The 72089-nt window shown below is 35.1% G+C and overlaps 4 protein-coding genes across 5 annotated transcripts; 2 read left to right on the forward strand and 2 right to left on the reverse strand.

Moving 5' to 3' along the window:
- The first annotated feature begins 18819 nt into the window (after positions 1 to 18819).
- On the forward strand, positions 18820 to 33918 carry LOC145576663 (NADH kinase-like). Its single transcript, XM_081634381.1, has 5 exons — positions 18820 to 19121; positions 20153 to 20398; positions 20538 to 20618; positions 33007 to 33158; positions 33249 to 33918. Exons 1-5 carry the CDS (start codon positions 18933 to 18935, stop codon positions 33640 to 33642), a joined length of 1062 nt encoding a protein of 353 aa, XP_081490507.1. The 5' UTR covers positions 18820 to 18932; the 3' UTR covers positions 33643 to 33918.
- A 922-nt stretch (positions 33919 to 34840) lies between these two features.
- On the reverse strand, positions 34841 to 39505 carry LOC145576664 (E3 ubiquitin-protein ligase CCNB1IP1 homolog). Of its 2 annotated transcripts, none has more exons than XM_081634382.1 (8): positions 37775 to 37964; positions 37476 to 37548; positions 37120 to 37165; positions 36928 to 36958; positions 36475 to 36730; positions 36188 to 36351; positions 35569 to 35839; positions 34841 to 35486 (listed from the first exon to the last, which is right to left on the reverse strand). In XM_081634382.1, the coding sequence occupies exons 1-8, from the start codon at positions 37842 to 37844 to the stop codon at positions 35480 to 35482; spliced, it is 918 nt and encodes a 305-aa protein (XP_081490508.1). In that variant the 5' UTR covers positions 37845 to 37964; the 3' UTR covers positions 34841 to 35479. The 2 variants fall into 2 exon arrangements, with proteins under 2 accessions (XP_081490508.1, XP_081490509.1); XM_081634383.1 differs by lacking the exon at positions 34841 to 35486 and adding an exon at positions 39261 to 39505 and having other exon boundaries at positions 35565 to 35839; positions 37775 to 37897.
- A 4314-nt stretch (positions 39506 to 43819) lies between these two features.
- LOC145576665 (B-box zinc finger protein 22-like) lies at positions 43820 to 51730 on the forward strand. The gene is made up of 3 exons (XM_081634384.1): positions 43820 to 44209; positions 47715 to 48224; positions 51169 to 51730. The coding sequence occupies exons 1-3, from the start codon at positions 44027 to 44029 to the stop codon at positions 51403 to 51405; spliced, it is 930 nt and encodes a 309-aa protein (XP_081490510.1). The 5' UTR covers positions 43820 to 44026; the 3' UTR covers positions 51406 to 51730.
- Positions 51731 to 65700: 13970 nt separating this feature from the next.
- LOC145575525 (L10-interacting MYB domain-containing protein-like) lies at positions 65701 to 66199 on the reverse strand. The gene is made up of 3 exons (XM_081633385.1): positions 66160 to 66199; positions 65843 to 66087; positions 65701 to 65760 (listed from the first exon to the last, which is right to left on the reverse strand). Exons 1-3 carry the CDS (start codon positions 66197 to 66199, stop codon positions 65701 to 65703), a joined length of 345 nt encoding a protein of 114 aa, XP_081489511.1.
- Between the last annotated feature and the right edge of the window lie 5890 nt (positions 66200 to 72089).

The raw sequence follows: 72089 nt of genomic DNA on the forward strand, positions 1-72089 counted from the left end.
CAAACCTATCTAGAAACTCTCACCGATCAACTGGAAAAGGTGGAATACACATATCTACCTAGAGAAGAAAACCAGTTTGCCGATGCCTTGGCAAGACTAGCCTCAATGGTTAGGATTCCTAAGGAAATTGAGCAAATGCCTCTAACGATAGAGGAAAGACACAAACCAACATACATTCAGGCTATAGAGGATGATGACACAATCCAAGAAGAAGAAGAAGAAGAAGAAGAACCATGGTATGCCGACATACTCAATTATGTCACCAAAGGAGAATACCCTCCTCATGCTGACAAAAGAGCAAAACGAGCTTTGAGACTTTTGGCTTCCTAATACATACTCATAAATGATGAGCTACACAAAAGGGTACCTAAAAGTCGAGCCCTATTATGTGTAGGCAAGAAGGACGCTCAGAGAACTATGAGAATAGTCCACGAAGGAGTATGTGGAACACATGTTAACGGCAAAATGCTAGTCCAAAAGATAATGCGAGAAGGATATTATTGGACTACCATGAATAGGGATTGTCATCAATATGTAAAAAGATGCCCTAAGTGCCAAATTTATGCAAATTTGCAACATATCCCTCCATCTCTTCTCTACACCTACACCTCACCATGGCCATTCTCAACATGGGGAATCGATATAATCGGAAAAATCACACCTCCTGGAACAGGAGGTCACGAGTACATCTTGGTAGCAATCGATTACTTCACAAAGTGGGTGGAAGCACAATCATATGCTAAACTCACTGCAAAGCATGTAGCACTCTTTATCAAAAGGAACATAATTTGTCGATACGGAGTCCCGCATGAGATGATAACTGACAATGGAACTCACTTTCAAGCCGAATGTGAAGAATTGTTACAAAAGTATGGTATTCAACATCACCATTCTTCTCCTTACAGACCTCAAGAAAATGGAGCAGTTGAGGCAGCTAATAAAAATTTAAAAACTATCATCGAGAAAATGTCAGAAAATTGCAAGGATTGGCCTGACAAACTCCATTTTGCACTTTGGGGTTATCACACATCAATTCGAACATCAACGGGAAACATGCCATTCGCCCTAGTCTATGGAATGGATGTCGTACACCCCGTAGAACTAGAAATACCTTCTCTGCGCATTGCGTTAAAAAGTAAACTCGATGAAGTTGAATGGACTAGAGCACGGTATGAAGAATTAATTCTACTTGATGAAAAACGACTAGAAGCTCTACATCATACCTAATGTTACCAAACTCGTATGGCTAGACACTTCAAAAAAGAGGTCAAGACAAGAAATATCAAGGTTGGAGACTTGGTACTAAAAGCACTAAGGAAAAATGTTCTGGATCCAAGAGGCAAATTCAGGCCCAATTGGTCCGGACCATACATTGTTAAAACAATCTTGTTAGGAGGTGCAGCTCAGTTAACTGACATGGACGACAATGAATTCTCAAACATGACCAATCTTGACCAACTTAAGAAGTACTACCCATAATTACTTGAGTAGAACACTCAAGAAAGCTACGTTTGGCCTGATTCCTTAAAAAAGGATACGTAGGCAACCCTTTAAAAAGGGCGCGGCCGCTTTAGTTATCAAACATTTCGTGTCTCAGTAAAAAAAAAAAAAAAATTGTCGCCAGACGATAAGCGTGTCTCCAGGCGACAAGGCGAAAAGATTGGCGACAGACTCATATGAGCGGCGCCAATTTTCTGCGTATATCTGGACAACTTCGGTGCATTCTGGAAATTTTTTCGACTTCCGTACTTGAAGAAGTTTTTCAAATATATATATATATATATATATATTAAGTTGTTTTCATTGCTTTAAATGAACAAATGTAAAGTTAATTTAATTAAAAGCTGAAATTGCATTAATAAGTAAAAGAATTACATCATTGATGGAATTTAAATAAAGCTTAAAAAATTAAAATTAACTTAAAATGTCTAATAAATCGAAGGAAAAGCAATACTCTAATCTTTCTTTTCTTTTTTTATTCTTTTCCAATTTTTGTCAGAGGCTTCTTCTTCATCCATCACTTTTGCTAAGAGACATCCATTAGAGGCTCTACATTCGATTTTAGTATGGATAGTCTCTCTCACAGCTAAAACTCCATGCTTCTTCTCTACCCAAACCTTCTCTTCTGTAGAGTCCATCTTTCTTTTCCCTTTGGCTTTTTTAGCACTCTTCTTTTTAGGCGTCACAGGAGTCTTAAACTCAACTCGTTCACCTAGGCGTTCCTTCGCAGGCATTTTCTTGTCACCAAGGCGAGTCTTTACATTGGTCGGGTTTGGTCCTTTTGAGATCTATCAGTCAACCACTGCTTCACATCATTGGACAAAGAAGGTGGAACATTTTGGGTAATCACTTTCCATAATGGCAGACTAGGAAGACGGCAAAAGGGTTGGGTATTACAACCAATCATCTTTTCAAGCTTCCACCAAGGAATAACCCATTTAATAGAGAAGTCACAACAGGAAAAAACTTTGCCCCACTCTCGGCGACCCGTCTTCAAGGAGAAACGTTTCTTTCGTCGAACAAAGCAATTGGGGGTATATTTGTCAATATAATCAGGAGGACTAATCAATTCTAGTCTCTCCATGAGCCACATCTGCAAAAATCAATGCACATAATCAGTATTGCTATACAAAAATATATTTTTAATTTCTGTAATTAAGAATATTATTTTTCTACCTGTAATAAAATTGGAGAGCCTCGAATAGGTGCTTCCGGATTCTTTTTCAATTCATCAAGACTAAGCATAGTCTCTCCAACGATTAATTGCATTGGATTTCTCCCAGATTCGATTTGTTCTAGCACAGATATTATAATTGCTTGACCATCATTATTTTTACCATTAGTAAGAAAATATTGGCTAAGCATGCAAAAGAGGAAAGTTCTTCTCCTATAAACATGAAAAGATTTAGAGCGAGGTCTATCAAAATAAAAACGTGCAAATTTGTTTAAATCCACATTATTACCATGCACTATGTTTTTTAGATCTTTATCCCTGAGGTCGAAGAAACGCTCATAATCTTTGTAATAATACTCACTCACCGTAGGCATTACCACAAGATTCAATGGAGGAAAACCTAGAATGGCACCAAACTCTTCTGGTAAAGGGCAAATCTCATCATAGCCTAACCTAAAGCAATGAATATTAGAATCCCAATATTCTAAGGCGGTGTGAATGAAGTCTATATCAAGATCTACCCCCTTTATGCCATAAATACCCCCATATGGAAAAAGTCAAGTTCTTTTCTCTCCTTCGCAGTTAAAGAACGACACCAGTCACGAGTGAAATTACAAAAACTCTTTTTAATTAAAGCCATGATTAATTTTTGAGTTAATCTGTTCGAATTATACAGAAATCGGCAGATTTGGGGGCTATTTATAAACAATTATTTGGTAGATTTCAAATTTTGTAAGGATTTGGAAAACCAAGTCTGTCGCCAAACGACAAGTTTGTCGCCTGACAACAACGTCTGTCGCTTGGCGACAAATCTTGTCGCCTGGCGACAACGCGTCTGAGCAAGAGACAATTACGCGTCATACAAATCGCGTTTTTCTGACTTCCATTCGACTTTGATTTTGCACATTACACACCCGTTATTCAATACCCTCATACAAATCCATTCCATGTTGCCTTTTTCTTTTTAATTAAATAGAGCTTAGGCTTATTTTAGTCGAAATCATTTTATTTTTCATTTTTTCTTTTAGGGGAGAAAGTCGGATACCCTCCATCGATAATAAAAATGACGGAAATTTTTGCGCAAAAATTAAGTCACAATTGTACACACTCACATGCACATAAAATGAAAAATAAAATGCAAGGATAAAACAGGCTTAATATAAAAATTTTGTATATGCAATATGTCTAATATATGAGTCATATAATACAAAAGACAAAGTCCTATGAAGTCAAATAAATAAATGAGCACAGGTACAAACTATGGCGTCGGAGGCCGTAAATGATGAGGTACGCCCATCACATCAAAGAACGCTGTAGTCCGGGGAGTATGCCCCTCACCATCTCCTGATCCATCAGTCAGCAGAAACCTCGGCTCAGGGCCAGTCCACCCAGGCTCACCAATTTACAACGGCTGAGGCTGCAAGGGTTGCTGCGACGACGAGCCGACCTCGTACGTCCCACCACCCATCGAAGGAGCCGATGTCGCACCTCCTTGGCCCGTCGGCCCAGCAAAGACATCCTCAAGTGAAGAAGCCAAGCCCTCGGTCGGAGCAGCCTCAGACCGGCCACCTCGGCCGCTATTAGAAGTGCGGCGACGCCTTGAGCCAGATCTACTCGGCTCTCTCCTAGCCTCGGGTCTCGACCGAGTGCGGGGTGAAGGAATAGGTTGTCCCTGCAAAGGTAAATCAAGTCAAACACCAAGGAAAGAATATAATGAAAGGTGATACAAAAGAAAGACAAGATAGATACCTCCTCAACGTCATTCCTCCGACAGGTAGCTCGGTCCTGTAACCTCACGAGCTGGCTGCGAAAGGCGTCTATACACCTCATCATAGCTGTCACCACCTCGCGAGAAAACTGTCAAAGGAATAAAATCAGTGATAATACAGAACAAATACAAAAAACAAGAAAATAGATAAACCCACCCGAGTCTGCTGACGAGGAATGGAGCGCTCCACAAAACGCTAATCCTTGGGGGCTGGAGGAATCATCTCCTCGATCGGTCCGAATGTACCCTGGTAATAGATAAACATCATCGGAGGGATGAACTCCCTAGGCCCAGCCTAATAAATTTCAAAAGATCAGAATTCACTTGGGGGCTACCTAAAGAAAAATAAAAAGTAAAGCATACCGCTGCCTCCTCAGACAAAACAGGGGTCGGCGCTAGCAAAGGCAGCAAGTCATCCTCGTAACTCTGCCCTAAATGGACCTGAGATCGCCAGGGAGTGCCAGGAGACGACCGACTCGCGCAGTCACGCATCAACGCCTCGTGAAACATATGTTGAGGCGGGCAAGCAGGGACGACAAAAGCATCCGAGGAGTGCTGAATAGCTACTCTCTCGCCAAGATACACTGTAGCGTCAAACGTCCCCTGAAAATAACGACGCTTGGTAGTATACCGCGCGGCCAGCGCAGGTATAGCTAAATCAGCCCATGGTCGGTATACCACGTCAGGCTCCTACAAAACATCTATGTAAGATGAATGCACTCAAAAGAGTAAATATCAAAAAACAAGTGTTCACGAGAACCTACCGAGAGGATCAGATCTCGAATACGTGCAGTCTCGACCTGGCCCGTGCGACCTCCCCAACCAGCGCCAATGGGGAGCTCGCGAGGTGAAGGTCTCACCAGCGCAAGCGAGGGGAAGTACTCGTAGAACCAAATCTACATAGATAAGGAAAAGTCAGCAAATGCTTGCACGAGTCTAGAGCTAATTTCAAAAGGATAGAAATATACCTCTACGACCCTCCAGAAACTAGAAAGTGCAACCTCTCCAGACAAGGCCTTGTGACGACAGGAACGTCGCAAGCCCAGAAGAAATTCAGCATAGGCCAAGCTGGCCAGTCATACGTCCCGACCAGGAGAAGGTCGCGAACAGCTCTTAGGTAGTAAAGGAGCACTCGACTAGCCTTGTCAGGAGAAAAGGTCCCTGACAGCAAAATAAGAACAAAGATGCGCACCCGTTGCTCGCGAGTGATCGCATCATCCTCAAAAGCCGCCACCAAGGTGGAACGGCGGATGCACCGGGAACTAAGCTGTCCCGGCTGAGCCTCAGCATGGGCCCGAACAGCAATCGGACCCAATAACTCCGAAACCATCGATGAGTATACAGTAATATCACTGTCAAATGGCAGTGGAGAAGAACGAAACTCCAAACCTGTGATGAGACTGAAGTCGGCAGGAGTGACCGTCATCTCACCCTAGGGAAAGTGAAAGGTGTTGGTGGTGTCCCAAAAGAACTCCACCAAAGCTCGGACAACGAGGTTACCCCCATCATAGGAGTACATGGCCTGAGTAGCCCGAAAGAGAGGAGTCAACCCACAAGACTCCCAGAGCTGCCGCAACACCTCGTCTTTGCTGAAATACGCTTTATATAGCGTACCGATGACATTGTTTCCAGAACCATGACTACGAGTCCTCCCACTGATAAGCCCGCGTCGCACCCGCTCGGAGATATGGTGCTTAGGAGAAAAGAAAAGAGTGTGCTCATCCCATTCTGGAAGAGGTCCAAGTCTAGTATAGGAGTCCTCACCCTCGCCGACGGGCTCGTCCTCCTGGCGTATGTCCCTCGACTGAGAACAAGAGCCGCGTTGCCTAACCATGCTATATTATGAAAATAATAAAGATTAAGGCTCTATGGTATCTAAGGTTTGCCTAGCCGCATGATACTATGTTCGCAAAAATGGAGTATGTAGTACAAAAACAAAGCACAATTTTAACATGAGCATAACTAGCATTTTCGAGCAACCAAACAATTTCTTGCAATACTATGATAAATATTGTGACAAATTATACAAGAAGAACTAGTAAAAATGCAAAGAACGGATCACATTGTTCTTCACGACCTCAAGAGGTCCAACAATGGTGAATCGCTCATTTCTTCACCAAATTGAGTCAAACAAGTCTCAGAACACTCCCAAGGCAATGCATAAGCATAATCAAGCAAGTTCAAGGCATAAAATTCAGCAAACGAAGCGAATTAAGCAAAAACATGTTCGAATTTTTGAAAAATTCATGAACAAAGAACGCATAATTAAGCAAAAACCGAGTTGAGTTTGAATAAAACTTACATGGATCGGGAAAGTAGATGGAATAAGCTTTGATTTGCAACAAGTTGAGCGAATTGAGAATTGAGCAAGAACGAGAAGATCGAAATTTTTAAGCAAATGCGAAAAACAGAACAGCAGCGACGGAAAATGAAGAAGAAAAGGAGGGTATTTAAAAAACCCGACCCTGTCGCCAAACGACAAGTTTGTCGCCTGGCGACAAGCAGAAAAAGCGGCGACAAGCAGTTCCGGCTAGCGCTGGAGTGGCGCCAGAGTACAGAGCTCCATAATATGGTTATGTGAACCTCGTGCAGCAATTTTGGGTTCCTTGGTACGCCAGTTAGCCCCTCTAAGCAACTTGACATGATTTACTGATCGGCTCGATCACGATTAAATTAAGTGATAGACCTGATAAAAAGATCGTCTCACTTAGCTTAAAGCGCCTAAACATTGGCTCAAAGGCACCGACATAATGGTTCATAAACAGCAAAGGCACCGACATAATGGTTCACAAGCAGCAGAGTTATCTTCGATCATGTTCCCTAGGATGTGGAGGATAGTCACAAGCGGCGGAGAATGACTACAAGCATAGTCATCTTCAACAATAGGAGGCAGCTACAAGCAGAGCGGTCTTCAACAAATCGGTTACTTTCAGAGACGTGTGCTCGACGTGCAAGATACGCGTTTCTTAACTCTCTTATCTGTTTAACTAACGCTAGTTTGCAGGTATCGTCTTTACAAGAATGATTTGGGATTGCAAAACGTTCTGAATCATTCTCCGTCCCTATCGCTACTTTGACTTTCGTTTTCGAAACTTGCGTTTCTCCAAACTCAGTCAAAGTGGGGGCTTCTGTAGACACCCAAATGTGTCTCCCCAAAACCAAACCCACTGATGAATACCTTTTGCGTCGAATGATAATCGAACGAGGTGAAAGTGTGAAAGTTCAAGTGTTGCGGTTGGTTTTTATTAAAATTCTTTCTTTCTGTTTTCGAAAACAACTCTATTTTATGAAAATAGCCAATCCAGTTTAGTTTGGTCCATGACAAGGGTCCAATAATAGTGTAGTTTTAATGGGGCTTGCAAAGAGCTTTCTAACGATATATTATAAGCCCAATTCCGATGAATAATGAGGAAGTTATGGCCAAAATACTAAACTGGGCCCGGTTTGATCTTTACATGTGGCCCAATGATCTAGGGGAGGGCCCAATGTTAATTATTATTCCTAGAGTTATTAGAATTAATTATAGTGTTCTAGAATTCTCTAGAAGGGTCTCTTTAATCCTAATAGAATTAGAATTAATAAGTATATTTTGATAAAGTTTTATTTGGAATAAAATATTATTTTATGAAAAATACGATTTCGATTTTCATACGGACTTTACAAATCAATTTTGATTCATGTGTGGACTCCGTGTTTGAAAGCGCATAGAAATCCAGGCTGTCGCCAGACGACAGGCCTGTCGCCACAAGACAAGCCTTGTCGTCACGCGACAGACCCTGTCGCCTGGCGACAAGGTCGGTTTTGCAGCGACAGAGTGGAGTTTTATTCCTTATCAAATTCTACCTATTTCCGGACTGTTTTCTTATAAATAGGATCCTGAACCTCCGTTTTCGAAGGGAATTCACAATCATCATCTCTCTAAAGCTAGAAGCTTTCTCTCTCTATTCTTTTTCTAAATCTTCCCTCTTACAAAATTCCACATTCACAAGATCTAGACACACCTAGCCAAGTTCGAAGTTGCCTTCGCCCTAGACGTGAAAGGTTATAATTTCTGAGGGTTTGGTCCCTAATCTCTATTTCAATTATTTAATTTAATTGTTTGATTTTATTTTTTCCTTGAAGTTAGTAACGCGTGTATTTTGTTATTAGAAAGAGGCACGAGGCATCAAAGTATGTAATCTTATTGTTCTATTCTTGTAGAAAGCATGTTTAAATTTGTTTAATTCCTAATATCATGTAGGATGTTGTTATTTCTTTCTAGTATCATGTTTAGGGTGCCTTTTACTCTTTTCTAATATCATGTTAGTATCATGTTAGGGCTAAAGCTTTGATTTTTATTGCTTAGTGACATGCTAGGGTTTGTTATTAATCTTGTTAGTATCATGCCTAGGATCTTGTTATTATATTTAAGCTTTATTATTAACATGATTATAATTGTTATGATTATGATAATTATTATGATTTGTGATTATTATGTTGCTTGATGCTTATTTATTGTTATTGCTTGATCACGCCTTTTATGTATGTTTAAAGGGAATTTGTACTTGTAATCACGTTTAATAAGATAATTAATAATCTTGTTTAGGCTAATTTGATTATAATTCAAGTGATCACCAATAATAGTTTTATTTGTGCATTAAATTCAACCAACATAGATAAACAGGTTTAGGGTTAATATGTTGATTGCATGTTAGTCAGAAAGCGCACATGAATACGAGAAGAATGAAGTAGAGGCCTATTATTGGGGCAGATTCAATCTCTTTTAGGTTGGTTTGTACCTTCTTCCCCAAATCCTATTTGGTTCAAGACCTTTTGGAGTTGACGATCTCCTAGATCGTTAAGGGGTGTAATCTTCACCTTGTGAACGGTTTACAAGTTCCTAAAACTTGTTGGCGACTCTTTTGCTCTAGCTTCCTTCCCTTTGGACGCCACCATACTTAAGTGTATGATCACAGTGGGGTTCAAGCTTGGGGTTAATGCTTGAAATATTCCCTACACAAGTCAAACCAAATGGTTAGTTAAATCATATTTAAGTATGCACAAGCAAATAATGCACAAGTAGTCAAATAGTCACAACATGATGCAACGAGTTTGCAACCTAACCATGGCTCTAGTTCTCTAAAGTTCAGGATATGGGTTAGTCAAAGAGGGTCCATGGTTATGAGTCTGGATGCAACGCGCGGAAGCCTTAACTTTGGAAAGGTTGGCGTGAGTGGATGGGACCCCGCGAGTTAAACTCGCTTCCATGGTTTGGTGGATTCACAAACTCGGATGTACCCGTCGTTGCCAGGAGCGTTCGATTGGGTAGATGGAGCGTGAACCCCCAGAGGGTTATGTCCATATGTAGAACACATATGGGTTTCAGAAAAGAGAGAAAAACTCAATGAGGAAGTAGAATCGAGCCAACAGTGCTAGAAATGGTCAGAACAAGAAGGCAGAGTTCTAGCTCGGTATTGGAAGAACTTGGCTCCAGACTACAGGGACTGTCGTCGCAAAAGTACCCCTGTCGCTAAACGACAGAACTGTCGCCAGGCGACAGAAGCACTTTACAGGCGACAATCCTGTTTTCTAGACGCTAGTTCCTACATGCCTCAGCAAGTATCTACGTTCTTAGAATTTTCCAGATTTCGCAGCATTATTTCAATTCTAGTTGTGAAAGATATTTCTCAAATTTCCTACGTGTAAAAATCCTATATTTTTGACTCATTTCGGATGGTCTATCCAATGAGGACCTTTTTTATAAATATGACAATAATGCTAATCAAAATTACGCACATGAAATACTTAGAACTTTTCGAGTCTCATCCGCTCATTCTAAATCATTGCCGAAATAAATTTCAAGAATTAAAATAGAAATCCTCCCCAATGGATTCGCCAAAAACTGTAGGGAATATTTCAAGCCATTAACCCCAAACTTGAACCCCACTGCGATCATACACTTAAGTATGGTGGCGTCCAAAGGGAAGGAAGCTAGAGCAAAAGAGTCGCCAACAAGTTTTAGGAACTTGTAAACCATTCACAAGGTGAAGATTACACCCCTTAACGATCTAAGAGATCGTCAACTCCAAAAGGTCTTGAACCAAATAGGGTTCGGGGATTAAGGTACAAATCCAACCTAAAAGAGATTGAACCTGCCCTAAAAAATAGGCCTCTACTTCATTCTTCTCGTATTCATGTGCGCTTTCTGATTAACATGCAATCAACAGATTAACCCTAAACCTGTTTATCTATGTTGGTTGAATTTAATGCACAAATAAAACTATTATTGGTGATCACTTGAATTATAATCATATTAGCCTAAACAAGATTATTAATTATCTTATTAAGCGTGATTACAAGTACAAATTCCCTTTAAACATCCATAAAAGGCGTGATCAAGCAATAATAATAATAATCATCAAACAACATAATGATCATAAAAACAATAATTATAATCATAATCATAACAACAATCATAATTATCATAATCATGTTAAAGCATAATATTAATAGCAAGATCCTAGGCATGATACTAACAAGATTAATAACAAACCCTAGCATGTCACTAAGCATTAAAGATCAAAGCTTTAGCCCTAAAATGATACTAACATGATATTAGAAAAGAGAATAGGAAGCGTCGCAGGAATCATAATAAGCATATTTGATATTATAACCTTCTCCTTAAACATGATATTAGGAATCAAAATAGGAACCTAAACATGATTTCTATATCATAATACCAATAAAACAATTAAAGTACTTACTTGGATGCCTCGTATCTTTTTCTAATAACAAAACACATGCGTTAGTAACTTCAAGGAAAATATAAATCAAAACAATCAAATCAAATAATTGAAAATAGAGATTAGGGACCAAACCCTCAGAAATTATAACCTTTCACGTCTAGGGCGAAGGCAACTTCGAACTTGGCTAAGTGTTTCTAAATCTCGTAAATGCGGAATTTTGTTTGTGAAAAGCTAGAGAGATGAGAGCATAGAGAGAATAGATGATTGTAGATAATTGATAATTTTTGCTGAATAAAAACGGAGGTTCAGGACCCTATTTATAAGAAAACAATCCGGAAATAGGTAGAATTTGATAAGGAATAAAACTCCACTTTGTCGCTGCAAAACCGACTTTGTCGCCAGGTGACAAGCTCTGTCGCGTGGCGACAGCCTGGATTTCTACGCGCTTTCAAACACGAAGTCCACATATGAATCAAAATTGATTTGTAAAGTCCGTATGAAAATCGAAATCGTATTTTTCATAAAATAATATTTTATTCCAAATAAAACTTATCAAAATCTAATTATTAATTCTAATCTTATTAGATTAAAAAGAACCTTCTAAAGAATTCTAGAAGACTATAATTAATTCTAATAACTTTAGGAATAATAATTAACATTGGGCCCTCCCCTAGATCATTGGGCCGTAAGTAAAGATCAAACCGGGCCCAGTTTAGTATTTTGGCCATAACTTCCTCATTATTCATCGGAATTGGGCTTATAATATATCGTTGGAAAGCTCTTTGCAAGCCTCATCCAACTACACTATTATTGGACCCTTGTCGTGGACCAAACAAAACTGGATTGGCTGTTTTCATAAATAGAGTAAGAAAAGAAATATTTTCTAAAACAGAAAGAAGAGATATTTTAATTAAAACTAACCGCAACACTTGACCTTTCACACTCTCACCTCATTCGATAATCATTCGACGCAAAAGGTATTCATCACTGGGTTTGGTTTTGGGGAGACACATTTGGGTGTCTAAAGTAAGTATGAAATTTTTCCATTTACTTACCAACAAAGGGCTAAGAAGAAAAGCAAGAACAGAGATGCAGGGGTCCTTGAGACTAAGGCAGTACAGAGTGTGACCAAAGAAGAAATCAGGAAAATGCTCATGAACAACATTATTCCAGCAATTCACAGGCAATGGCATCCTAGTATTTCTAAAGATATATTCATCCAATGGAATAATGCAAAGCCACATCAGATTCCAAGGGATGAGGAATTCATTGCAGCATGTACTGCTAATGGTTTTAACATTCAAATAGTGTTTCAACCAGCTCAATCTCCAGATCTTAATGTCCTAGATCTTGGGCTGTTTAAGGTCATTCATAGTGTATGTAGCATATAAGTGGTTTGATCCAATACTGATCAAGTACACATGGATCACTTTGCAAGGAGTAATGAAAAATATTCTAGAGAAATAAGGATATAACAACTTCAATCCACCTTATATGGGCAAGGTTGGACCACCTAGGTCTGCTACCTAAGCTGTTGGAAGTTAAAAGGGGACTCATTCAACAGGCAGTTGACCACCTCAACACAGTTTTTATTTCAACAGATCGGAACAATGCAGACAACAGTCAAATAGGGGTGGATGCAGACTAGGTACAACTCTTGAACATCATTCAATTAGAACATGACTTCCACACATAACCAAACAAGGAATCACAACATGTTTTTGTCTTAAGTAAGCTATTATTGTTTTGTTAATGCTTATTATGGTAGGTTACTTTGGTTTCAGTGAGATGTTGTTGGTTGTTACCTCAACAACAAGTTTAAAAGGCACTTGTTGGAGCAAAACTAACCAACACATCCAACTCAAAATGAGTTCCTTCATCATTTGGAATTTTGACACACACATAACCCTTTATTAGAGACTCATCCACAAAGGCACATGCACTGACTTGCAACAACTACTAGGCAACAACTAGGACTGTGTAGGCTACTTGGCATAGCTCATGATTCATCAATCATGCATTTCCTTGGCTAACAACTGAAATGACTAAGAAAAGACACACACATAATCCAACATAGTCCAGCCGTCTACACAAACAACCATCCAACATAATCCAGCATGAAACACAATCATACATCAACACACTCTAGCAGGCTACTTAAACTACCAAAAACCACAATCCACCAGCCTAATAAAAGGCAATCCAACACAAACAGCAACATAAACAATCAACCAGCAAAATTAAGCAGTATAATCAACCATAAACCAGTATTAGGAACTCTGATTTAGCATGCTTTTCAGCAATGATGGACAACAATAATGACATAGTAACCAAATCAAAATTAATTCAAACCAACAAAGCAAAATTTAATCACAATAAACAAGTAGGGTTTAGCAATAGTTACGCTGCAAGATCAGTTAGTGGGAGGGAAGTCATGAGGATATTTGTTCCTTAGATAGGCAAGGTAAGCAGGATCCCAGTCGTTGTAGTCCTACGTGAACACATATTTGACCCGTTTCTTCCCACTGGAGGACCTAGCGGTGGTGGCAGCCTTAAGGGACTCAAGGAATACTTCATTTAGCACCTCGATTAGGGGAGACAGAAACCTCCACCACTGCATTGGCTGCCTCAGAGCCACCTTGCTCCACCAGATCTAACTTCCCAAAAGGGTCCTTCTCAACAACCACTTCCGAAGGGCCCTCCTTCCCAACAACGGCAGCAACATCCACCTGACCACCTTCGACCGACAGATCTGGACCCACAGTAGGCTGAAAAGCCTCCTTATTCTCTGTATCTGCGCTTAAACCCTGCTCCTCTTCTTCATCACTCGAAGCGTACTCAGCGAGTTTTGCCCCAATTTTTCCATGGATGAACCTCGAAAACGATGCAGAGCACTGACAAACTAGTTTCATGATTCTAGTTCCTCGCTGCGCCCTGTAGCGTGTGAAGGGTGGGTCAGTGTTCTTCTCACTACATTGAAGGGACTCATTCGGATTTGGGTTGGAACTCATTATTTCTGGAAGAAAAGAAGAAATTGAACTTAGGGGTTGATAGAGAAAATGAGAGGGAGAAGAAAGTAAGAAGAGGAGAGAGAAAAGGGAAAACGAAAGAAGATCTAGGGTTTGTGTAGAATTTCTGGAGAATTTTCCAGATCTTATTCAAACTAGGCACCATATTTAAGAGACATTGAATGCAATTCAATGAATGAGTTAGTTGGGAAATGAGTGCTTATTGATGAAATAAGGATGGTAGGGGTTAACTTTTGGTAGGAATGGTTAAAGTTACTAAATTAATTTAGTGGTAAGTAAGTGTAACTATAACATGTTAAACAAACTTTAAAAAATAAAGTAAGGGTAAGGTGGTCATTTCACTCTTTAAGATTTACTAAAAAAGTAAAGAAAAACATTTGTTGCAGATAATAGAGAGCATCCATTTATGGCAAATGTTGCAGATAATAGTGGGCGAAGGGAGTATGAGATTTTTTTTCCCTCAAGCTATAAAGAAGTTTTTCCGAGTACTAAATAGCCTTATGAATAGGCTCCAAAACAGGTTATAAATGAGTTATTCACGAGCCTTAGTGAGTCGAGCATATATGTATTATTGGGTCATTCATTAAATGATCTTTAGAGTTTTGTTTAAGCTTCTTTATTTAATTTTCAACCAAGTTTTGACCAAGTTTATTCACGAGTTGTTCACTAATACATTAGCTCATTTACACCCTTACCTCCACCTTAATGGTGAATTTTTATAGCCTATATAATTATATAGATAACCAAATCATCATTTTCAGTTTTAAGATTGTTATATCAAAGATAGACAAACGAAATCGTCAATTAGAGGCCAAAGTTATCTGCGTACTCCGCATATATTTCAACTAAGAATAACATTAGAGATTTAGAGCAAGGTTAACCCAAAATCTTAAAACTAAACCATGGTATCATCATTTTATTTACCCACCAATTGGTCTAAGCTGCACCCATGTGCAGCTACAATAGATGCAACATCAGCCTATTGAAAAAGCCCAATTGCAACACCAGTTCATTAAAGATGCTACCCAAACAAAAATGCACTCCACCCTAGAGCTGTCAAAAACTGACCCGATCCGAGAACCCGACCTGAACCGGCAATGATCTGAACCTGATCTGTACCCGAACAATGTGGTGAAACTAGTGACCTGTAATCCGACCTGAACTGACCTGATGTTAACCGACAACCGATTTGATCTAATACTTTATGACCTAAACCCAAACTTGCACCTGATCTGATAGTAACTGTCAACCGATTTAATCCGATCCAACAACAATCCGAACTCGAATTAGTACCCGACCCGATTAGAACCTGAAAACGATTTTAACCCAACACAACCTGTTATTGACTCGAGTCATGAAAGGTTTAATAAAATTTTACACACCTTTCGTTCTGGTAAACCCTGAATCCTTAAAAAAATATTGGTACAATTTATTCAGCTTATATACCTTTTGTTCTCTATTACTTCGCATATAGGCTTAATAAAATCTTGATAATGTTTGATCAAATTATAAAAGGCGTAATTATATAGGTTCAGCTTCACCACATCGATGTTTATTCGAAGAACTTGAACCAAAACCAAGAATGATCTAACTTTAAGATTATCCGACCAAATAATTATCTAGCCCCACCCTAACCTGAACTCAAATGTACCATCTATTAACCCGCCCAAACCCGACTCAACACAACCCAAACCTGAAATTGAACCCGATCTGAATTTGACTCGAATCGAAGCCGACCTATACCCGGAAAGGTAAATGACCCGGAATAATCTAAACCGAAATTGACCCGACCGGAACCTGAACCTAATTTGAGGCTAGATTGATCCGACATAACCTGATCCTAATTCAACCCGAAACCTTATTTGACCTGACCCGAACCCGACTTGAATACCCAAATTGACAGCTCTACTCCACCCACACAATTTTTACAAAAAAAAAAAAAAAAAAACTGTCACTTTCCAATTGCCATATTTTTTTTTATTTTATTTTTTTATTTTAATAAAAAAACCGTTTAATCATTACAAAATTAAATTTCTGAATTCAATTTCTTCTCCTTTTGATTTTCTTTCTCTAGCAATCAAACAAAGTTCATTATCTCTCCCCTAAATAATTTAAATATCTTATGTTCATAAAATGTATTGAAATTTTACAGAAAAACTGCACTTTTCAACCACCATATTTATTTTTTATTTTTATTTTTTTTGGGTTAACATGTACTACATTCGTTTATACAAAGTTTTATATGTGGCTGGCCACACAGTGTAACACCCCCGATTTACTAACTAATAATAAACAATAAATAAAGAAAAAACAAACAACCTTTAAATAAAATTTGCGGAAACATACACCTAAATCGGAGGTATTACCGCCACACTCGACAATCTGTCAAGTGTTAAGGCTTACAAAATCCCAATAATTACAACCCAATAAACTAGGTGAGCTATTTATACAACTTTATAAACTCGTTATAGCATACTAATCGATCACTTGAGCTCCTTTAGCTACGATCACTTGATCAACCTGCTAAAACAATCTTGTCTGCTCACCATTAAGGACAAATTCCAAAATAGATCATCGCAGGGCCACCATAAGAAAAAAAAGACATGGCCGCAAACACAAGTAGCACAACAAAATAACACACACGTCAGCAAAAGCTGAGTAATCACCACATATCAGAATACAAGGAATAATAGAATGATCAGCATTACTAGCTTTATTATACAATGTAGTTCAAAACTACATTACACATATACACCTCAAGGGTTAAAACTGTGTACTATGCAAATATCCTTTAGATCCAACCTCGAATATTACTAATTCATTCCTTTACTCAATTAACTCATCTATCCCATAAATGTGCCATGCTCATTGTTCTATACCTAGCCTTGGACATGGGTAATTCAAATAAAACCAACAAGTATAAAAACTTGAATACTCTCAATAACCAGAAAATAAACACCTTGAACCAGACCACATACGGGTCAATTCCCACTATAGGGGACTATAGAAAAATAAATAATAATGATTGTACCTCATTCTTAACTCATGATTATCATCCTCTTACCAACATGTCAAGGGCTAAGTTATATAACGCCGAGCCTCAAACCAATAACAAAACAATATTTCTCAACCTTTTGATCTCATACATCGATCAAATAATCTTTCACATAATAATAAATAATATACCATTAATGGCACATGTTCCCAAATTATACAACAATTCGATTCATAAACATCTCAACTCTTAGGGAAATAATACTAATAACCCAAATATAATCAAATCTCTACCCAATATAATAATTTTCATGAGTAACCCTAAAACCTCAATAAAACAATACTCTCTAGAGTAACAACATTAAAAACCCTAAAAATAATAACACAATTAATCATATAATAATACAGCATTGTAATTACACATATATAAATCTTGATGATACGAACGTCATAAATTTATTATACACAACAATACGGAGAATAATCAATACACACAATTTATCATACAACTCAAAGAATTAAGATGTGATCACATATAATAATACGAATAAGCAAACAAAGTGTGATTATTAGACAAAAATATAAACATATGACTCCAAGATCATTGCTAGTGTGATTACCGTTCGGTTCAAAAAAAAATAAACGAAGGCTGCCGAACTTGTGAATTTTGGGTAGCGATCCAAGACATCAGTCACATCACGCATAGTGCACTCCAAATTAATAAGCAAAGATACAAAATTTGATCTCATATAGAGTGATAATTGTATACCCATAATTAAAGAGGTGGAAGTGTTTGGTGAATTGATTTTCACGCACCAACAAAATAAACGAAGTCAATAAGAAGTTAAGAACTCTTAAAAGCAAAGACACGGCTGCACTTTAATATATCAAAAACTTATTAGGGTTAAATAGTTTATATACGCTTAAAAAAAAATAAAGAGTCATATTTAAATTAAAATAGGGTTTTAAAACTTTCCGAACTCTAAAATAAAATATGAGAATAGGAAAGTTATTTAATAAATAAATATAAACTATATATAAAATCATAAAATATTCGGGTATTACACACAGTGTGGTCATCGATCATGAGGGTTACTTCGTTAGTGTTATATGAGTTACTTGTTCAGTTATACAAGGCTTACTTGGTCAATGTTATAGGAGTTACTTAGGGGTTACTCGGTCAGTATTACAGGGGTTACTTGGTAAGTGTTATAGGGTTTACTTTGTTCTTTTACGAGTGACTACATGGTGTGGCCAACCGCACACTAAACGCACTGGTTCGTTTAATATTATAGGCAACATCATAAATGAATATACTTTGTATTTCATTTTATTTGCAACAAATGTTAGAAAAAAAAATGATAAACATAGCCCTAAGCTAAAAAAGGAAATATTTAAGATAAAATAACATTAATTATACTCATTTGCGCATGATTTTATCGTGAATTCCCAACTTAATTCCATTTTAGGAACTATATTTAATGCTTATATATAGTAGTAAGGGATATATATATATATACACTATTGTATCATTGTATGACTGTATCATTACCCAAAAAAAAAAAAGCTACTATTATAAACAAAAAATTCTTCAGAAATAGTAAATGAAATCAAATTCCAATTTAATTGCTTCCCAAAAAAAAAAAAAAAAAAATCTAATACAACCATCTCCTAGTTGTCTTTGTTAGAGCACCGGCGGTGAGTTTAGGGGGAGAAGTAGCGGCCAGTGATGCGGCAGTGTGATGCGTGTCGCATTAACAGCCTCAGCATTGAGTTGGGCAACATCAATTCAGCCTCGTAACCTCCTCACTCGAATGCTTTTTCATGGAGAAACAACTATGGCCAGGAGAAAGCTCTTGTTGCTCTTGAAACCCTTCGACGTTCACCCTCTTCGCCATTCTGATTCTCTTTCTGGAATTTCCAATTCTAAGGTTTCTTTTTTGTTTTTTCAGCTTGATTTTTTTTTGGTATATATCATTAATTCGTGCATTTTTCAATGTAAATATTTGGCACCCACATCTTTTCTTGTATTTCCATGAAGTTATTAGATTTTATTACATATGCCGATCAATTGAAACATGATGAATATATGCGGTTTTGGTATATTTGTCTAAAATTTTTATGGCTTTTGTTTGTTCATTTACATATATAACGTTAAGGGTTATTGGGTATGGACTATGTAGATGTCTAAATTGTTAGTCTTTAGGATAAGTGTGTGAGAGATTTTCAAAGGTTGCCGGTATTGAATTTGGGTATTGTTGATTTTGTTTTGGCTTATTGGTATAGGAATATAGGATTGATTTCTCTAATTGATAACATCGCGTTAATGTTTGCACGCAGATTATGAATTCCCAAGACAATTAAGAACCTCTATAATAGTCAGGAATAATTGAACAAGTATTAGGCAAAAGGGGGAACTCTTGTAAAAATCAATTGGTAATGTAGCGTGCTAGGCCATCTAATCTTGTCAATGCAAAAGAAACTTTCAATTCGGGAGTTCAACAGTTTGAGTTGAGGACACTTGATAAGCTATGAAGATTGAGTGTGAACTCCAATTTTCAAAATGTTTTTGGTGCCACATCACCCATTGGGGCACATTTGTCCTACTTCAAGTAAGCTTATTAAGATAGAAAGGAATTTTGTAATATAATTTTGGGTAGTTATGGACTAATCAATTGTTTATTTTGACTACCTTTACTTTTTTGTTTGTAGTAGATGTGAGTTCAAAATCTTCAAATTGTCAATCGAGAGTTTTGTTAAATTGTTATTTGCCATTGCAAGGTTGAGGATATGCGCTTGTGAATTTTCTGCCTTGTATGTGAATCTTTTGCATTAGACTGATCTGCTGTAATCCATAAAGGTTGTAGCAGATGCAGTTTATGACCTTTTGTTGGCTACAAATTCCTGCAAATGCTGTTGTATTAGTCACCTGAGTCCTACTATATTCTGTACAAAATTGCAGATACTTCGCCATTTAAGCAATAGAATTCAGGTTCACAAGGATGCTATAAGCTTATGTCAGGAAATTCTGCAGCGAAAGTCGATTGAGTGGGAAACTCTATTTCACAATGATGTAACTCGCCCAATCCAAGATGTGGATTTGGTTGTAACTATTGGAGGTGATGGCACTCTTTTGCAAGCTAGTCACTTTATGGATGACAGCATTCCAGTTTTAGGAGTAAATTCGGATCCCACACAGATTGAAGAGGTACGAGTATTTCAAACTTGCTTAGTCGCTGATTTTTCTCTTTTTCTAAGATTTGGGTTTTGGCTATTCTCTCCACAACTGACCCCTCCCTCTCCCTCCAAACCTTGTTGGATTAGCTAACTTGCTTTCTCTGGTACAGGTAGAACAATTCAGAGATGAGTTTGATGCCACTAGAAGTGCTGGCTACCTTTGTGCAGCTACAGTCAACAACTTCGAACAGGTGAGATTGCAAGCATTGCCTTTTATCATGTTGCACAAAATCAAGGAAAACAGAATCACTGAAACCGAGTTTGCTATTGGTCATCATCTTTATTCTAGAGTCAAGTGCAGTTAACTATTATGCTTGTTTGATAAGAATCTGTAACGAGCCACATTCTTGGCCTTTGAGGGTTGCGGTTTTGCTTGGGGATTGCTCTTGAGGTTCTACCTTGGAAAATATATGTTGAAGGCCAAGACTTTATGGATTTTGGAAAAGACTGCCTCTTGTGCAGGATATTATCCCTCTACTGGGTTGTATCCTGATTCTTGACCATTAGAGAAGTGATTACTTCATTGATTTTATTATTTTTACAATCCAGGAAGAAATTAATGGAATAGCCATAGGAGGATGATTTGAGATGTTAGAATTTTTGTATCTTGAGAACCAAGTAGTAAAAACTAATAAAAATCGATAAATTGTAGTAGGATATGCTACTAAAGTGTTAGAAAATTAATCACATCTGCAGTGAACAATGCTCACTTATTTTATAAGGAAGACTAGGAACAAAGATGTAAATATGTAATACAGCAGAGTTTGTAATGAAATTGGGGAGGGAAGGATAGTGCTGGTATTTTGCAATAGGTTTGTTAGAGCATTGAGTATCGTGCAGGGCAGTAAGGTGATGACTTTTTTATTTTATTTTTTTTTAAAGGATGAGGGAAATCATGCAGATCCATTTAGAGATTATCTAGTGCAGAAAACTTCATCAGGAAGTTGATCAGTAATCACTTCAAAGTGAATGCCGACTTCTGGAAAGTTGGTTAGGTTGTAATTGGTGATTATATGCCTTGATTTCATCAATTCAGTAATATCTTATTTGTATTTTCTTCTCTGCCTAAAATTCTTCTTAATCATTTTTCTACATTCAGTGAGTGTAAGTTCTCTATATTCAGTGAGTGTGAAGTTAACTCATAATTAGTTTGATTCTTAGCACAATCATTGTCACTTTGCTGCACTTCATACATTGCAATTGATCCAGAATGATAATTTTCAAATTTTTACTTTGTCAAAATTGAGGCTAGAAGCCTAGATGTAATGTCTATTTAGCTCAGATTATATATGTCATGTCTGTTAAGACTCTAACTTACTAGAGGCATTAATATTTATCATCGCTAAGATCATATATAAAAAATATTAAAAAAATAAAATTGAAATCAAACAAAAAATATGTTAAATAGAAAGCTTGACATGTAATTTGAATTGCAATCAATCAATCAAAGACTTAATCCCATAAGTGGGGTAGGCTACATGAACCAAAAGTGATTATTTAGTGTGTTAATCCACACAAATCTTTCTCCTCCATCCTTTACGATCAAAAACCTCATTCTCATGCAATTCTATATGCCTCATATCCTTCCTAACTCCTTCCAACGACGTCATTTTCGGTCTCCCTCTGCCTCGTTTAACCAATTCATGATCTCACTCCCCCATTCTTCGTGCCAGTGCACCTTGTGGTCTCCGTCTTACTTGCCTGAACCGCATACATTTTTCGTTAGTTTGTGTGCAATGCCTAGTGCCTGCAACATCCACTTTCTTGCGAATAACTTCATTTTGATTCTATCTCTTAGAGTGTTCCTGCACATCCATCTTAACTTGTGCATTTCCGTAACCTCTATCTTTTCAATGTTCTTCTTCTTAGAAGGCCAACATTCTGCCTTATGACAGTCTTATTTTCCCCTTTAACTGTAAAGGAATGCTTCGGTCACATAACACCTATGTTACTCGAGGTACCCATGTCCGATACGGGTATGTGTCCAAGTGTCCGACTCGGCTATTTTGTGAAAAATTTCTATGATTTTGAACTAAAATGAAGTGTCCAAGTGTCATACCCATGTTCGAGTGTCGAGGGTCCGACACTGGTACTTGAGGTAAAACGAAGAGTTTGAGCAACATATAACACTCTCATGATCGCTCTTCATTTAAGCCACCTTAACTTAATCCTGGGGCCACATCTTGATCAATGTCACCATTCTTTTGTATGATCGACCTAAGATATTTAAAACACTCACTTATGGTCAAATTCTTTCCGTCCAAACTTACTACAACATTGCTTCTCACGTTCTTCTGCTTATCAAGGCCTAAGGAGTATATTTTTCCTTCGAATAACCTCTGTCTGAGTTGCTGTGAGCAACAAATGTGGTCAGGCCTCAGACATGGTGGACAAAGATTTGTTAAGTATATTGAGAGTGTGTGGGGGCTCCTTACCTTAAGCAGCTCATTGAATTAATAATTTTTAGAACCACTATAAAGCTTTGTTGTTGTTGGAACCATAATGGGGGTAAGTATGCTTTTACATTAAGGGTCAGTGGAAGCTTTGGATTTCTTAAATCATATTTGAGGAAGGCAGAGGCCTGTTGTGAGGAGTACAGATGAACCCTGGTGGTTTGTAATATTTTGAAGTGAAAAGAATTTTAACTTTTTTGCCAGAAATTAAGGGCCTCTAATGGGCTGTCTTGGAATTTCAATACAAGAGAATTTCTATTTGGAAGATGTGCGGTTGTAATTTGCAGCAAGATAGAAAGGAAAGGATTATAAATAGTTCAGCAAGATTTTATGCCTGCTACTCTTTTTAGAAGTTTAAATATCTACAATATATGCATGTATAATTAGAAACGAAATAGAATAGGAGAGAAAAATGTAGCAGAATTTTATCTTGTGTGCATTGGCTTCCTTTTCCAGTTTTATTTACCAAGCCTTGTGTGGTATTGGTTACTAGATGGCACAGTTATGTTCTTTTAATACTTATCTCGTGTTTTGCTATATTTTGGGAAACATGAGAGGAGTGGTTTCCTTTCCTTACTAATAATGATGTATGATGACTTACTTAAATTTAATACGTAGTAAGGGATGCAAGAGAATGGGCCAACCATCTTAAAGGTATTTTTGTAAAATCATGTCATATCCTTAAGGAAGCAACAATATTTTTATAATCCCCAATATATTCCTATCAACAACCAAAAAAGAATTTAAATATATTTTTATGAATCTTCAACTAGAATGTTTTTTTAAAAAAAAAAAAAATTGATTACAAATAAAAAACACTAAGTCTTGATTCTTATAAAAAAAAAAAAAAAAAAAAAAAAAAAAAAAAAAAAAAAAAAAAATCTTAAAATATTGTGGTGAATGAATCTAAGTTTCAATATCATAGTTAGAGTTAATTGTCCACGCATCTCTCGCTTCAAGTAGTAGAATTATTTCACTCATCTTACTTGTAAAACAGATGCAACTATGATATTATCATTTCCTATCTCAAGAACATGTAGTATGAAAGTGAATTTACGAGTATTCATTAGACGTTCACTCAAATACTCCTCTAAAAAGTAGTCTCCAAATTCCTGGTCATAAATACTCCCTCCATTTTTAAATACTTGCTCCACTTTCTATTTTTGGCCGTTTTTAAATACTTGCTCCATTTCCTTATTTGGAAAACTTTTACAATATTTAATTCATTTTTCTCATCTAGTGGGACTCAATTGAATTATATTTTATTTGCTTTAGATACTCTTTCCTCCAATTTACCTTCCACTAACCCTAGTACCTCCATATTTTATTAGTTTCTTCAATTTGTGCTAAAATTCCGCACATGGAAAAATGGAGCAAGTATGAGGGAGTAGCATATTTAGTCATTATGCTTGTGTGTATTTCCTTAATATATGAATAAAAGGTATATTTACATTGTTTGTCATGGCTTAAATACTTGATACTCGACAATCGATAATCAACTCAGCATATTGGCCAAAGAGTATAACACATAATATATTTGTAGCATCACCAATTTCATCATTGATTCTAAATATGTTATTATTGATTTGATATAATTAAGTATAGTGATGTGTAAAGTAGGTTATAATAATTTTTTTTTTTTAAATAAAAAGGTAAATTACCTTAGCCTCTTAGCCTATTGAAGGAGGGGTTGCTCTCTTTGAGTGTCAAGCACATGATTCACACCAATTCACACCAATTAGTCATTGAAGAATCAATGGGTAACACTTTTGCTACTACTCGAAAGTATTTTACCCGAAAAAAAATCAAATACTCCGTATTAAATACCCCATGCATAAGAAAATGCCAAATAAATAATGGTTGATATATGCAAAGTTGAAAACTGATTTAATTGGATCCTTTTAGCATTAAACACCATTCCATTTAAGGGATACCATTGGCTAATATCTGACTCCAATTTATATGTTTTTGGACATATCCATCATCCATATACCTATATGAGTTATATATACATAAATATGCAACATAAAATTTCATTAATATCAAGATCAATAAATAGCCTAGTACGTCCAACTATCGAAAGACATGCACCTATTGAAAGGTCAGTAAAAGTATTCAAAGCAATGTTAATAAAGTAAATGACACCATAGTCTTTCTATGGTTATCTAATTTTAAAAACTATTTTATCATAATAGGAGTCTATCGATACTATGGATGCACCCAACAAATGATCCTAATTAAGCTCATGGAATAAGAAACAACCTTGATATTAATATAAGCATATTGTAAATTGTGTGATATATTTTGGTTTCTTTAGAGGAGGAGGAAAAAAAAAAAAAAAACAAAACAAAAAAAAAAAAAAAAAAAAAAACTTAACATTGTATAGTTTGTTATATTTATATAAGCATATTGTAAATTGTGTGATATGCTTTTACTTTTTGTTGCTGAGTAACACATCTCTTTAAAAATGTTGTCTTTTACTTAGACTCTATATGGTTTAGACACTTAAATAATCAACCCAATAACACCTGTCTACACTCATCATCAATAAAATGATATGACTATTAAAACTCAAAAAATAATTTTAAAAATCATATAAAATATTTGTATTAGGTAAATTGTGATTATTGAAAGACACATACCAATGAGAATTGCTCATGTGAAGGTTCCGTGAAATGTGGCAAAATTCAGTAAACTTGAAACTATACCTTGGAATATCATCACAATCATCAAGAACATATGTTATCATAGTCTTGTTACCAAATTTCAACCTCTTTTGATTATTGGCATATTTGTAAGATGCATCTGGAGGCATATGCTCTAGTTCTGCAATCAAATAAACTTTTCCTTGTTTCAAGATGTCTATATTTATCAATATCAACATTAAATAATATGACTTGAATTTCGTCCTCCTAGAAAGTGAGAAATAGTGTCTATATTTATAAATATATATGAATATATTGAAAAAACAAATTAAGCACTAAGTAAACTGAAGTTCAAATCTATGTGTCAATAAATACCATACTCCATGAACGATGGACGTAATTTGCACCTCTAGCTTTAGCCTGTTCATTCACCACCCATAATTAACACGCTCTCATACTGACTTTCAACGTAGAAAGGGTAATAAAACGACATGGTGATTATATTGTGTCCATTTCCTGCATTTAAACATCATTGAAATGGGCATAAAAAATACTCCATAATAAATATACTATATCATTACCAATCCAACCTTTCACATGTAAAGGGATCATATAAATAGTATAGATAATGAAAGAAATCTTTAATAAGTAAAAAGGGAGCATTAACATGACCAAGATAATTTAAAATATATATATATTTCTAAAATTACACTAAAAAAAACATTGCTAAGAATTACTAAATTAATATTATAACAAAACTACATACATAGCTATTTTACACTATTTAATACTTCCTTGTACACAATATTTGTAGTCAAACTGTTAGAAACGTCCTTCTTATTTTGTAGTAAGATTTTTAGTGCGGAAAGAGATGTAACTCGTGATAATTGAACCTATAATTGACCATAACTAAACACGGGCCTTGGGAGAAAAATGCCAACGTTACTCAACGTTTGTCTTTGACTTTTATTTATTGTCATGGCAAAGGCTAGTTTTAATGGGAATTGCTTTCTTTTGAGAGGAAGATCTATCTTCTTGTTAGAAGTCGTTAAATCAATTTGCGGAATCACAACTGATTCTCTAGCTCTTGGACTTGTGATCACTTGTGCTTTAATCACCCTATGACCCAATTTTTTTATAAGGCATGTTCCATTGCACAACCTTATTGATTGTTTTATATTTCTCATTACACTGGGGCATTAACTTTCAACTCTAAGTATTGATTAGGAAGACCAAATTTAATGATTTTAATAATTCAATAGGCTCTATGTTATCAAGGAACTCACCATCTCCTGTATCATCCGAAGTATTCGAACTATAATATCTTTGCACATTTCCTGGTAGCATTGATAAAATTTTCGAATTTAACTCATCTACATCATTGTTTGCTGTAAAATTCTGCGATCCTTTAGGTACTCCCACTCCGTGTAATTTGAAGGCAAGTTGGGGAGATAAAGTTAATGAGATTTTGCAAACCATGTTCATCATCTGTTATAAAAAAATTATGTTTAAGTTCAATCCAATTTGGTTCCCCTTCCTTTGTAATGGGCAAACTCTCTTGTTATGAAAAGAGATAAATGAACGCAAAAAGATAAAGCTTAATAAATAAATAAACTGATATTGCTTCTTCATAATTTTATGTGAAAAAAACTGAAGTATAAAAGAAATTCTATCATTAAAGTAGGCTGACACTAAGCACAATTACTTCCTAATATTAAGGCCCACTAATAACAAACTACCATTCAAATTGGAGAAGAATTCAATTCTTATCAACTATATAACAAATTCAATTGACTCCTAAGATTAAGTCACTAACTACCTAAGGAATAGGAAACTATAACCACTAATTATTTCGAAGCAATACACCAACACACCCTCTTGCTTCAAAGCCACATGCAACTGCTTAACTTCAACAGCCATATTGCGACGACGGATTCGACTTGAACTCTGACACGCTTTAATGATCTCGACACTCAAGGTACTTCAACCCCGACTTGCACGACACTAGATTTTTGAAGAGCCTAGTTTTTTCCTCTTCGACCTTTTCACCTTGCTCATCTCTTTGTTTATCCCAACAACGATTTTCTTTGTGACCATACCTTTTTCAATAGTAACATTGAACATGGCTTATATTTCTTGTGGATTGACTGTGTCCTCCTTTCTTCTCGACCACAGCCTCGACCAACACCACCACGACCCTAAGTACGACCATGATCGACCACCATAGCCACCCCTACCTTGACCACCATCATATGCTCTCCACTGCACTTGTTTTCTTCTCCTTCATTATCACTCTTATCTATTCTTTCTTCATGAGCTAACAAAGAACTCATCAACTCATCATATGTATAAGTTGACAAGTCCTTAGATTCCAATATTGCAGTGACAATATGCTTATAATTCTTTACTTTGTTAAGAGCTCTCAAGACCTTACTCACAATTGTTTCATTCGTGATAGTATCACCATAAATTCTCATCTGTCTCACAATTCCTAGTACTTCAGATAAAAAAAATTTGAACTAATTCTTTATCTTGCACTGCCAAACTTTCAAAGCTACTACAAAGTGTTTGTAATTTAACAACCAATACCTTCTTATCTCCAAAATATTCTTGCTTCAAATTTCCCATGCTTGCTTGGATATTGACGCATAGAAAATTCGTGAGAAAATCTGATCATCCAGTGCCGATTGAATGAACAAAAGAGCCTTTGTATATCTTTTTCGATTTTCCTGCAACTTTTGATCCGGTGCAGTCAACTCTTGCTCCACAATGTCCCATAACTCTTAAGACTTGATAAAAGTCTTCATCTTGAACAAAGTCCTCATCCGGTGTAAGGAATTTTTATCGCCCTATTGTGGGTCATGTTTTTAGGCATGCCGGCAATCCTAGGAAAGAAACTAGAGAAAAAGAGTCGCCAAACAAGTTTTAGGAACTTATAAACCGTTCACGATTGTAAAGATTACATCACATTCACAATCACACAGATTACTAACTCTAAAGTGGTCATGACTGGATATTCGGGGATTATGGTATAAATTTAATTTTCAAAGAAGTCGAACCCGCCCTAAAATAGGCCTCTTTTTAATTCTTATTGATGATCATGCATGCTTTTCGATCAACATACATACATGAAATTAATCATAATCTTGTTTAATCTATGTTGGTTGATTATTAATGCACAATTAAATGTAATACTTGTGATCACTTGAATTAAAATCATGTTAAACCTAAATCCAATTATTAATAATAATTACTCCCTCCATTTTTAAATACTTGCTCCATTTCTCCATGCGCGGAGTTTTAGGAGAAATTGGATAAAGTAATAAAATATAGAGGTAGGGGGGTAGGGGAAAGAATAAAAAATTGTAAAAAGCAAAAGTAGTTAAGAGAATTGGAGGAGAGAGAATATGAAATTAATAAAATATGATTTATGTTGGGTCCACTAGGTGAGAGAAATGAATTAAATATTGTAAAAGATTTCCAAATAAGGAAATAAAGGAAGTATATGAAAGTGAAGCAAGTATTTAAAAATGGAGGGCGTATCTTATTAGGCGTGATTTCAATTACATAATTCCCTTTAAACTTGCAAAAAGGGAACGTGATCAAGCTATAGCAACAAATCATTGATAATCCAGCAACATATGAGTATTATTATCATAATAATCATCATCATAAAAATATCGTTAGTAGTAAGATCCTAGGCGTGATACTAAACAGATTAATAACAATCCTAGCATGTTACAAATAACAAAATCGACACGTTATCCTAAACATGATTGCAATTCAAAAATTAATTAAATATCTTACTTTGATGCTTCGACTTTCTTTTTATAAAGCAATACACACGTTAGTAAATTTCAATAAAGTAAAATCAATAAATTAAATTAATTAACAATAGAAATCTAGGATGTGTTTAAGCTAAGAATATTAGTTTTGAGAAATTTAAGGTTGTGTGTTGATGATTGTTGATAATCTGAAATCGGAGATAACGACCTTTATTTATAAGGAAAAAAGAGAGTCAAACGATTAAAAGTTCTAATTGTAATAAAACTCTTAGACGCTTCGTGACAGGTTTGTCGCTGCGCGATGATCCCGTCGTTGTGCGATGGTTTCAAAAGATAGAATAGTTCGCAAGGAGTTTGTTTTCTGATGGTTTATCTTTGCAAAATATACCCGAACGTCTTCTGCTAAATCAAGGATTACCATAAGAGTTATATCCAATCTCAAACTCTATCTTTTTGGGAAGGATAGATTAGAATCTTGTAGAAGATTCTAGAAGATCTTAGGTGATTTAGGATTAGGAATAAGATCATATGGGACCTAAATAAAATATTTGGACTCCATACAATCATTGGGTCGTACTAAAGGTGGACCTAGGCTCAGTTTGGGCTCGGTTTAGCATTTTGGCCATATTATAATATATTGTTGGAAAACTCTTTTTAAACCCTATCCAACTAAACCAGTATTGGACTAGGAAAATGGACCAAAATAATCAGATTGGGCGCGAAATGAATGTTTTAAGGACACGAATTGAATGTTTTTGGATTTGGGGACACGAAATGAATGTTTTTGGATTTAAAAACATTGTGTATAAAGTTAGAAAGATGGCCTAAACTTAAAGAAACTTTGTGCGACCTTTCAACTCTTTGTCTCGTTAATCAAAACTTGAAAGGCACTTATCACTGGGTTTGGTGTTTGGGGAGACACAATCAGGTGTCTACAATTGGTATTAAAGGTTGCGACGACGAGATAACACCATTGATTGCCATAGTTACCCTCACTCTGTTTTCCGACTCAACTATCACGACTCATAAAGATTTGACTCAAAAATGACTTAGAACTGACAATTGATATTTTTTGTGCTCGTTTTTTTTACTTACACTCACATAATTTTAATTTGTGTTTTTTATGTTTAGGATCGAACTGGATTAGCTATGGTACCTTCGTGTTGTAAAAAAGATAAATGAAAGAAAGAAGGTAAAGCTTAACAAATAATAAATTGATATTTCTTCTTCATAATTCTACGTGTTAAATAATTGAAGTACAAAAGAAACTCATTTAAATAGGCTAAAACTAAGCACAACTACTACCTAATATTAAGGTTCACTAATGACAAACTACCACTCAAATTGGAGAAGCGTACTCCACGTACTACCACTAACAATTCTTATTAACTAAATAACAAATTTAATTGACTCCTAAGATTAAGCCACTAACTACCTAAGAAATAGGAAACAATACCCGCTAATTTTTTGAAGCAATACACCAACTTGCCGCCAAATAATCCTAAATTTACTTGCTTTCTTCAATTCCAGGTGCCCGCAAATTAAGCATAAACTTGAAGAAATTAAAGACGTAAAAACCACATTACATACCAATTTTCTAATGCCGCCAAACTTGTCGGCCACTTTTTACGAATTAATTTGGAGAAAACATTAATTAAATTAAAAAAAAAAATGGCACTTTCTGTGTCATGAAGTATCAATTGTTGTTGTTGTTTTTTTTTTTTTTTTTTTTTTTTGGAATGGCGATGCAGTATTAATTAAATTTGGTTCATGTAGCCAACTTCACTTATGGGATTAAGGCTTTATTTGATTGATTGATCAGGAGATGCAGTGTGGAGTTGTTTGCAGTGGGGTTGGTGAAATGGAAATGGGGAAGTATCAATTATGGGAGTAGTCTGCAGTTAAGTTGATGAAATGGAGAAGTGTGGGAGTAGTGGGAATAGTTTTGCAATTATATGATAAAAGCACATTTCTTTAGTGTAGGTTTTTTTTTTTTTTTTTTTTTTTGTCATTTTAATCTAAATTTAAATTAGATTGGATTTTGTTGGGAAAATGGGGGGATTAGGGTAATTAGGCGGGAGTGAATGAGAGGTTAGTATTGGGGTTTTGGAGAAATCTCGTTAAATTGACTCTTAAATTATACTCCCTTTACTCACATAATAAAAGAAAGAGGCTTTTAATTTAGGGACGGAGGGAATATTAAAGATTCCCATCCCATTCTCTAACTCATGAACTACCATTCCCTTGTACAAATGCCCCATACCTGTAAAATCAAAGGACACAATGATATTTGGTTCCAAGTAGAGGGAGGTATACTTTTTCCATTCATACCTACTCATAATGTAGGGGATTGAAAGAAATTGCAGTATATTTTGTTGAACTAAATGAGGTAAATTGGGTCTGATGAAGCTCACAGAGGTTCCTTTATTTTTCATCTTTCTGTTTTCTTGATTATAAGTCGAACTTTTTTTAATTTTCTTTTTTTATCCCTTCCTCTCTTAATGGAGTTCTTTGCACACTATTCTCCATGCCTAGGTAAATGATGAGAAATATTCTTTCATTAGCTCCTGTCCATTTGATTTATCAAATAAGCAAAGCATAATTTAAATAAGCCTTAATTGAGGTGTCACTTACATTGTCATTAGAGTGATGTAACAGTTCAGCTAGTGCCTCATTGAATTTTTGATGAATATAAATTGATTGGGACCATTATTTTATAAGACTACAGAGTTTTGGTTGGATAGATGCATATGGGTCAGTTTCTAACATTTTGCTATTATGGGAATATGGCAACTTAGATGTGCTAGAATTTCACATTACCCTCTTCATTTTTCAGTATGCCACTGAACAAAAATATAAAAGCTGGATGAATTTCAGATGTTTTAGTCTATCTAGACATTGTAGTGTACAATCAAAATAAATGGCTCACACTATCCATTAGTTGAGGAAAATTGTACCATGATTTCCAATCAAATTATTAACACATGTGTCACCCATTATTTTATAGAAATTAGAATTGGAGCAAATTGAAAATTTATGACAGAATGGCTGTTTGGTAAATGAAGAGGCATTGCTACTAAAACGGGAAAACTAGAGAAAGATGATAAATTTTCGAGCATGTCTCTTACTAATACTGTAATTCTTGGAAGATCTTGAATTACTATTTATCATTGCAAAAGCAGTTTTATAGATTATTTCATGTGTTCCACACTTGTTTGTCAATCGTGGAAGGTCTGGTTGCTTTACGCAAAGTTGAATGATCGGATGCTTTCTATGTAGATAGTGTTTTGAATTTGAATACAAAGTGATACTGAGGACTATCATGTGTTTATTGCATTAAGAATTATTCACTAACTAATGAAAGTCATATAATTATATGGATTTGTGGCAAGGCTTTATGTTTCAGTTTAGCGTCATGTTTATGCACTGAGCTTCAAATGTTAAATAGGGAAGATAAGCTTGCGTGCAATATGGATATTATGTACTCCGTATAATTATATGACTTTCATTAGTTAGTGAATAATTCTTAATGCAATAAACAGGAAGTTCCTTTTCATTGTTGAGTGACTTTGTAATTTTGTCTGTTGGCACGTGGATAATCGTCATACAGTTTTGGTGATTTTGTTCTCTTTGGTCTTTCTTTGGTTGTCTTTACTAATAGGCTTTGAACCTTGTAATTTAATTTCCAATTGGCAGGTGTTGGATGAAATTCTCAATAAACATGCTAGGCCTTCTGAATTATCTAGAATATCCATACGTGTGAACTCACACTCATTGAAGACACACACTCTAAATGATCTTCTGATTGCACATCCTTGCCCTGCAACATTGTCTCGGTTTTCATTCAGGTAAGTAGTATATCTTGTTTTTCGATATCTCTATGTTGTTTCGCGGCATATATAACTATGTAAGTAATACAATCTTCTTATTGTTGGCAGGCTCAAAAGAAATGGGGAGTCATGTGGCCCGTTAGTAAATTGCCGGTCGAGTGGTTTAAGGATTTCAACAGCAGCCGGATCAACTGCTGCTATGCTCTCTGCTGGTGGATTTGTGATGCCCATTTTGTCTAAGGACCTCCAGTACATGGTGAGAGAACCCATACTGCCAAGGGGTTCAAACTCTAGCGTGATGCATGGTTGGGTAAAGTCCGATCAGACCATGGAAATTGCTTGGTCCACGGAAGAAGGTTTTGCATACATTGATGGTAGTCATATTGCTCATCCTATCCAGAAAGGGGATATCATTGAATTATCAACAAAGGCCCCTGTTCTGAAGATTTTCCTCCCACCTCACTTGTTTTCCTCTTCTCACGAGCAAGCTGCAAAATTGTGAAATTTATTTGCCTTTTTCATGTTTGGAGATTAATGGAACAGAAGGATAAATTTTTAAATTTCTTTTTTTTCTTATTTCATTGTAGCTAGTTTTGGATGGAGTGGTTTTAAAGGTCTGTACATAACAAATAGTTCTGTTTTCATAGCAGGAAATTCCACTGATTCGGGTTTGATCCACATTTTTGTTGTCAGGATGAATTTATGAAGCACTTGAGATAATCCTGTATCAGATTAAGAAAGGGTTACATCATATATCAAAAAATAAAATTTTTGCAGACTTGCTCGTTTTTGGGGTAACAGACCAACAGTTAGTCTTTCGATAAATTAGGGTGAGATGGTGTAACCTAAACGTGTTCATTATGATTTCTGCCCTTGATCTAAATACGGCAATTCTGACTCTGCTAGTGTAAATCATCTGTTGGTTCAATATGCTACGTATTTCTCTTCACGGAACAGTCCAAATCTAACTAAAGATTATGCTAGTCTAAATGTACTGGTGTAAAGGAGAAGTGATATCTACTTCAGGTGTCCACCATTCAAACAGACATTTGAGTCTCGCAAGCAGTTGGTTTGATACAGAAGGATGAGCTGGCTCATCATGATAAGATAAGGGACAACTGAACTAAGCATTGATTACCTAAATCTGTCGTGCTCCGAAACATAACTGAACTTTTACACTTTCAAAGAGTATTTGGGGATGTTAATAAGAAGTATAAAAGATAGTTATGTTCAACTTGAAAGATCCTTGTAATCTCAGTCTATGTCAGGCAAAATGCCTCCAAAGCATTTGTGCTCAACAAGTGCAGGAAAGCATGGTTCTAAGTTCCAACTCTTCTAAGGATCGGAGCAATGACAAAAGCAGAAGTACATGCTGAAATGAAATTCTGCCGGGTCAGTAGAACTTGAGAAGTTCAGCAAAGAAATAACAGTAACTAGATTTTTAGCTGGCCTTGCCCGCAATTTTGGTTGCTGATTTGCTATGAATGGAATCACCATACTGTGAGGGAGTTCCTTTTTTAATTTTATTTTTTATTCGCACGGGAATATGATTGAAGTCCATCCAAGGCGATTAGATTGACATATATACATTCTAACATTGCAGTGTCTTAGCTTCTTGTTAGTTTAGGATTTAGGAGTCTAGCAAGCTTTTATACATTCAAATTACGTAGGTAAATAAAAATATCCATCTATTCTAACAATTGCCTCCTGAAGCAATATTTCAGAATATACGTTTAATCAATCATCATAAACTGAATGACCTTCAGAAAATGATAGCAATCACTAGTAAGAAAACATTGGAAAATTATAAAACTTAGTCACAGATCAATTCACAACGTACCATTCCCTAATCAGATGAACATATTTCCAATGAAGTTTGTCCATCGCTTGCCAACAACAAAAAAAAAAAAAAATACTCATGGACCTTGCAAGTGACTGAACAATCAACAAATATAAAACACTCGTTCACACCGGACAAAGGGAAAGGTCAACGTAGCCTTTGACTATGCAGCTACAGATGAAAATTTTGCTACCAGTTCTACCACTGCTATTTTGTGTGTATTTTTGTACAATTTGATGTATAAAATGCCGATACTAATAAATTCTATAGTTCTGTTGCATTAAGATGTATTTCGATATATCATAAGGAAAGTGGGAGAGCTTGAACCAGCTACTGCTTCTGTAACATCAGTCGTGTTTGCAAACTTCTTCACAAGAATTGGTCATTGTGCTAAGCAGCCAGAAGAGGCTCAACTTATACAGAAAATATAATCCAAAATGTAGCTCCAAGACTTCTGTGGGCATGTTTAGCAACAGCAAGATAATGAGCTTACTTCTGATCACATCCTGAAAAAAACAAATCTTGATGTGATTAGACAGCAGATAAGACAGAACCTACTTGTATCTAGAAGATACAGATAATACTTACGTGAAAAGCTGAGGGCGGTTACGTGATAACTGAGGCCGCTTTATAGGAGAAAGAACCAGATTCCTGAGAGTCATGGAGGGGTTAGAATTTCCCGATCCAAAGGGAGGATGGCCACCGGGCCTTCTGTTTCCTGCATCAGTTGGGACTGGTGCTCGCCTAGCTGGTGAGCAAGCTGAGACATCAAAGGCTCCTCCAGAGTTGGAACTATTTTGCCTTGCTGGCCAGATATCCTCCCTTGGTCCTGGAGTATCAGGAGTAAAAACCAATCGATCTGCAACATATAAGTCAACTGATTTTTCTTGGGTGACTTAACAAAGAAATGCAAAAATGCTTATTTAATTAGCATGCTAACAAAAAATAATTACACTTTTACTATATATACATAAAAATTTATTAGTACACATTTTATCAAAAACCCTCAAATAACAAGATTTAACTCTTTAAAGATTGGTGAATCACTACTTAGAAAATTTACTCTGCTCTCCACGACACCCAACACAAAAGCTTCTTAAGGAATTTCATTTGAAAGTGGTATTAAATACGGAAGAATTTAACAAAAGCAGCAAGATTAGGCAGCTAAAATCGGAATGCTTAATTGCATACAAGGAGGTGATATAACCTTTTCTTAATGCATCTTGGTTATCCATCAAGTTGGACGGGTTAGAAAACAGATCAGGCTCAGGTCTGGAATAGAAATTGTTTGCAGGTTGTATGGCTGAACGTTTGACTGAATCAAACTCGCTCCTCAACTGATCATACATTTCATCAAGTTTTCTCTTCTGTCTGGCATCAGCACACAATTGAAATGAAGTATTAGAAGCAAGGAAAGGATTTCAAATATATAAAATAATCAGCCATTATAATACATATTGGCCTGACAGCAATAAGCTACCAGACAATATTCACCTAGATTTCTCAGCAAACTTTTCTTGCAGTTCTTGCTTATCTTTGGACAAGTTCTCAATCTCTTGTTCCATCATTTGACACCTCTTGCCCATTTTCTGGTATGCAGTATGCATCTGCTCCAGTTTCTCACTGAACTTCTCTTGCAACGCCTCACATTTTTGTCGGCATTGCGTCATTAGCCTGTTCATCTTGCATTGCATTTCTAGTTCCTTTTGCCCAATATAGAACATCACACTTCTGTATGCACTTTTCATCACTGGGCTTGTTTAAGGAAAGACAATACACATTGCCAAGACAAAGTATGGATAAAATTCATCCATTGACAAGATTGTTTCTGATAACAGCTCATTAACACAGAGCATGTCAATTACTGAGCTCATATTTTATTCCAAACAGAATTTTGGTACCTCCATGAAAAAGACTGCAATGACTTATCAGGGAGTTTAAGGATACATATCTGAGGCGAGACTCCTGCCATTGCCATCTGCAATTACCAGGAACAATACAACAAAACAAATACGTTAAAAATTAAACAGAAAACAATCCCCTAAAGTATGTATATATAAAAAAAAATGATCAGAACATAGATAAATGTCAAACAAACAAGTTGCTAAACAAAGAAAGTTAGGAAAGCGCCTAACTTACATTAACCCATTCATCATTTGGATTGATATCCACAGGTTTCATATGACTGCAAGGACGGAGAAACGATAAATCATTTAAACGTAGCAGTCAGATGTTACAGATAATATCACTTATAGATAAGGGCAGCAAGAGTTCATTGCATGCTCTGAATTTTCCAGAGAAAACTCAAGCAAATCAAGTTGTCAAAACAGTTCAAGTGAGCAAATCATTCCAAAATTGTTACAGAATATTTACTATACGAACCAGCAATAATAATTCTCTTCTTAATAAAAAATAAATTAAAAATTCAAACAATATAAAAATTAAACATCTAGTTAAGATCCAGCAAATTCACGGAATTCTCCAAAAGACCTCACCTCTTAGATAACACCTGATCGCAGATGGGACACGCTCCATCACTGCTAAGTATCTTGCCTGCATCTGATGTGCCTTATGACATGTTAAGTGAAACTTGTGACATCTTATGAATTTCAAAATGAGTATATAGAGAAACAAATTAATCACCAACCATTTTCCTGTTAACAATAGTATAGGGAGATCAACATTTGCATTGGTTCATCCATATCAAGTAGAGAGAAGTTATTTCCAAATATTAAACAAGAAAACCTAATGATTTTTAGAGACACCATTTAAACAGAAACAAGCATCAGGATACACAAAAGGTGGCCACAAGTGGTCGATACAGCTTGACCTTCCAACTCTCTCCAACACGCATTGCATCTCATTTTAACCTTCAGGTGAGTATTTCAATTGATGGCATTATTAGGATTCTGATATCCTGTTAAAAATTTACAAAAAACCAAAAAAAAAAAAACATGACACTTTATAATAAGCTTCCAAAATGCACTTAGTACAATTTTTCAAAAAAATTCAGCAATGCAGCAGCATGAAAGATGCTCTACTAAGAATTGACATATATTGCATACAAAGTTAATACTGAAATGGACTATGTGGCACAGCCTGCAGGGCAGACATGAACAAGTGTCTAATCTACGGCGGCCTAGGGTCAGCAGAAGGGAAAAAGATAGGTGGTTGATTAAGAGCTATAGGGACAAAAGTAATGGAACTCTTAGTTTTTCACTAACGCTGATTGTGGCCTGGCCCTATTCACACAACTCCGAAAATTCTTGGCAAACAACTTCTGAATTTTTATCTTTTTTTTCCAATCACCTCTAATGTGGACTACACAGATGTACAGTACAAATGCCAGAATCAATTATGGTTTGCAGTAGAGACAATGAGCACATGTAGCTGTACTTAGTTTCTTAATACCCCTCATGAACCCAAAAAATAGTTGAATTAATACTTAACTGTGGTACATTTTAGCCTAATTTAACCAAGGTAATGAATTGTATACCCATACGGCATCCCCAACCTTGTATGGCGAAATACGTACACTAACTCATCACACTTTTGATCTATCACTTTTAGCAACTTACAAAGTAGAATCACTTCCAAAGTACACATAACATGCTCAAAACAAAAGGCTTGAAACATACAGACTAATTAATCGGCGTGACTGCTATAGTGCTTTGAATAAGGCACAATCAATATGGAGCAAGGCCAAACAACAGAAAAAGAACCTAATCTACTTTTATAACTTAATCAACAGTGAAAACAGGAACTACTTGATCAACAACTGAAGAAACCTATAATCCAATAGTACAATTCATTCCAAATCAATTCTATACAAAATTTGAAGGAAAGATTTCGCAACTCAGTTCAGATCAAAACGGTAACGCCCAGGCTTGAGCTCGAAGCTGGACAAGCCTCAAAACCCAAGCTCAGCTCGGGCTCCTACAATCTCAAAAAAGCTTTGCTCAGTGACTCAATTAGGTTTGCAAATTGCTAACCCATAAGCAACCAAATTTGACTCAATTATCAAATTAGGCTCGAAAATTCACATAATTTCTACTCTCTTATGATTATCAACATAAATTGCAGAAAGTAAAACTCTAGCAACAAAAATTGCTCACTACAATCTTTCATAATTTCAGCAATTATAATCAATTAGTTCAATAATCAACCTTAGAAGAACCCTACTTTGACTATACTGACAATTAAAGAAACGATAGTTTGAAACTAAACCCTAGATTGTGAAAATGATATTCGATGATTAAAATGGGGGAAAAACATCTTACCTCAGAAGTGCTTCAATGGAGGAGTGAAAGCTCAGAAGCTGCTTTAATGGAAAGCTTAGAGTACAGTTCAATGGAAAAGAGAAAGCTCAGAAGCTGCTTCAATGGAGAACTCAGAATACGCTTCAATGGAGGAGAGAGAAAGAGAGCCGTGCAACGTAAAGAGAAAAGCGCGAAAGGGGACAATATGGAAAACACTACAGATATATAAACATTTTCCCGCTTTCAAAAAAATTTAAAGGAAAAGAAAAAAAAAATAGTACGAGTACTACTTTTTTCTTTTTCCTTTTTTTTTTTTTTATTTATTTTTCTTTTTTGGCCAAAAAATTTTTACTCTAGTAAGGTAATAGAACATATGAAACACATTTGTCAAAAAAAATAAAAAGAAGAAAATATATGAAACACATTTTAAAGCTATTTCATTGTTTAGTTTAACGGTGCACGTAACAAAATATGTTAATGAACATTTTTTTAATTATTCACTTTTAACGTTTTAAGCAAAATAATTATTGACACATTAGTAATTTTAATCACGCTATTAACATAAGTATGTAAGTAGTATAACTGATAATTTCAAAAGAAAAGTGTATATGAGTACAAACTGTAATGTAGTGGATAGTTGTCTATGTGCTCAACCTCAATCACTTCTAGTCAAAGAGGACTATAGAGTAGTAATGTTTAGGGGAAGTTAAAAAAATTCTCTAATAGTGTTAAGGATTTTATTTTATTAGTTTAAACCTCTAACACCATTAGCAGTTTTAGGTAGTAAAATAAAATTTAAAAAAATGAAAAAGATATTGATGTTCAAGGCCTTGGAGGAGCTCACTATCTTCCTTTCTCTTTAATGCTGATTATGGATGTTTGTCTAACCAATATAGTGAAGAAGATGAGAAGGATAGGCTCGTATATGAGCCGAAACAACAAAAGCATTCAAATGGTATTAACGACCTATTCCGATTTACTGAATTGAACTGAACTGAACTGATTGGAGCTCAACTGAACTGAACTAAACTGAATATTTTATGAGAGAAGGAAAGTAAGAATTGAACTAAACTGAACTGAAATTATTGAAACTGAACTGAACTGAAAATAAACCGAAGAAAACAGGCCCTTAGACAACCCGTGACATGATATGGCCCAACACAAAAAAAGCACGATATGATACAAACACGAGGTAGACATGATACTAATTCTCTATTATACATGTTCTTTAAACTTAATGATTATTTTTACAAGCTAAGAATGCACGAAAATTCGTGCGTGTGCATCAAGATCAATTCTCTGTTCTTTTAGATGGATTTTTTTTTAAATGGTGGTTTTTTTTTTTTTAAAAGATGGTAGTTTTATTATTTTTTTTAGACAAAAATGAGGGGTAGTTATGAATTATGATAGGAAAAATGTAAAATGGAAAAGTGTAATTTTTAAAATGTTGAAGGGTATTTTAGGAAAATCAAAATTATCAACAAAAAGGTCCTTTCTCTTTATATGGTACTATAGATAGATGTAAACTTAGACCCTGTTCTCATCAGATTATTTTCAGTTCAGTTCAGCTCTAATAAGTGCAGTTCAGTTCAGTTTAGCTCCTAATTTCCTTTTCTCATAAAATATTCATTTCAGTTCAATTCAGTTCAGTTCATCTCATTTCAGTCAATGAGAACAGGCCCTTATTCTACTAAACTAAACTTAAATTATTTTTACTAAACTTAAATTATTTTTATAGAATATTGTAATACTGTTTGGATTAGATGAAGAAAACAAAGCCTCAATACGAACTATATTATAAATTGTAAAAGAAAGTCAAAAGTCAAAGTGTGTCAATCATTATAAAACAAATGAAGTATAAAAAAAAAAGTTACAAATATGTCGAAAAAGCCGATCTTGTCCAAATTAGAATTTTGACCGATATATAGGTTCAGTCAAATTTCGATTCTAATACACTCCATCCCGTCTTAAAATTTTACGGGTAAAATATCAGTCTTAGTCCGATCCCATTCCATATGGTACTCTATAGGTTGGCGAAGAGGCCTACAAAATCAGGATGCACAATATAAAGCCAGTTATACAAGCTGACAACCTGTCTTTGTAAGTTTGTAGTATAAGAGTGTAGGCGCTTTCAAAACATGAAAGTATCGTAGATCTTTTTCTGTTGTCTCTCTTTCTTCCTCAAATATGAGCCCCAATTTGACTATTGAAATTGAAAGAAAATCTCAAGGTTCTTGGCCTTGTCCACTAACACCAATCACTTAACCACCACGTGTTTCTTCTTTCCCCTCTATTTTCCACTACTTTCATTCATTTTTTAATTTTAACACTCCTATTTAATAATATCCCTTTCTCTAAACCCATCCCCATCCCATACTAATTTAAATATTCTTCTTCTTTTAGTTATAAAACTAATTTTTTGGCCGGACAATGCTTCAGGTCATTATATATACTGAAAATGAGCTTTTATATATAGTAATAACAATTATAGATTGTTATTATAGATAATTGTTGAATATTTATGTATAAAATTAAACATTAAATCTTCTAATTTGTAATTATAGTTTAGTCTTTTTAACAAAACATTTTAGGCTTAAGATGTGTTATTGGAGTAGTGGTTGAAGTTAAAGTTTAATGAGCATGAGATCATGGTTTTAATGCTTATTTATATAATAATGTACTTTTTGTAGTTTTATTTGTAAATAGATTTCTATGTTATAATTAACTTGATATATTTTTTTATTGTACTTAAATTATTTCTAATGAACTGAAAGTATTTTTACCAAATTAAAATTATTTTTTCTTAAAACTTATTTTTATTGAATTTCTATTTTTTAATTAAAATACATTATAAATGGTTCTCATTATAAAGAACTTTTTAAAACGAATATTAGGATGGAAATAGTATTGAGTTATAAGATATTTATTAAAAGTTATAATTAATTTTGTATATATAAAATATTAGAAGTATATCCATAATAAAACAATATGCAACATTTTTATCTTACAAAAATATATCCAAAATACACTTATTTAGTAACTTATGTGTCATAATAATACTAAATTATCGCCTACTTGATACTTGGCGAAAAACTAGAATGTCAAGTGTCAATGTCTCGTGGCCTGACTGCGAGATCGGTTTCATATATTAGTGATGATATGATATAGATTAAATTTATAGAAGAGAGTATTTCATAGGTTTTACAATATCTAACCGTTTGACCTTTCATATTATTTATATAAGCGTATTTCTTTCATTATACTTTACTTGCAACGATTTTACTTCTATATATTTATATTTGTTGAAGGATTTAACTCAACCAAAAGCTTAAATTGATCGTTGAGGTCTAAGAATATTAATCTTTAGCTATTAATATCTTAAATTAATTGAGTAAAAATCTTTCAAATTGGTATTATAAAACTAAACATTAAGATGAGTCTAATAAGATTATACTTGACTATATTTTGTTTTACATATTAATCACCGTTTTACATATCAATCACTAGTTATAATAAGTTCTTACGAGGGTTATTATGGGCTACCTAAGTTCAATCTTTAATTAGTACAAATTAGATGAATCCAATATGATTTACTTGATTATATTTTTTCTTTTGTATATATCACTATATGACGTAATAACAGAGAGTATGGATGATGCAAAATTCCTAATGTTGCAAGTATAACACATACTCTGTGTTTTTTTAGATGCTTTAGTTTGACCCACACCATTTCCAATTTGGATCTTTAACAAAAATATAAGTATTTAATTAATAAAGTACGGAGTATAAATTATAAAAAATTGATATTCAAAAACTAGCGGAACTAGAAAATTTTTATTGGGGGGGGGGGGAGAGGGGCAAACTATGTAGTAATATTTCGTGTATGAAATAATACATAATATATTGAGATGTTAAAAAAGAATGAGACAAAAAAAAAGTGTTAAAGGAAGATTCGAACTTGAGAACTAAGGAACTCAAATTTTACCCAAAATCAACTAAGTTATAATATACCAATTAGTTGTTGGTGTAGTGGTGATTGGGACTGCACTTGATAGGGAGAACCTGTGTTTGATCCCCTGCAACAACAATTGGGAGGGGATTGAAACCTAATCACCAAAAATTGATCCCGAGTCCGGATTCGTCCAAAGGGTGAACCAAAATCAAGGGGAGGCCAAAGCCCACCTCAGCCCATGGTTCCGCTCCTTCATACATGACTGTGTTTAATCTTATGCATATAGCAAAAAAATATATATTTTGTCAAAAAAGAAAAAAAAAAAAATTAAAACGACTTACTGTTAACATAAACAAGGGTTAAAATAATACTCGTAAAGTCTTAATGCTATAATGATATGTGAATAGGGTAAGAATCAAATTAAAATATTTAATTAAATTTTTTGTTAAAAAAATAGAGGAAGTGAATCCAAAGTACTTCGTACTAGTTTAATTTCTTTCAAAAAAAAAAATATAGTTTAATTAGGTAGTGTAAAGTCAAAGAATGGATGGACAAAAGAAGTAATTGAATTGAATTTAAATACTGTCCTTAAACTTACCACCAAAATATCTTTCCTCTTTAGAATTTTTTAATTAATCAAAAACATCCTTTCCTTTCCATTCCATTTCTCCAAGTTTCGGTGCATTCACTGAACCCAACCAACAAAAAAAAAAAAAAAAAAAAAAATCAACAAAACTTGTTCATCACACATTTTTCTGGTTTCAAGAATCTCTTTGTAACTCCACCATTTTATTTTCTCTCTCCTAGGGTTTTGCATTAATTTGTATAATCAACCATGAAAATTCAATGTAATGTCTGTGAGAAGGCCGAGGCGACTGTGCTTTGCTGCGCCGATGAAGCCGCCTTGTGCCGTGATTGCGATGAGAAGGTTCATGCTGCTAATAAGCTTGCTAGTAAACATCAGCGTGTTTCTTTGTCCAACTCTTCTTCTCACATGCCCAATTGCGATATTTGCCAGGTTTTTTTTTTTCTTTTTCTGAATCTCTGATTGATTTTGTTGTTGTTCTTGTTATTTTTGATGATTGATTTCAATTCTTTGATTTCTGCGAGCTATTTATTTTTTTTAAAATGAAAATTTTGCCCTAATTTTGAATTGGGGTGGAGTAGACAAATAGTTGAAAATACAGGAAGTGCTGTGAATCAGGATAATTTATTCTCTATGTTCTTCCTGATAATTTTTGCAGTTACCAACGCAAATTTCAATTGTAAATATATTTAACTAGATGAAGCCCGTGCGATGCACGGGTCGATCTATTTTTTTTTTTTAAATAATTTTTCATATTTATGTGATTACATTTGTTATTTTTTATTTTTTTGAGAGAACATTTGTTATTTTATTAGTTGTACGTAATATATTATTTTCTCGTTTTAAAATATTAGATAAAATTCCTAATCTCAAAATATAGTATCCTATTGTACTGTTTTAAAAATATTAATCCTATGTGGCGCTCTAATAATTTTTTAAAAATAAAAATCCTACGTGGCGCTCTAAAATCTCGGGAAAAAACTCCCCTATGTATATATATATTAGATTAGATTGGTTGTACGTAATATATCATTTTCTCCGCATTTGTTTTAAAATATTAGATAAAATTCCTAATCTCAAAAGATAATATTTCGTATTTAATTGATGTAACCATTAAAATCTCATTGGTCAATTATACTTATGTGACACTTAAATTATTTATTGGATAAACTTTAATTTATAATCCTACGTGGCACGTTAACTAATCTTATATTAGGTGGCATAATCCTATTGTAGCGTTTTAAAAATATTAATCCTATGTGGCGCTCTAATAATTTTTTAAAAATAAAAATCCTACGTGGCGCTCTAAAATCTTGGGAAAAAACTCCCCTTTATATATATATATTAGATTAGGAAAAATTACTCCGTAGTATAAAGTCTATGTTTAGAAAATAGAGTTAAGTATACAACAAGGACTCAATTCTTGCAAAATGTGGGAAAAGGGGACTCTATTTATTTTACAGAGGAAAAAGGGACCGGGCTAAAATGGGTTTGGGTTTTCGGTGGGTTTTAATTAAATAAGGGAAAGAATTGAGTCCCCTTGGTTAAACAATTGAGTCCCTTTGGTTTAATTGTGTTTTTTTTTATTAAAAATAAAATATTTTTTTTTTAGATTAAAAAAATAAAATATTTTAAATTAAGACCAATAAAAAATAAAGTCCTTTCCTCTTTTTGAAACAAAAATAAGGCATAGAATTACAAAACTTTCCGAATGTTTGTTTTCTTTACATCTTCATTACATCCTCGACCTTCCAACTCCACATTTCTCTTTAAAATCACAACCATCTCATAAGATAAACTTGACTCACGTGGATTGTCAACCCACCTACCACCTAGAGGTGATCAATATAAGTCTGATTTGAGCTTGGATCGATCCGGCTCGAAAATAGGGCGCGTTTTGATAAGCCTTAAAACATATTTTTTGTTACAAACCCGATTCCAGCTGGAAAAACTCGACAAGTCTGCTACTTTTTTACGGGTTTGGCCTTGGCACGAGAAATTTTGTCAAGACCCGGTCCGATTTTGATCACCTCTACTACCAACTTTATAATCACACAATCAAACAAATGCAAGACAAATAAGCTACAATAAACCAGAGATGAAGAGCATGCTTTGGATTTTTTTTGTTATTATTATTATTATTGAAAGAATTATTTTATTTTTGGACAACAAACATTAAAAAAAAAAATTCAAGAACAAAACTTTTGCATTGTTATTGCACTTTCTTAATTTCGAACAATTATATTTTTAAACCAATCAGCAGTAGTGATTAATGAAGGAATTGAATTTCTCTGGTTTAATCAAGGCAATAATGAGGGGACTCAATTCTTTACAAGGGACTTAATTCTTCTTGGGTTAAAGGTGAGTTAAGTCACCTGAAAATACCCCCTACCGCTAGAGATTTAACCCCAATCCCCTTTTTCTCTGTAAAATAAATAGAGTCCCCTTTCCCTACATTTTGCAAGAGTTGAGTCCTCTGTTTTCTACTTAACTCTTAGAAAATAAGCAATGAGACGAGTTTTTTGAGATCGCACATGAAAATGTTTTTTTTTTATTTATTACTCCTTATTATGTCTATGGATTAATATTTAGGCGAGGATTAATTGTCAAAGGTTTGGTTTTGTAATCGCGCCATGTTTTATAAAAAAAACAAATAGGGACAAAGGTAGTATGGTTAAATTAATCATTTTTGGATCATGTGTTAAGGTACAACTTACCTAGGTTGCCTTAAATAATTTGAGTCATTTGGTAAATTTATTCACAATCACATTTGTTTGTTATGTTATTACCATGTAGATGGTGTTACTATAACAAAAATATCATTCACTCCGTCCCTAAGTAATAGGGCAATAGGCCACATTTGATTAAAGGTCATTATTAAAATTGGATTGGTATACAATAATTATCCTTATCAATTTAAAAACTTACATCTTTTTTGTGTCACAAGCCTACACTGTAGTTTGTAAGGGTTTTTTTTATTTATTTATTTTTATTTAGTGTAATATGGACAAATTAGTTTTCCTCTTTAAATTTAGAAAGGTGACTGCTATTTCTAGACATTCCAAAATAGAAATGTGGCCTATATTTTTTTTTTGACGAGAGAAATGCGGCCTTTATTTAGGGACAGAAGGAATATATATATATATATATATATATATATATATATATATATATATATATATATATATATATATATATATATATATATATATATATATATATATATATATATATATGTATATATCTTTTTTTCCAATTTTATTATGGTAATTGTTTTCGAATTGTGCAATATGTGAGGTAGTTGATGACAAAATATCCTAATAGCACTAGTAATATTGCAGCTCCATGTTTACTCAAACCATTCAAATTTGTGAAATATTGTTTTGTTTTAGGCTGAAGTATATTGCTTTGAAAGGTAGGGATGAGATATAAAGAAGAATTATCATATTGTCGTAAATAAAACATTGGAAATGTTGATCAAATTCTGGATGTCAAATCTTTCTTATTTGCTTCCAATATTAATATAAAGTAGCAACATCAATTTGGTATTGATAATCAGTTGTAAATAATTTACACTTTATATAAAAATAATCAGTACTGTAATCTCAAATCAGCTCTGATGTTTATGGGGATTTTCCGATTTTGAGAAGGAAGGCAATCTATGACATGACTTAAGGATGATGTGATTAGTATATCAAGAGATGTATCAGTGTATGAAAAGGATATTTGGGTCTATAAAGTAAGATATTGTTGATGTCATGATGTGTACCTTAAGGGAGTCCAACCTTGGTAAATGTGATTTGCAAATATTTGGTTGCATCAGTATTAGGTGATATGGCCTTGGCGTTCGTATACTATTTTTGCTATTTCTTTGTTCACTGCATTTCCCCTCAATACTTACTTTATTTGTTATGATGCGACGTGGAATGTATTGCAGGAAACAGTTGGCTACTTCTTTTGCCTTGAAGACCGAGCTTTACTTTGCAGGAAGTGTGATATTTCCATCCACACAGCAAATGCCTTTGTCTCAACCCATCAAAGATTTCTGTTAACTGGAGTAAAAGTGGGACTTGAGCCCGCGGAACCTGGTTCTTCTTCTGTAGGGAAAAGTCATTCTGGAGAGAAAGTCTCAGATGGTGAAAATCGTACTACACTAAAGAGGAGTGCTCCTGCATCAACCACCAATGAATATGCCAAAGCTGACCCTGTTCAAAGAGGAATTGCGGCAGTTATGCCATCTAATAGGAGCATGACAAAGCTGGTGGCCAGTGAATTTCCCAAAATTCAACCTGTCCAAAGTGGTGCTCTTGAGGACATAACTCAATCTAGAATGACTGTAGCTGGTGGTTCTGCTGCAGGAACCCTGCCTCAGTGGCCCATGGATGAGTTTCTTGGACTGAATGACTTCCAATTAAATTATGGTTTCCCTGACAATGGATCATCAAAGGTATGCTTATAGTTACTTTTATCAAATATCATGCTTAACCTCATGTTTTGGCCTCTGCGGGCTCTGCCCCCGAAGAAGATACAATGCAAGGTATCCATTGATCAGATGGACTAAAGGTTGTCTTTATTTGGGGAGAGCGTGGGTGGGAAAATAGTGATGATAATTATTACAAGGTGGGGTTTCCTGGGTTTGTTGATGCTTGGCATCATGTTTGATTATTAACCACAAGCCTAGTTTTCATCATTCTGAGTGAGTATTTGACGTTCTGGTAGTGATTGAATCGATGAAAAACTAATGACTAGACAATGTGGTAAAATTTCTGTCTTATTTGCTAACGGTGTCACGTCAACGCTTAAGGTTTAACAGTGGTGTGCCTCCTGTTCTTTACTATATCTCTTCAACTTCTTAATAGACAAGACTATTCGATGGTAGGTCTCACAAACCCCAGGAAGAGAGATGCTTTGTGAGAGCCCCTCCTTTGCAAGATCCCTTGGAAATCTCTTCAAAGTTTTTGCCTTGTTCTCTCATGACCACTGCCTATTGTCAATTTACAAAAGCAGCTACCTAATATAAAGTTTTTGTTTGTGTCTCTGTTACAAACTTCCGTCAATGTGGCCAACATCTCCCCTGCTTTTAATTATTTTCCTTTCCATTTTTCAAATTCCCTATTTAAAACCCCCACACTGTTGCTTTATTTATCTTGCTCAAAATCCATCATAATTTAACATCCAGGCAACAAATTGATTGTTGGGCTTACTATAGGTAAGTTCTCCCTTTCTTAAAGTTGTAATTACTAACTAATATCTCATGTTAGGTTTGTTTTTCTTTTTTTTTTTTTTTGACAAATCATGTTAGGGATTTTTAATCATCGGGATTAATTTCAATTTAGGTTTTCTAATTTGTGGCAATTGTTCAATACTCCAAAAGAAGGCTTTGATTGGGGTCATTGTTTGATTATATGCTGAAGTGGTCTTTATGTCAGAGAATGAGTAATTAAGTAAGAACAGAAGAACATTTGCAACATAATATCTCATTTACTATTCATCTCCAAACAATCACATACCACGTCAATTCCTTTTATATGCTCATTAAATATACTACGTACCACAGTATTAAAAAATAGAACCATAACTAGAATGCACAATAGACCAGTAACCATAAACTGCAGGCAATTATCATGTCCCTATAATTAAGGATCATTACTTTAAACTCACTCTACTGCAATAAATTAGTAAAACTATGAATCACTTCTCTTTTATTTGTCATTCACTTCTGACCACTTGATAAGTTTTGTTGATGCAAATTATCACCTAGCATCATATCTTTGGAGCACTTCTCTCCATGCTTGATGCACTTTCTCCATCTTTGTTTTTTTTTGTCCAACCTCACTTTCCATGGTGGTTTTGCTCTTCATTTATTTGATAGGTCATTGTTTCCTCTTTTTTTTTGCTATCATTGTGTTTGTTCTTGATAGTAACCAGTGAGAATGAATAATAAAATATGAAGTTAAGAACAGTTGCTACAATATAACTTCGTTACTATTCATCCTCAAATAATCACATTTATAAGCTCATACAGCATACTTCATTACTAAAAATAAGCATCATAACTAGAATGTGGAATGGCCCACTAACTCAATAGCATCCACTAACACATTAACAATACTCATAAAATAATAATGTCCCTATAACTAAGGTTCATTATCAGACTATCGACTATTGGAACTCCTAGGTCTGCCCTTTTTCACCTACCAAGAGTTCCAACGAGCAATGTCCCAAATTCTGAAAGTTCCAGAAAACCGAGCGAGGGGGAAGGATTAATGATTCCAGAAAATGAGTTGAAGATTGGAAAGAAAGTAGAGAGAGAGAGAGAGAGATTGATGATGATCATAGGAGAGAAATTGAACTTTTACAAAAATCGGACGTGCAATCCTTTTGATGGTTGTTTTTCTTTGTTCTCTTTCTCTTAAATAATTTGAATCTTCCTTACTACGGCACAACTTCAATGTTTTCAGTCCTTGGCTGTACAGACCATTAATCTCATCCATTTGTTTGAGTTCCTTTAATGGATGATGTTGAGCTCCCTTCATCAACATCCCTGAAACTCTTTTATCTTAGGCCATTAAAGGATCCCATACCAACCCTGCAGTAATTGGAGAAAAGTTGTACTTTGATTCCTGATCGGCTGATCCAAACCTCAATGAGCAAGTTGTATTTAACTGGAATCCTCCTTTAAATTCTGGCTTTGTTAGCATACTTTGTAAGCTTCTTGACCATGATCAAGCGTATAAAGAATCTGGTCAAACAAGTACTACATTTTAAAGAAATTTTCTGCAGGCTATTTTAGGAAAATTCCCTCAGTTTTACACAGCTTCTAGATAAAGAAATTACTATGCTCCAACACGGAACTCAAGTTTTTGCTGTGTTAGTTTATCTACCTGCGATGATATGTAGTATGTCCTTTTCCATGGGTAATTGCCCCTAGACATCTGTTGAGCCAATATTGTTGTCTAATACAATAGCCATGGACCTGCCATATTAAAAGAAATTTTTGAGGGCGAGGTGATATACCCATTAGCTAAATATGAAACCTTATTATAAAGATACAAATCATAACATTCACGGCACCTGATACATTGCTAACAGCCTAACACACATTATTATGGGTAACTAAATCTCATAAATTTTACAATTGCTCTTATATCTGTAAGAAAGCCCTCCAACTTTGAAGAATTGGGCCTGATAAGTTATCTTAAATAACTTTCTTGGTAGGTAAACCATGCCTTAGGTTAGGCTCTACACTTTTGTATACATTAGTTTTGGTATTCTTGGACTATTGCTGGAGGTTTATCTGTGTTCTGTCTGAATTTTACTCTCAAATTGGCAACTCTTTTTACTCTTCATTCCCTTCAGCATTCATCATAATCTGTTCTGTTTTTTGACAGGCTGACAGTGGCAAGCTTGGAGACTCCGACTCTTCAATTCTAAGGTCCATAGAAGATGATTTGGATAGCGATGATCGGTTGGGCCAGGTTCCAGATGTTTCTTGGACAGTGCCCCAGGTGCCATCACCACCCACTGCGTCAGGACTGTACTGGCCCAAAACGTCTCAGCACATGGTTGACAATGCTGTGTTTGTGCCCGATATATGCTGGTCACAGGGGCCAAATTACTTCCAGTAAACGCCGTGATGGTAAAAATGCAGTGCTAGCCAATCTATTTAGGTTTATACTATTTAAATCTAGCAGGTCAACCTAGTGGTTTAGGTATGAACATAGTTTAGTGTAATATTCTTGTGGTGTACTCAAATGTGCTAGGGATTTGTTAATTTTTCAAAAAATGTCTGACGATGGTTGGGACTTCACAATATGATGTATCTTTATAATAACTTATTCATAAGGGGGAAAAAATACAATAGAATCTGTATTTGAAGTGGGGAAAGTAAATACGCCACAAGACTGGAAAGACCTGTTGATATTGTGAGAACAATTTTATTTTTTCGCTTTATGTTTTTTTTTTTTTTTTGAACAAATTTCACTTTAAGTATTTCTGTTTAAATTAATATTATAAGTTTATTTACTATTAGGTTATCCTCGTGCGATGCACGGTTAGAATTAATCTTTCTTATAAGCATCAAACATATTAGATATGTGACACTATAATTTAGGAGAGAGATTAGGTTAAGTTCGGTGTCATGTATGGTAATTTAATTACATTAAATTTAAAAAGAATTAATATAAAAATAACATGGATAAAATACAATAATAACATACTTTGTATATATATATATATATATATATATATATATATATATATATATATATATATATATATATATATATATATATATATATATATATGGCACCAGGCAGCCCGGAATGAAAAAAGCACGACACGACACAGGCACGAAAAAAGCACGACATGGTACTGTGCTTGTGGGCCGTGCCTGGGCTGTCTTTATTTGGGAAAAGCCTGATAAAGCACGACACGGCAAAGCATGCTAAAATCAATGCAAATTTGCTTTGGCACGCAAGCCTGACACGATGGCACACGGGCTTGGGCCGAGCATGGGCCAACTTTTTTGAAAACTTCGGTCGGGCACAGCACGACACAAAAACTCGTAGGTCGAGCCATGAGCCGGGCCTAACTAATCCCAAAGCACGTGGATCTGGAACGAGACGCGACCTAGAGCCATCTTACAGTTAAGTATTACTAAATCAAAATATGTTGACATCATTTTTTTCCCCAAATTTTTACACATGTCGCTTTTTCATAAAAAAATTGCCACCTAAATACTTTAATGACATCATCTTAATATATATTTTTTTTAAAAGGAAAGCTACTCTTTTTATTTATTTATTTTTTATTTTTTATTGTTTTTAAAATTGTTTCAAATAGATATTTCTACACACTACTATGCAACCTATTAATCGTTAGTAGCTAAAATAATTTTGACCATCATATTAATAAATGATCTCTTCCCCCACTGTCATTTGGTCGCAATACAAATTAATATTTCATTTCCTCTCTTCTGTTATTTATTTTATTTTATTTATTTATTTTGACAAAAAGAGCTAGCAACGAAAAAACAAAAAAACAAAACAAACTAAAAGCTAAAAGGACCAAAAAAGGAAATCACGACGACGGGCTTTCATCGCTAACCAGTGAGCCGGAGCGACCCACTGTCGCGGAACCTTTCGGAGTTCGCGTGCAGAGAATTCCCGAATAACAGTCCGAATATCTTGGAGCAACCATAAGCTAGAAATGTCTCGATCCGTTCCCTCCCGAAGGAAAGAAAATAAGGTCGAACAATTAGTGTAAATCAACAAACGATGAAAGCCACGCCAATTCACTGCCGAAGAGCCTAGAGGCAAGCCTGTAACTCGGAATGGAGAGCTGAACTAGAAAGGACGGCCCTAGACCCTCCACCCATAACCTGTTTTGAATTTGGGCGTCGAAAAATCCAACCCGCGCTAGCCGTATAGTCCTGAACCTTACACGCACCATCAAACACAAGGCAAGCATCATAAGAAGAAGAAAGGGAACCACGAAGACAACAAGTAACCGGTCTCTCTCCCGTCCTAGAGAAGGGGCGCCTAACCGAAGAGCGAATAAGAGTTCAAAACTCTTGAGCTGAAGTGCTCCTCGAAATCCATTCATGCATTAAATGTATGACTACAGTCGGGGATAAAACAGCCTGCCGAAAGACTTTATGATTACGAGCCACCCAAACAGCCCAGAAGAAAGACACAAGGGAAACCAACCCATCCCAGTTTCGAGCCTGTCGTAAGTCCAAAATCAAGTCAACAAAGGCTTCTAGATAGGCTTGTTATGATGAACCGAAAAAATGGATCCGTGAGAACTAGAGGCCCAAACATTGGTAACAATCGGACAGTCACGAAACAAATGAGATGAAGTCTCTGAAGCCCCATGACAAAAAACACACATTGAATTCACCGGGATTCCTCTGGTCTGTAAAGCTTCAAAAAGAGGCAGGGCATTATTGAGAACCTTCCAGATAAAACACTACAGCTTCGGGAGTAGGGGTAAACCCCAAAAAATCTTCCACCAAGAGGCTGGGAAAGTAGTTGCTACAGTTGAACCAACAGACTGGTGAAGCAACATAGCATAGGCGGACTTCGTATTAAAGTTCCCATCTCTTGAGAATTTCCAGTAAACAAAGTCGTCCATAGGCTTGCTAGGGCGCTCCTGAGCAAGAATGCGAAGAGCCGAAGAAGGCTCGAAAAGCCTGTGAATAGAGGTCGAATCCCACGCGTAAGAATAGTCAGAGGTTCTCTAGGAACCCAAGTATCCTCGAGGATTCAAACTTGAGTTCCAGAACCCACCTTCCAAGCAATACCACCAATAAAACTGTCAAGCCTGACAGTAAACCACGACAACCCCACGACGAGCGAGGAATACTCCTAATCTGGAAAAGCCGAAAAGATAGGTATTTGGCCGTAAGTAACCTAGAGACTAAAAGCCGAGGGTGATGATGAATGCGCCAACACTGACGAGCCAAAAGGACCGAATTGAAGCTACTGAGCTTACGAATGCCCAAACCCCCCATTCCCTTAGGCGTATGCAAGAGAGCCTTCGAGCGCAAAGCTAAAGCTCGAGACTCAGAATCCGATTTCCACCAAAAACGGGCTAAAAGATCGTCTATCTTTGAACATACTGAAGAAGGGATCTTAAACACAGAGAGAATATGATTGAAAGAAGCAACCAGAACAGAGTTTATGATAACCAGCTTTGCCGCCGAGGAAAGACCCACCGAAGCAAAGGAAGAAAGACGTTGAACCACCTTGTCAACTAAAAAACCAAAATCAGAGACTTTGCTACGACTGAATTCGACCGGTAAGCCCATGTATGTACCTAGAGAAGGTTTACACTGAAGCTTCAAACTTCGGGAAAGATAATCTCGGTAATCTATCGGGGTATTCGGGCTGAAATTTACAAAGGACTTCTGAAGATTAATAACATGACCCGACAAGCTGCAAAATTCTGAAAGAAGAGCAGTAAGGTTATCACAAACCTCGTGAGAAACTTGCAAGAACAATAAGGAATCATCAGCAAAAAATAAGTGAGAAATTGCTGGAGCACCCCGAGAAATGCAGATTCCTGTAATAAGAGATTCTCTTTCAGCTCTCCGAAGCATCGCAGAAAGAACATCCATACAAAGGACGAAAAGATAAGAAGAAAGCGGATCACCCTGACGAAGGCCACAAGAAGGCCGGAAGGCTGACGAAGGATTCCCATTCACCAAAATCTGATAAGAAACCGTAGAAACACACTGGAAGATAATCTGAATCTAATATGGAGGAAACCCGTAGGCTCGAAGGAGACTAATAAGAAAATCCCAACTCACCCTATCATATGCTTTATTCATATCTAACTTGATGGCCACAAAAAATCTTTTTTTCGCTTTTGACATGTTCATGTAGGAGAGGACTTCATGAGCGATTAAAGCATTATCCGAAAGAAGGCGACTTGAAACAAAAGCATTATGAAAATCTACCACCAAACTAGGAAGAACCAAGTGAAGACGCCCTGTAAGACATTTTGCTACACACTTGTAAACCACATTGCAGAGGCCTATCAGACGAAACTGAGAAATGAACTCAGGATCATCTACCTTCGGTAATAAGGCTAGGAAAGTGCGATTCCAACCCTTCAACATATAACCATGAGCAAAAAAGTGTTAAACTGCTGAAACAATCGAAGAACCAACAGAATCCCAGCGTGACTTAAAGAAGGCTGAAGGGAAACCGTCCGGACCAGGAGATTTGTTATCATCAATACTGAAAATTGCATCTCGAATTTCATCAACTGAAAAAGGAATCATAAGATAAGCCTGTTGGTTTTGAGAGAGGGAAGGTAACTGCAAATTATCCTACCAATCCGAGTCCTTTGAAATTGCATCATCTTTGATAGAATAGAGATCCTTATAAAAGTCCAGAGACATAGAAGCAATATGATCATAATCTCGATGCCAAACTCCAGAAGAATCTTGTAGCCCGTAAATCTTATTCTACCTCCTTCTAGATTGTACTAAGGAAAACAAAAGGCGAGAGTGTGAATCTCCTAGAGCATCCCACTTTACTTTGGCTCTCTATTGCCAAAATAAGAAAGCAGCTTGAGCTTCCGCTACCTTTTCATTTTTAGTAGTAACAAAAAGACACCGTTCCACAGGGGAAGGAAGAGACTGTGAAGCTTGTTGGACCTCCAAAACAAGCTGTTTCCAATTAATACCCCAGGCTTTTTTGTGAGAAATACACCATGTAAACAAGCGCTCCCGAGTAACAAAAAGCTTACGACTCAAGGAGAACATAGAGGACCCTGGAAAAAATAGGGAGAAAACGGAAGCAACAATATCTTTGATCGCCGAGGCAGATAAACACCAATTTTCAACCCTGTAAGGACGCTTGAATTATAATTCCTTACAATTCATTTCTTCGTTCATTTTTTTCTAGGATTCCAATCTTCTTAGGGTTTGATTTTCAATTTCCCAATCCTCAATTAGAATTTTATTATTATTCTTCTTTCTTTCTTAATTGTTTGATCCTTCTTTCTATCTATCTATACGACTATACTTATTATTTAAAAACTATAAATTATTTTTATATCATTTATATGCCACATGTCATCACAAATCACTCATATGCCATGTGTCACCTCACTTAGTTTGTCTTTATGCATTCCGTAACTTGCAAATTTAATTAATTAAGAAAATGAAGTGTTTCATTTCCATAATAAAATAAAGTTGAACTAATTAGTACACATTATATAAACTTATGAAGTATAATAAAAAGTAGTTTTTTCATCTCTTAACTTAAAATATAATTTAAACTAATATGTTATTTCATATTCCACAATATTCATGTATATATAACTAACTAAATTCTTTCATCTTCTTCCACAATTTCATCAATCATCACTCTTTTTTTCTTTTAAGTTTCACCTCAATAATCATGAAAAAAATACTTCGTATTTTATTATATCATAAGTTCCAACTATTGAAAAGCGTACCAATACATAAAATAACCTAAGTAATAATTCGTGTATTGAACGAACCAAAACGCTAGCTCCAATGTTTATATACAAATATACAATGTTATGCAACATGAGATAATTTAAAGAAATATTAAATTCTAACTGTGGATCGCACTGAAATAACCTAGTAATAATTATAAAGTTAAATTTAAACCATTTTTTTGTTGTGCGGTGTTAGAGCGAGCTTCTTATCCCTTATGCTCCTCTTCTTCTCAATCTTCATTACCATGAACTCATGAAGCACACTTTAGGTATCCACTTGCTTATCGATAATTTGGTCTACATTGCTAAAAGTCATATTTTTTTTTTTAATTCTGTTTTGTTTTGAAATTAACATTAATTGGTGATACACAAAGTTCGGGTTTGATGTCAGATGGTTGTTTGCTTGTATCCATTAGAAATCTCAAGTATGTAGGATAAATTATGTTATTGGTGAAATGAAGCAAAATTTTATCTACTATTTTATTTTCTTTATTTCAACTATATTCCATCCTAAGTTACCAACCATAACAATATATGGTCTAATTTGCCAATTCGGTAAAGCAACACATTGACATTCAACGGCTGGCAAAAATAGCCCTCTTTAGTGTCATACAAAGTATATACTAACAAAGGAATGGAAAGTTTCAGTTGTAATTTGTAAAGAAAAGACTTTGCAGCTAAATTATATTGGAGTGCTGCATCCCCGTAAATTATATTAATAGATAAAATAGAAAATACAAAAGGTATCATACTTGGTGTACAATATAATCACCAAGATGGTAAACCACTTAATATACAAGTTTATATAACAACACATATGATGCATTTGTCATACAAACTTGGATTTACTACTACAAAATAATGTTGGACGTAATACAACACTAACTGCCTTAATCATTCCTCAACTGAGCCATTCTAACAGCAATTGCCTTATACAACCAGTCATGCACAGCTTCAACACGCCTAAAGAGTGCATGCCTCTAATTCTTTTTCAGAAACAAAGTTCCTACAACTCCCCAAAATCCAGTTACAAACCCCGACATCACCACCAGGTAGAACCACATTTTCTCACGCTTGTCCTCTGTGTCTTCATCATGGTTATCTTGACATCCTGAACCACTATCTGGTGAGTCGTCCCTGCATTTTTTGGGAAGTGGGTGTCCACAAAGATATGGATTGTTGCCATAAATCGAGGGATCGATGAGGGTTTACAGCTGGTTTCCAACTGGGATTGGATTGGAAAGATTGTTGTAGGATAAGTCTAGGGATTCCAAGGAAGTTATTGCACCCATGCTTAAGGGGATTGATCCCGACAGTTTGTTTCTTGATAAATCAAGAGAAACCAACACTTTGAAACCACCTATGTTCCTTGGGATTTGTCCCGATAACTGAATATAGGATAAGTTCATACTAAGCAAGTAAGAGAGATTTGTGATTTCATCTAGAATGCTTCCAACCAGCTTATTACATGAAAGGTCAATGTTCATCAAGCAACTTAAGGTGGTTGTATATCAGCACTCTATTCCATAGAGGAGCTCATTGACATTGTACATTAAGGAAAATTCAGATCTAGCAGGAACGACCAATTGAGAATTCATTGCAGTATGGTTGCTAAGACAGTATGGGATGGTTCCATTTAAATAATTATGGCTAAGGTCTAAGATTTGGAGCTTAGACAATGAGCACAACTGTCGAGGGATATTGCCATTGAGTTTATTGTCTCTCAAGCGAAGTATTTGCAACATTGGAAAATATACTGCAGTAATAAATGCTAGTATCTTGCCTGAGATTTTATTTTCACCAACATCTAGAACTCTCAAACCTGAAAGGTTTGCAAAGCAAGATGGTATTCGTCCACTAAACATATTGCCATTTAAATGTAGATAAGTGCGATAAAACTCATTTGAGCTAAAGCAAGGAATATTTCCAGAGAGCTTATGAAATGAGAGACTAACAAATTGAAGGGTCGTAGAATTGCCCAAACATTCTGGAATTTCCCCTGAAAGCTTATTCTTTTGAAGATCAAGAAAGACCAAGGATGTAAGATGACATATAGACTTTGGGAATGAACCATTTATCCTGTTATTAGATAGATTGAGTGAACTTAATATAGGCATTCTATGACATAAATGTTCTACAAGTTGCCTTGAGATGAAATTATGAGACAAATCAATTGCAGCAGCCTGATAATACATGGTATTTCTATGGCTTGTATTGCTCATATTAGATTGGCAAGATATTAAGTTATTAGAGAGACGCAAATCTCTAAAGTTGATGGGAAAGATAGGACATCTAGTGATATTGTTATTAAAAAGATACACTTCAGAAAGAGATTGCATATTATGAAACCATTTTGGCAATACCCCATGAATTCCAACATCAGACAACCTCAAAGAAATTAGATTCTTTTGTGTTTTGAGCCAATGAGGAAAGTGACTATTGATTTTGCAGGTGCTAGCATCAAAATATAGAAGTTGGAAGGGAGGTTCCCAATCAGAAGGCAAGTTTATCATTAACAAGGTTTGACTCGTATCCATATATGTTAAGCTTGAGAGATTAGTAAAGTGAATTTCAGACAAAACTACTGATTTCAAAGGATTATTAAACAATTATAAATTCTCTAAGGTTGACAACTTGCCTATAGAAGTTGATATTGGACCTGATATGTTGTTATCGTGAAGAGAAAGGTACTTGAGCCTTCGAAAATTCTCTCCTAACCAAGCACCTGTACTTCCCCTAATGAATGCATTCCCAAACAATTCTAGCAACTCTAGGTCAAAATGAGTGCAAATGGTGGATACATTTTCCCCAAGTTCCAACAACTTGCCATGTAGTTCATTAGATCCAATATCTAGCGATTTTAAGTCACATAGGTTGCATACAAGGTTCTAAATATTTCTACCCCAATGCTAGAGAAAGCATTGTTTCCTAAATGCAAGTGTAAGATACTTTTAAGTTCACCTAGCCAAAGCAGGATTTGGGATTTTAAGTGATTACTTGTAAGGTCAAGGTATTCAAGAGAAGTCAGGGTTTGAGTAAGAGGTGGAAAGTCTCCTTTCAAATTATTCACACTGAGATCTAAATAACACATAGATGGTAGAGGCAAACCAAAAGATGATGAATTATTCTTCAAATTTAAATGAATTTGATGACTGGTTAGTAGGTTACAATCTGACAAACTCAACCCTCCTAAAAAAGGAAGTGGCTCAATAAGTGAGTTTACCCAATCACGGACCTGACTTAGATTCATGCCACTTAAATCAAGGTGACGCAATTTCCCAAGACTAGAAACCCATTTCAAATTATGCACAAATGTATCATTGTTATGTGATAGATCGAGGACTTGCAAGTTAGTGAGATTACCAAGCTCATACGGAACTTTTCCAGAAAGGAAAGTGTATGAGAGGTTTAGGAACTTGAGTTGATTCATGTGACCTAAGAATTTCGGGATTTTGCTAGAATTGAAGTCATTGCCACTTACATCCAAATGCTTAATATGATTCAACTTGAGCAAATATAGCAAAGACGACTCCATCTTTTTGGCTTCGAACAAGCTATCACAGAATGTCTTATGATCAAGGCAACTTCCATGGAGACGAAGTTCCACGACATGGCCAGTGATAGGATCACACTTGACTCTTCACCAGTTGCAGTAATCCTCGCCTTTCCATGAAGACGAAACATGTTCGTCATAAAAAGGAAATTTTAAGAACAACTACTGCAAAAGTTCCAGCTTTTGCGAACAGCTATCTTTATCTTTTTTTTTTTTTTTTTTTTTTTTTTTTTTGCGAATAACTACCACAAACTTTGTATTTGTTTTGTTAACACTACCAGTTAATGATGGACGTTTCCTTGCCGTATGTGGGGCCCACCCTAATTCGTTCAATACACAAATAAATGAACAATTAACAAGAAATCATAAGAAAGATTAAGAAAATGAATGAATATTACCTATTTTTTCAATCCTAATAGCATGAATTCGATCTCTAGGTGAGCAATTTCACCAATGCCCTAAAATTTTTCGAAGACGAACATTCAAAGAAACAAAGAGTATCTAATTAGGGGGAAGATCGTTAATATAAAGGAGAGATAGTTGGATGGAAAAGGACGAAAGGTGGGCCCCACATACGGCAAGCAAACGTCCCTCGTAAACTGGTAGTGGTAACAAAACAAATACAAAGTTTGTGGTAGTTGTTTGCAAAAAAAAAAAAAAAAAAGATAAAGGTAGTTGTTCGCAAAAGTTGGAACTTTTGCGGTAGTTGTTCGCAAAATTTCCTCATAAAAAGTGACACTTTCCTTGAAATGAAGCAGTGCCTCCCTTTCAGAAGGTTTACACCCCAACTGGCTGCTGTTAGAGTATCCATATAGTTTCCATAAACAAAACTAACAGGAAAATCATAAGAAAACAATTCATTTGGGGGGGGGGGGGCTACTAAAAATTACTTCCTCTGTTTTTATTTAGTTGTAACACACGCCTTTGATACGCATGTTAAGGAAGATATTAGACTAGGTAAATGGATAAATTAATTTACAAAATTTTAACACCTATAAGAAGAAAGGGATAAGTTGTTACGATTTAAATTTCATAGCTTTATTTATTTGTTTACCTAGTTTAATCACCTCTTCGATAAGCGTGATAAAAGGTGTGTTGCAAATATAAAAAAATAGAGGAAGTATTATTACTATGAGTACTTTGCTACTAATTAATGGTAATAACTGGTAATAAGAAGAATATATCAATGATTTAGATTTTGTTTAGTTTATTGCAAAATAAAACTACTCCTAATCAAGCTTTATAGACAAACACTCACTTACATATTCATTAGCAGTTAACGGAAAGAATGAGGTAGTTTCGTAAAGAGATACTCGCAAATCTACAATGAATCAATGAATGTCTAAAGCTCTTAATAACTTTTTGACTCGACCATAAGTTTAAAAGTCAAGGTCTTCTTTGCTACCTTCATTGTACAACAAAATACAATAAATAAACCATTAAATTGGATTAGTGCTCCCAGTTTTAAAAGGGACATTCTTATTAACAATCCTTAATTTTTTGTTATTTTCATTGGTAGCCGCTTAATAGTTTTTTACTCTCTCCATTTCATAATAATCGCAAAATTAGGTGGTGTTGCATGTAGTTTTAGGAAAATTATAGGGTAGGAGCCAAAAAAAGATTTTAATAATATAAAATATAGTTGGTAGGTGTATATTTAGGAGGGTTGCCCAGTTGATCTTTATGATTTTTTCACTTTGTTAATCTTCTTTGCCAACTTAGCGCTCGTCAATAGCCTGGGATGAGTTAGTTCACTAGGTCAGGGATCGTCATTAGGCCACGATGAGTCAGTTGATGAAAATGCTCACGGATATTTGTATCTGTTAACGCTGTTGATATTTTAGTACTTTTTCTTGTTGGAGAAGCTGATTTCGAAATATATTAAACGAATTGTGTGGTTGGTAATTATTGAAGCCTTGTGGCTATTGTTCCATAAAACCTTTTTGATTGGTTAACAAGTTTGGATCTTGATTAAAAAAAATAAAGTGTAAAAAAACCCTAGAGGAGTGTCTATAATCGATGAATCTGTAGTTCTAGACCAGGCATGGAGTGAACCAAAAATCAGATCCGTTCATTGTGAAAAGGGTGTTTGGTGCATTGAATCTATCGGTTAGTGCAATATATACATTATCTTTTTTTATCTTCTTTACCTACAGATTTGAATCATGTTTTGTATTTTGTGTTAAAGTTTATTAAATATGTCCTAATATGTCGGTAGTTTAGAGATCATAGTGACATGTAAGTGGGTGTTGATGATATTTCGATATCGAGTATGATTTTAGAATCTTGTGTTAATGCGTGAAGTGTGAGAATTTATAAATCATGATGGCCCTTTAGAAAAAAATTTGGGATTTGAACATGAATAATTTTGTGAATTTTGGTGAAAAAATGGACTTGCAAGGGAAATTATATTTGTATTTCAAATTATCTTTGCCTTTGTAACACTGTAGGGTTTTATAATTATGTTAAATTAGCAGTCTTTTGTAAATTCCGTGTTTCAGGATTCCGATTATTCGTTTCAACAACATTATGGCCCTGTTTGGGAGAAAGCTAAAAGCTGAAAGCTGAAACTGATTAAGTTAGCTAATTTTGACTAGCTGATTTTATTAACTGATTTGACTAACTTATTGTATTAGCTGATTGTATAAAAGTGTTTGGTAAATAGCTGATTACTTAAAGCTGTTTGAGTATGCAAAATGACCAATAAGGACATTAGCATATTTAACTTTGAAGGAGTAGTTATTTCATAAATGATATACGTATTTATTGTTAAACAAATTTCCATGGTAGGTATAATTGGGCATATAATTTTATTGTGATATTGTGAGATAATTTTTTTACATAATTCTTTTTATGAAGTTGTGAGATCATTTTTTATATGAACATTGGAAGAACAATTTTATACTAACAATATTGAATGCACAACATCAATAAAATCGAAAATAAATATTACAAGCTAAACTTTGTAATGTTACAACGCAAACAACCTTTTGATATTGGAAATGAAAATTTCTATTAAATTAAAAAAACTCCATGTCTAAGAAATACGCCGTCGTCTTCTAGATTGCCTATTTGCCATCAAACTAGTACTAATTTCATTTTGAATTTTTGTCATCTTGTTAGTACTCAAACACCTAGCCTCTTGCATGGAATGACAATCACCATCCACTAAGCCCTTAGGAGCAATGAAGTATGGATCTCTATCAATGATGACAAATGTTGGGTCTGGGATATTGCTTAACCTAATGTGGTTATGCATGGCTTACGAAGCACAAATTATTTTGTTTTGATCTTGTGGTGTATATCTTGGCAATTTAGCTAATATTTTCCACCGAGCCTTTAAAATGCCAAATGCCCTTTCAATACAACTTCTCAAAGATGAATGAGCTTGATTAAATATTTCTCGAGCCCCTCTTGGATTTGAACCACGAAATTCAGATTGATGATACCTTGTCTTATGGTAAGGTGTCAAGTACCCTTCTCTTTTAGGATAGCCTTTGTCTGCCAAGTAATATTTACCTAAACAAAATGGTATGAAATGAGTATGCTAATAATTTCATGTTAGTAAACTAATATATATATATACATAGACATCATGAATAAAATTTAATTCTTACTACTAATAATAATTACATGGAGGAGTTTTTGGAAAATTTAAACTCAGATTACTTATTGTATCAAGGAAAATTCTGGAATCATGAGCGGATCCCTCCCAACCAATTAGTACATATGTAAAAAGTAAATCAAAGTCACAAGCTGCTAATACATTAAGGTTGGGTGTCCCTTTCCTTCCTCGGTATCACAATTGGTCTTCCTCGGAAACAATTACGTCTATATGAGTACCATCAATAGCTCCAATGCAATCCTAACGTGACCAACATCGGTACTAAATTAGTTTAAATTGTAAATTTCATTGATATGAGATAAGAACAACAATATCTAAAAATTGTTACCTTAAAATATGGCATATATCGAGTATCATTAGCAATTTGGTGGGGAATCTCCTTGAATTCGGGATCTCTCGGTCTTAACATATCCCTTGACAAACCATGTGTTGCATCTAAAACTTCTTTAAAAACTCTACTTAAGGTTTCTCCGAAATGTTGGAATCATTCTTGAGCTTCTCGATTTGATGCTCCTATACTAAGGACATATAGAAATATACCCAACTTCTCTAGTGTTGACATTCTCTCTAAAGGAAGCAACCCATACTTATTTTCCAAGTCAAAGGCTAATTGTCGAAAAGTATTCTTAGTCATTCTAAACATGTTAAAACAACGTTTTTCATGTCCATTTAATATTTCATGAATCCATCTTTCTCCGGTCATATAAGAAGTGAAGCATGGCTCCTTATGTATGTATTTTACATAATAAAGAGAAATATAACCCAATGCACAAGCCACCGAGTCCCAAAACAAATTATTTCTACGCCTTTTACGTATTGCATTACGTTTATAAACAGCCAATAAATATATTTGTGGTAAATACATACAAAATATGAACACATAAATAACTAACACATACATATTCTATTTTCCATGCACCATCTAAAATTAGCATAATTCATACAAAAAAAATCATGAGACAAGCACATACATACATAAGCTATTTTCCATGTATGTAGTATCTTCTACTTAAACTTACATTCTGATAACAATAGTAGTAAATAAAACTACCTAGCTAATACTTATAATATCCTACATTAAAGCTAGCATGATGATCACTCTTTCTTTTCACTCTTGTCATATAAGTACTTTAACCATTGGTATCTTGAGTAATCATTTGGCATACCATCAAGAATTATCCTTTTTTCTGGAGATCCTCAATTAAGGTGCAAGCAAAGCAAAACTCTTGACTACCGGGTATTAAATCGGGCAACGATACTAACTTGGCTAAAGAATCGTCTAGTGAAGAAGAAGAAGAGTCAAGTGTTTGAGATTCAAGGTTCATTAATTCCATGTCCTTCATGTTTCTCTCCGTAACTACCTTCACCATGGCATCTAATTTCTCAAGTAACATTCCAAAGCCTTTTTATTTTTTTTATATGATGTTTCAGTCTTAGAGCTCTCTGAAACATCATTACATTCAAGCACCCTTTTACTTCCTCTCCTAGTATACTCATTACATGGTGGAGTAGGAGAATGAGAAGTAGGAGAAGGAGACGGAATGGAGGCATTATCATTCCAAACTTCTTGCCATTCCCTCCTAGATTGGATGTTGTTAAATGCATCATTCTCACTCATCTCATCATCATATTGAAATGGTACATCACCAACATTAACACTCAGAGAGCCGGGGAAGGAATGTAATAAACATCTTCTTTTTCAATTTGAACCGGAGTAAACCTATGCACCCCTTGAGCAACTGAAACTCCAAACAATTGGTCCATCTATAACTCCAAATTTGGATCAATCCCTTCATCTTCAAATGCCTTATAGTGGGCATTTTCCTATGAAAATAAAAAAAAAATCAAATTGTCTTTCTAACATTGGCAGAAATAATAAATAGGTAAAAGTATGGAAGCTACTAACCTCAATTTTGTTTTTCCACCACTCCTCACTAGCACTTATAGTCCCTTTGTCATGATCCCATCCCAATCTGGTTTCTTTTCCTTTCAAAGCTTTCCAAAGGCTCCATTTACTCCTCATGTGATCCCACTTGTTTTCCAGTTTGTTCTTTTCATACACTAAGTTAGTCTTTTTTTGAAACTCTACCTTTGACACCTTCCATGGCATTTGTTGTGAGGTTGTGGAACCATGCTTACCCTTACTCCTCTCTGCAAATTTGATACACAAATCACAGAACACATGTAAAGTTTTTTAAGACCAATTAGCTCGATTCACCCCACCTTCTGTTTCGTCATTAACTCTTTTGTTGTTGGGTGCCATCTAATCATTATAAGACGACAAAAATTTCATTCAATTGATTTCTACATCAATTTCAAAGATGATAAAACATAGACAAACTATAAAATATGAAATATACCAATTATTCTACCAAAGTAAAGCAATCACAGAAATTGAATGCAATTTCCCACTTTTTTACAGAACATGTTCTAATCTCATCATAAACTACATTAGAACCTTAACATGAAAATGATCCAATTTTAATTTCCCTACTTTCACAATCAATAAAAAAGCACATAAATTGCGATATACATTCTTGATCTAACCTGAAAGTAAATCAAATCAAATCAAATCACATAACTTACAAATTTTAGCAACAATATCAATAATCCCACTAAATTATTTATGCTAGAGTATAGGAACGAACCTTAATTGGACCAATAGCTAAACTTTGTGAGTAGTCTTCAATACATGATATATCTGACAAAAAAAATTCAAGTAATTAAAAAAAATTCCGATAAGAAAAAAAGCATATACTGTACAATTTTTTTTTCTGGGTAATGCATGTATAATTCAGATTAAAAAAAAAATAAACGTATATATAATTCAGAAGAAAAAAAATTCACATAATTAAAAGTCAAATCAGTTAAAAAAAACACATATATAATTTAATTATATTAAAAAAAATATAGAATTATTTTGGGTAACAACTAACAAGGATTTCGAATTTTTGTTAAGATGAGATAATTTTTTGGGAGGAGATAAGGATTGCTAAAATTAATTTGGATTAAAATAGATAAATTTTTTTAACAAAAAAATGCATGACCAATATAATAAAATAAACTAAGAACAATAATCAAAACAAAGAAAGTAAGGAATAATAAAATAAAAGTTAAGGAAAAGAAATTGATAAAACTAACCTTGAGAAGTTGAGAACCAAATCTTCTATGGAGTGGTGGACGGCTGAGGGAAGAAGTGAGAATAATAATTTTGCTTTGCTTCATTGTATGTCATAGGGTTTACAAGAGGGTAAAATTGTAATTTAGATTCACCAAAACAAATCAGCTCTTTGAATATGCTGCTTAATCCAACGTTTTGGAAAAAAGCTTATTGAGGTAAATAAGCTCTTTTAATAAGCTTACTACCAAACACTTGTATTAGCTTATTTGACTAGTCAATCAGCTAAAGTTAGTCAAATAAGTTAATATACCCCCTATAAGCTTACTACCAAACAGGGCCTATGAATATGTATCCCGTCAAAAAAAAAAAAGAATATGTAAATTCAGTATTATTTGTAAGTTTCGTAAATTTGATTTATTACGTAAAGTACAAAAATTTAAAACAATGTTAATGGTGTACTAAGTGAGTAAGTGGTGTACATAATAAGAACTAATATCAAATCACAAAATAAATTACGGTTGTGAAGTCTGTGATGTCATGCAACACAATTTTTAAAAATTGCATTTCACTTAACTAAGTGCAGTGATGTTTGTTGTCGTTGTTTTTCAATTTTTCGTGATTTTGTACAAGTATACAATCTTATTCGTAAAACCAGTAAAGTAGGAATGTGAAGTAGTATAGTTTTGTGACATATGTTATTATGTACATCAGGTAGTACTTACTGCCGTAAAAGTGTCGTGAACTGAGCTAAGGACACGAAATATGGATGCTCACGACATAATGAGTGAAGGTGATGATGGTCCTGAAAATGCAAATTCATGTTTTGGTGAGGGTCAAACATCATCAATGTCCCAAGGGTGTGATGACCTTAATGGTCTACAATTCCAATCCCCAGTTAACACAATGGATACAGTAGGCACAGTCATTGCTAGTAATCAACTGAGTGTCACATCCTCTGTTGAATCTCCTAAGGTGGGAATGGTTTTTAAGACATGGCAAGATGTAGAGGCTTACTACAAAGAATATGCCCAGCAACAGGGTTTTGGAGTCACTAGGACACAAGGTGTTTATTCCAAAGGTGATGGAAGAGATCGTATTTCAACTACGTGGAGGTGTGAGTGCTGGGGTAGACCAGACATGAGGGCGTTGAGGGAAGCACGAAAGAGGGCTAAGGCTATGGATGTGTCTGGTTCAGGGGGAGTAGTTGATGGTGTTGTTTGTGCAGATGAACTTAGTCAACGTAAGCGGAAGTCTAAAAAATGTGAGTGTATGGCAAAGATGTATGCAAGTGTTAATCGTCAGGGCGAATGAGTGGTGAAGGGAGTGGAGTTGGAGCATTCTAATCAAACGCTAACACCTAGAAAGGCCAACCTGGTTAAAGAATATCGAATGAAGGGGTTAACTAAAAGAGTTAGGAGGAAGTTGCTAAACTTCTTTGATGAAGGTGTTCCTATTTCTCAAATTCACGGTTGTCTGGCTACAGAATTAAGAGGCCAAGAAAAAGTGCAGTTAACTATTAGAGATTTGTCGCATAAGGTATATGAGGCACGTAGGTTGAGAATGGTTGGAGGTGATTCAACAGCAATGATGTCCTATTTTCACAAAATGCAAGCAGCCAACTCAAACTTTTATCATGCAAAACGCCTTGACGAAAAAGGGAGGTTGAAAGATGTAATTTGGGTTGATGCGCGTAGTCAGGAAGCTTACGAAGAATTTGGTGACGTCGTATGCTTTGATGCCACATATCTCACAAATGAGTATGAACTACCTTATGTAAATTTTGTTAGGGTAAACCACCACGGGCAATCTATTTTGTTGGGTTGTGCATTGGTTTCCTACGAGGATTGTGACACCTTCAAATGGATTTTCCATGAATGGTTGTCATGTATGAATAATCGGGCTCCAAAGGCCATTCTTACCAACCAAGCCGCCGCAATGCGTAAGCCTATTGAGGAGGTTATGCCTTTTACGTGACATCGATGGTGCATTTGGCACATATTGAGGAAGATTCCGAAAAAACTAGGGAAATGTGAAAGGTTAGAACCACAACATTAATCTTGATATGTGATATATGAGTTATAATTGAAAATTGATTTGTAATTGAATATATATTTGGAATTTTTCAGGTACCAAGATTTCAAGGGCGTTTTGAAGGCAGTGGTTTATGAGAGTTTGACCGTTGCAGAGTTTGAGAGCCATTGGAATGCGCTTATTACTTAATATAAGCTGGACTGTAATGATTGGTTGACAAGCCTCTATAACGAGCGACATATGTGGATTCCGGCGTACATGAAAGATTATTTCTAGGCGGGTATGAAGACGACGCAACAGGTTGAGAGCATAAATAGTTTCTTTGACGGATTTGTTAATAGAAACACTAAGCTCTATGAGTTTCCCCATAAGTATGTTAAGGCTTTGGAGAAACGGCTGTGTGATGAGATAGGTGCTGATGCAAATTGCGCCAAATATGTGAGGCGGCTAGTCACTGGATTCAAGGTTGAAAAGGTTTTTCAACGATTGTATACTGACACCAAATTTCAAGAGATACAATCAGAATGTTCTAGAATGATGTATTGCTACTGTAAGGAGGAGAAGATGTTGAATGAAAATACAATCCAGTATGTCGTTGAAGACCGAGTATGGATCGTTCCTGAAGGACAGAGTGAGGAAGTAATTACGGATCGAAGTAGGTATTATTTTGCGACTTTTAACAACGACACGAAGGAGGTGTTGTGTGAATGCCGGAAATTTGTAACTCATGGCATTATGTGCAAGCATATGACGAGGATACTTGATCAGAATTTAGTGGTAGAGATACCGGAACACTACATTGTTAACCGTTGGTGAAAGGATATCATAAGAAAGCACACTCTAGTACGTGTGTCGTACGACGACCCAAGTACAAATGTAGAGTTAACACGGTACAATCAGCTAATTGGTGAGTTTGAAGCACTGTGCGATGAAGCAGCTATGGTGAATGATGAGGTTGTATAGTTGGTCTCTACTGGATTAACTCAGCTTAGGGCAGAAGTTGAGCAATGCAGGCGAAAAAAACTAGAGGAAAGTGTTGACATGTCTTACTCGAATGACCCAAATGATTCAGAGTCGCTTGTCTTTGAAAATGGAAAAATGAATTCAGTTGAGGATCATTTAGAGAGACTTGGTTCAGAGTTATGTCCTCCTAGTTGCGATGTCATAATAAAAGATCCTATGGTGAATAAAAAACCACGCGGAAGGCCTAAGGGCTCTAGTAACAAGACTCTAGCTGAGATGGGGTTCAAGAAACCTGTGTGCAAAAACAAGAAACAATCAAATGGAGTGACTAACACAGGCAATAACAAGAAGAATACGGGCATACAAATTTCCACCAAATCCAAGGAAACCAGGGCAGGTAGTGGGAAGAGTAAAGGAAAGGCGAACTCCAAGGTAGTCAAAGATCACCAAAACAGAAGCAAGAATAAAAAGTTGCAAAACAAACCATCACCCCATAAAGAACCAAAAACTATAATCAACAAAGGTGACACCAGATGTAACAAAGGAAAGACAAAGCGACAACCATCTAAGGTAATATTGAGTATTGTTGTACCATTCTAGACGGTACACTCAAAGAATGACAATGCTTGTCTACTGTCCTAACTTTTGTATTCATTTAATTCTCAGGGCCCTAAGCTGAAATTGCTTAATGAGTTGGTTCCTAACATTATTCAAGTTGACACAAAGAAGGTAAGATTATCTCTGTCTCCCTTATGGTCCTTTCTAATTGTGCTGCTATGATATGTATTTATTGACTTATTAGTGTTTATATTGAATTGTAATGCTAAGGTGGTGTCAAATTATAATTACGACTTGTGTCTTGATGTTAACAGAGCAAGAGGAAGGCACCGATTGAACTTCAGAAAACAACTCATTCAAAGGTTCAAAGGCTGGTTAACTGAGGGGGTGCATCCAACTTTGTAGGTGGATATGGTCATCTAATATGCTTTGTCCTATTAATTGCTCAGTTTGTGCTGTTTCAGGTTTTATTTATATCTAGTTAAGGATTTCATTTGTTATAAGTGGTAAAAACTTGATCTATTTCACTTTCTATCCTGGTACTTTAGCAATGACTTTTATTAGTGAGTTTGGTAAAATGTGATAATGGAGAATGTTTTTAATCAAAACTCCAACACCACACATAACAGTAATGCCACACCATTTCCTAAATTAACGATTTGTGAAATTGTGAAAGTATCCAAATTTGGAAACAAAATGACGAATTTTAATAACTATTCGCGTCTCAATCAAATTCCATGTCCATATTTGTGGAAATACACCTATAAGACTGTAATATGAATTTCTTTTCAAACAATTCATGTCCATGTACTTATTTTCAAAAACTTTTGCATGCCCTCGGTTTACAATAATTTTATTGTACATCGGCATTTTGCGCGTGTGAACAGTAATATTTTCATTAAAGTGACCCTTTTTTGTTATAAAAGTGACCCTTTTTTTAACAAAAGTAACTCATATTTTTAAAAAAGTGACTTTTTTTTTTACAAAAGTGACCTTTTTTTTCCACAAAAGTGACCTTTTTTTCACAAACGTAACCCCTTTTTTTCACAAAAGTGACCTTTTTTTATATAAAAGTAACCCATATTTTCACAAAAGTAACTTTTTTTTTCACAAAAGTGACCAATATCTTCACATAAAATTTCCATAAATCTCATTAGTTTTTTTGTTTTTTTTTCAACAATAACCTAAATTCTCACAAAAGTGACCCAACCTACACTGAGATCAACATCATCTAACTATAACTCCAAATTTTTACTCTTCCTCTTCACCATTGCAGAATTTAGTAGTAAATATTCTACAAAAGAGTAGAAGAACAAAGTTAAAAAAACCTAAAAATCGAATCAAATCCACTAAAAACTAACAAAAAATTAACAAACCTGAAATTAGCGAGAAACAAGTTCGCAAGTGAAAAAGAAGGTAGAAAATCAGATCAAAGCACTAAAAATTAAAGAAAATCAGATCAAATCACAAAATATTGAAG

This window comes from Chenopodium album, chromosome 13 (assembly GCF_948465745.1).
Source record: "Chenopodium album chromosome 13, dcCheAlbu1.1, whole genome shotgun sequence".
Taxonomy (NCBI): domain Eukaryota; kingdom Viridiplantae; phylum Streptophyta; class Magnoliopsida; order Caryophyllales; family Amaranthaceae; genus Chenopodium; species Chenopodium album.

Bases quoted from the DNA above. Each gene is read 5' to 3' on its own strand.
- LOC145576664 (XM_081634382.1), bottom strand. From the start codon at position 37,844: ATGAGATGCAATGCGTGTTGGAGAGAGTTGGAAGGTCAAGCTGTATCG. The intron at 37,166-37,475 runs GTGAGGTCTTTT...CCGTCCTTGCAG, and splicing joins GATCAGGTGTTATCTAAGAG to TCATATGAAACCTGTGGATA. The intron at 36,731-36,927 runs GTATCCTTAAAC...AAACAAGCCCAG, and splicing joins AGGAGTCTCGCCTCAGATAT to TGATGAAAAGTGCATACAGA.
- LOC145576663 (XM_081634381.1), top strand. From the start codon at position 18,933: ATGCGTGTCGCATTAACAGCCTCAGCATTGAGTTGGGCAACATCAATT. The intron at 20,619-33,006 runs GTGAGATTGCAA...TCCAATTGGCAG, and splicing joins CAGTCAACAACTTCGAACAG to GTGTTGGATGAAATTCTCAA. The intron at 33,159-33,248 runs GTAAGTAGTATA...TATTGTTGGCAG, and splicing joins TTGTCTCGGTTTTCATTCAG to GCTCAAAAGAAATGGGGAGT.
- LOC145576665 (XM_081634384.1), top strand. From the start codon at position 44,027: ATGAAAATTCAATGTAATGTCTGTGAGAAGGCCGAGGCGACTGTGCTT. The intron at 44,210-47,714 runs GTTTTTTTTTTT...AATGTATTGCAG, and splicing joins CCAATTGCGATATTTGCCAG to GAAACAGTTGGCTACTTCTT. The intron at 48,225-51,168 runs GTATGCTTATAG...GTTTTTTGACAG, and splicing joins CTGACAATGGATCATCAAAG to GCTGACAGTGGCAAGCTTGG.
- LOC145575525 (XM_081633385.1), bottom strand. From the start codon at position 66,199: ATGGCACCCAACAACAAAAGAGTTAATGACGAAACAGAAG. The intron at 66,088-66,159 runs GTGGGGTGAATC...TCAAATTTGCAG, and splicing joins AGTTAATGACGAAACAGAAG to AGAGGAGTAAGGGTAAGCAT. The intron at 65,761-65,842 runs GTTAGTAGCTTC...TTATTTTCATAG, and splicing joins GGTGGAAAAACAAAATTGAG to GAAAATGCCCACTATAAGGC.